The sequence below is a fragment of the Asterias rubens genome, chromosome 5 (genome assembly GCF_902459465.1).
Source record: "Asterias rubens chromosome 5, eAstRub1.3, whole genome shotgun sequence".
Lineage (NCBI taxonomy): Eukaryota > Metazoa > Echinodermata > Asteroidea > Forcipulatida > Asteriidae > Asterias > Asterias rubens.
The window spans coordinates 3228249-3297659 of record NC_047066.1 but is presented as its reverse complement, the minus strand read 5'-3'; the positions used below and the strand labels follow the sequence as shown (position 1 = coordinate 3297659).

The 69411-nt window shown below is 38.2% G+C and overlaps 3 protein-coding genes across 3 annotated transcripts in view; all 3 read left to right on the top strand.

Annotated features, from left to right (window-relative positions):
• LOC117289983 (14-3-3 protein beta/alpha-B-like) overlaps window positions 1-3795 on the top strand; it is a 13953-nt gene extending 10158 nt beyond the window's left edge. Inside the window, exons 6-7 of the mRNA XM_033771187.1 lie at window positions 43-87; window positions 1022-3795. Coding sequence (XP_033627078.1) covers window positions 43-71 — 29 coding nt within the window. The 3' untranslated portion in view covers window positions 72-87; window positions 1022-3795. The remainder of the gene's footprint in view (window positions 1-42; window positions 88-1021) is intronic.
• Window positions 3796-9313: 5518 nt separating this feature from the next.
• Window positions 9314-23344, top strand: LOC117290717 (14-3-3 protein zeta-like). The gene is made up of 7 exons (XM_033772253.1): window positions 9314-9522; window positions 13250-13443; window positions 14777-14907; window positions 16264-16453; window positions 18181-18334; window positions 19097-19174; window positions 20226-23344. Exons 1-6 carry the CDS (start codon window positions 9453-9455, stop codon window positions 19129-19131), a joined length of 774 nt encoding a protein of 257 aa, XP_033628144.1. The 5' UTR covers window positions 9314-9452; the 3' UTR covers window positions 19132-19174; window positions 20226-23344.
• A 2273-nt stretch (window positions 23345-25617) lies between these two features.
• On the top strand, window positions 25618-61362 carry LOC117289982 (14-3-3 protein epsilon-like). Its single transcript, XM_033771186.1, is given in 6 exon segments — window positions 25618-25875; window positions 54300-54361; window positions 54363-54509; window positions 56045-56151; window positions 57160-57509; window positions 59076-61362. Coding segments are annotated over 6 exon segments (807 nt in total). The 5' UTR covers window positions 25618-25802; the 3' UTR covers window positions 59144-61362.
• Window positions 61363-69411: the final 8049 nt, after the last annotated feature.

The window sequence follows — 69411 nt, the reverse complement described above, 5'->3', positions numbered from 1 at the left end:
AGAATACTCTATTATAATCATAATAATATTGTTTCTCAACAGATTGTATACAAGATCTTGAAGACCAGTAAGAAGTTGGACCCAAATGTGAGTATCTTTTATACACCTTTATCATAATGCCATAGTAATAATAACAGTCTCTTTTATTATTACCCCTGGTCACTTGTTTGCTCCTCGGACACAAACCTTCTCCGAGTACCCCTCTCTCATCACTCCTGGGGAAACCGCTCTTTCTCTCGGTCTGGTCCTTCCCTATGGAACTCACTCCCCATCAAACTCAGAAACGAAAATTCCTTCAACACTTTCAAGAACCAACTCAAAAGCCTCCTCTTCACTCAAGCTGCTTCTCCTTCTGTTTATTTTGTTTAATTAGTTCCTTCAGTTGTTAGCTTTGTTAGGGTTCCTGCGCCAGGAGTGTCACCTGTGACAGACATGGCGCATTACAAGTTTGCTTTATTACTATTATTATTATTACTTCATTCCTCAAACCATCTCAGCTCCCTGGGGAGTATACAGCCGGTGCTGCGACAAAGCTAATCATTCATATAAACCATCACTGCCCTCACGGATACCCATTTTACCCCTGGGTAGAGAGAAGCAATGGTTAAGTGTCTTGCTCAAGTGTCGGGCCCGGGATTCGAACCCACATCCCGAGCTCTTATTTGCTGGCCACGACACCCCCATCATCTTGGTAATGTCTCTGTGTACAACAACAGGAATGTTGTTGAAGTTTTTAACCTGCACGAGCCATATAAAAGACGGGTCTACTGGTGTAAATTTGGTTGTGAAACTTGTACACTCCACGCCATCATTTGATTATGCCTAAAAAGAGCCGTTGTGGTTTCGACGTTTCGAGCAGTATACTCTGCTCGAATCCTGAAGTTTACTGTTCAAAACGTCGAGACCACATGATCGGCTCTTTTCAGAGCCTAAAAGAGATTTACACATTGTTGTGCCCGCTAGTTTACTGATGAAAGTTATTTTAAAGATTAACATAGTTACGTTTTATTTTAAATATCAGGGAGCTATCTGTGACGTGTGGCTTGCTTTTTCTTCAATTGAATGATCATCTTGGAGTAAACCTAAAACACAACTGACAATCAGTTTAGCGCACCTCGTCATTCTACAGACTTGATGACAGCACCACGCTACACTACAACACAGGCAAAAATGTCCATTTCTTTGCTTACTGTATGGTCATCAGAAGACCCCGCTCAAAGCCCTCCTATTTACACTGGCACCACAGACGGCCACAAACTGACTTGCCCCACATTAAAACCACTGGCCTGGGGCATTTTTTCTAGTATAAAGTTTGAGCAGTGGTACCTTTTACTAGCCCTCAGAAATTAATGCGGACATTTAATTGCGAATGTTCTTTTCTTCTTTGAGATTGCTAAGTAGTAGTTGCCTAGAAGTGAATGGTTTTCCTTTTCCCGTCATAAAAATGTGTCACTAGCTACTGTCAAAGTCATCATTTGCTACTCATTATTTATAGCATTCACGTAGCATTTTGTATCTGTTAATATCCCAGAGAATTTTGTATGAACATTTAATTGCAAATGTTCTTTTCTTCTTTGCAGATTGCTTTGTAGTGTTTGCCTAGAGGTGAAAATTGTTTTCTTTTCCCAACACAAAAACGTGTCACTAGCTACTATCAAAATCATCGTTTGCTTCTAATTATTTATAGCATTCACCGGCCACAGGCCTGTGGTCCAGTGTAAAATTTATATCTGTTACTGTCCCAGAGAATTTTGTATGAACATTCAATTGCGACTGTTCATTTCTTCTTGGAGATTGCTAAAGAAGTGGTTACATAGTAGTAGTGAATGATTTTTCTTTTCTGGACACAAAAAAGTGTCACTAGCTACTGATAAAATCATAAAGCCTACATCCGTATGGACTGTAAAAGGGGTAACCCTGTTTCAGCCCTGGGAGTAAGTGGCAATGGCCTTCTGGAAAAAAAAATAATAATAAAAGGCATTGTGTGTCTGGTGACTTGCATACAAAATAAAAATAAAACAAATTTTATAGCATTTAGTGCGCAAAACTTGTTCGGTTTGAATATTTTGCTATGCAAAGATTCTGCACACACACAAAAAAACCTGCTTGAAGTTGCCTGTTTGTGAGACGATCCGTGGTGTCACCTTAACTTGAGTACTTGTGATTCCAATTCAATTTCACTGTTAAATTTCTGTGGGTTTACATTGGTAATAATAAAGCACTTTTTTTTAATAGTTAGTATTTTATATTGCACGTAAAAAGTTAACAACTTTGTAATTCCTTCTCTTCAAAGCTCCTTAATTATTATTGGTCTGAATCATAGCATGCTAGGTGTCAGCAGACTAATCAAGGCCTAATTTCATAAAGCTGCTTTAGCAGAATTGTTTGCCTAACCAGTTTCTGGCAAGCAAAACTGAGCAGGGAGCCAGTCAAAAGACAGTGTATGTGAAATGGTGTTTTGGCTGGTAACCCTATTCTTGAAAGCGAGACTGTTTTGTTCTTAGGTATCTTTTGGGCCTATAAGCTCTATGAAATAAACGCATCCCATGAAATTTGTAAAACGTCCGCACTCACTTCACTTCTGGATGGCAAAATGATAGAACATTGCTCCTTTTTGAATGAGACTGATTGATGGTGGTGTGACGCTTACGCGTATTCCTAGTGCACTACTCTAAAGCTTTTGCCGACCAATAGAGTCTGTACGCATGTGTAAATGTAATTTAACACAATTCTTGGGATGGACTGATTGGGCTGACATAAATTCATTGTACTTAAAAAAATGTGCGCATGCTCAGAGCTACAAATAACATGGGTATCTGCTGCCACCTGTCATCGCGAATCTCGCATTTATTCAAAACTCTGGTATGACAAGAGACAATGCTATTAAAAATGTGTAGAGAGAGATGTACACTAGTACATTTTATTTATTTAATTTTGGGGGCTTCTTGTTTTTAATTTTCTTTAGAAAAAATCACACAGAATGTTTGGTTTCTGCATAATAAGTATTGAAAAATATGAGGTTGTTGGCCAATGGTGTACTAAATTTTAGAGTAATTTTATAGAGATGCTTAGCTTAAGCAGAAAATACTGCTTGAAAATCCTTGTTTGGCAGTAGTGAGCAGGATACCAGTCACTATCTGTTCTTGTGACATGGTATATTAGCTGGTAACCCTATTCTGGTTAGCATAATTTTCTTGTTCGCTTAGCTTATGTGCTTAAGCAGCTCAATGGAATTTGGTCCTGCACTTTTAACTCAACTCCCTTTTAATAATTTATTTATGATGATCCTTCCTCCTCACTCTTATCAAAATCCAACACAAATTCATTTTACAAACAATGACCACCATTTCATGTTGGAGGTCTTAAAGTATCAACAAATGTACAAACTGCTCTAGCAAAAATTTGCTCTTGTTTAGCAAAACATGAACTGTTTTTTTTATGAAGTATACAAATGTTTACTGTAAGTTTACTTTTTCTTTTGGATAGTAAATTTTATTTATCAGTAATATTATTGTAGTATTGGTCAAATTATAAACTGTTGTATTATTTTTGCCTGTACCTTAGCAAAGCTCACGGCTTTAACGTTGCAAAAGAAAAGTCTGTATGGTAACTCAACATCCAAACTGTTGGACTTTGACCAAGGTGGTATGACTGTTCCCATGAGTGATTCACTAAGATCTAACTCTAAAGAATCCAACACCGAAAAGGAGCACAACACTCAAACTGTTGGACTCTGATTGTGGTGGTATGCCTGATCCCATGTAAAGCACGATCAGTTTACTAGTGCAGTCCTCAGTCCAACACCATTCAAGAACTCAACACCCAAACTGTTGGACTCTGATTGTGGTGGTATGCCTGATCCCATGTAAAGCATGATCAGTTTACTAGTGCAGTCCTCAGTCCAACACCATTCAGTAACTCAACAGCCAAACTGTTGGACTCTGATTATGGTGGTATGCCTGATCCCATGTAAAGCATGATCAGTTTACTAGTGCAGTCCCCAGTCCAACACCATTCAGTAACTCAACACCCAAACTGTTGGATTCTGATTATGGTGGTATGCCTGATCCCATGTAAAGCATAATCAGTTTACTAGTGCAGTCCTCAGTCCAACACCATTCAGTAACTCAACATCCAAACTGTTGGATTCTGATTGTGGTAGTATGCCTGATCCCATGTAAAGCACGATCAGTTTACTAGTGCAGTCCTCAGTCCAACACCATTCAGTAACTCAACAGCCAAACTACTGGACTCTGTATATGGTGGTATGCCTGATCCCATGTAAAGCATGATCAGTTTACTAGTGCAGTCCCCAGTCCAACACCATTCAGTAACTTAACACCCAAACTGTTGGACTCTGATTATGGTGGTATGCCTGATCCCATGTAAAGCATGATCAGTTTACTAGTGCAGTCCTCAGTCCAACACCATTCAGTAACTCAACATCCAAACTGTTGGACTCTGATTGTGGTGGTATGCCTGATCCCATGTAAAGCATGATCAGTTTACTAGTGCAGTCCTCAGTCCAACACCATTCAGTAACTCAACATCCAAGCTGTTGGATTCTGATTGTGGTGGTATGCCTGATCCCATGTAAAGCATGATCAGTTTACTAGTTCAGTCCTCAGTCCAACACCATTCAGTAACTTAACACCCAAACTGTTGGACTCTGATTATGGTGGTATGCCTGATCCCATGTAAAGCATGATCAGTTTACTAGTGCAGTCCTCAGTCCAACACCATTCAGTAACTCGACACCCAAACTGTTGGACTCTGATTGTGGTGGTATGCCTGATCCCATGTAAAGCATGATCAGTTTACTAGTGCAGTCCTCAGTCCAACACCATTCAGTAACTCAACATCCAAACTGTTGGATTCTGATTGTGGTGGTATGCCTGATCCCATGTAAAGCATGATCAGTTTACTAGTGCAGTCCTCAGTCCAACACCATTCAGTAACTCAACACCCAAACTGTTGGACTCTGATTATGGTGGTATGCCTTATCCCATGTAAAGCATGATCAGTTTACTAGTGCAGTCCTCAGTCCAACACCATTCAGTAACTCAACCGCCAAACTGTTGGACTCTGATTGTGGTGGTATGCCTGATCCCATGTAAAGCATGATCAGTTTACTAGTGCAGTCCTCAGTCCAACACCATTCAGTAACTCAACACCCAAACTGTTGGACTCTGATTATGGTGGTATGCCTTATCCCATGTAAAGCATGATCAGTTTACTAGTGCAGTCCTCAGTCCAACACCATTCAGTAACTCAACACCCAAACTGTTGGACTCTGATTATGGTGGTAGGTCTGATCCCATGTAAAGCATAATTAGTTTACTGGTAGGTAGTCTTCAGTACAACAGAACTAAACAAGATGTACAGTTGGATTTGGAAGGGATTGAGATGGTAAGGGGTAAAAGTACATTTCTTTCTGTAGGTACTTATAAGTAAATAGATCTTTGTAACATTAATAATCTTTTGCAAAGTTAAAGCCATTGGACACTTTCGGTAAACAGTATTTTCCAAAGGCCCACACTTCGTGTATCACAACTTATATATAAAATGACAAACCTGTGAAAATATAGTCTCAGTCGGGAGTCGGGAGAAAATAACGGGAAAACCCACTCTTGTTTCCGCACGTTTCGCCGTGTCATGACATGTGTTTAAAATAAATCCGTTATTCTCTATATCGAGAATTGATAATTGTTTCAATGTTTTCTCAAAAGGTAAAGCATTTCATGGAATAATATTTCAAGAGAAGTCTTTCACCATTACCTTCTGTAAACCCTGTAGGTTATTTGTAAATCTGTGAACTTTTTTTCTTTGTTCTGTTCCGAAAGTGTCCAATGGCTATAAGCAGTCAGTGAATGTTTTAAGTTGTGATGTCATTGATATAAACCAGTTTGGAAGGTAATGCAGTCTGCTCTAAACAGCACCCTAGTGGATGATACCCATCCCTTCATCTTTACGGACAGCAAAGGGGGAACCCTGTTTCAGCCCTAGAAGTAGGTGTCAACCATAGATATAGAATATATTACCTAGATCGGCCGTGCAGAACTACGTGCCATAAGCCGTCAACACAAACATTCCTGGTTCTTCATGGATGCGCTAACAAGTCACGTGCTGGTTTTAACGTGCTGGAGATGAGCATGGGAGATAGGCCTTAAACCACTATGGACGCTCTAAAAGTCACATGCCGGTTTGCATGAACGTTGGAGATAGGCTAATGGATGCCCCAAATGCCAGAACCCGCGTATGTACGCGCGGCCGATCTAGGTATTATATTCTATATGTAATTATCTATGGTGGCAACATGCCCCTGGTGGAAGTGTAGCCCTCACCTTCAAGTGGTCGTTCGTGGCCTAGTTATGCTTGGTGATTTCTCTTATAAATGTTTTTAATAAACGATAATAATGATGTCATGAAAACAATGGATTTCAAAATTGTGCATAAAATTAATACTATTATTAATATGGGAGTGTGGCACACCATGTTGGTATAAAACTACCCCCTTAGTATGTATGAGGTTCTTCTGTCTGCAAGAACCAGGTTAGCTTAGCATTATTTGTGTTTATTGTGTGTGGGTGTGTGTGTGTGTGGGGGTGTGGTTTATTTCTATATCTCAAGATTTATTCTTTAACAATGTTTTTAGTACAATGCCTACCGGGCCCTAGTTGAAAACTATGATATTAACATGAATTTTTGGCTGGTATGCTTTTTCTGCTAATATTGATGACAACATTCTTTCTGAGCTCAGTAACCTTGTGCACTACCAGCGTTTTGATATCTGTTTTGCTTTCATACAAACAGGCCTGGAATAACAAACTGTAAGCCATGACCCCTGTTGCCCTGGTCTTGTCTTTTTTTGCCCTTTTAAACGTTTCCCTTTGACTACAAGATTTGTCAATGGATGTGCCCTTAACAAGTGGACGTGGCCTTGTCCTCTCAAAGATGAAGTTTCAGGCCTGAATGGAGGCCATGGTAGACCATGGCCTCTGTTGCCCTGATCTTGTCCTTTTTGCCCCTTTTTAAAGTTTCCCATCGGTCACCAGATTCATCAATGGATGTGCGCCCCTTTAAAAGCTAAACTGAAAATGACCATGCCTTGCACAGATGAAATTCCAGGCCTGTACATGACTTCACAATGTACATGTGTATGAACGTGATATATAAATTGTTGTATTGAAAACAAGAATAAATCCATATTTTCCATATATGGATTTTTCATTATCCTCTTTTTCATAACCAGAAAGCTGAAAATGGTGAGGGGAAAATATAACTTTTCCAGATGGGCTTTTTTTTTTGGGGGGGGGGGGGAGGGGTTAATTTTTTTTTGAGTTTGTTAGTACACAAGCAGGAACAACAGTTTCTATGAAATAATTGTAGACAAATTATTTAAATTGCTTTAAAAATTGCATAATTTGCTATTATCTTCATTTGCTTGGTTTGTGTTTTTGTGGGTACAAGAATTGTATCACCCCCACCCAAAACAAATAAGGGCAAAGCTACCTTTAAGTATAACTGTTTTAATTAAAAGTCCATAGTACTTCTTTTTATATACAAAGGTATTAGGAGTTGGTTATTATTTTTGTTTAAGTGAAGTGGGTCTGTACAGACTGTATCATGCACACAAGAATTAAAATATTGTGAACACCTTGAAGCATTTTCATGTGAGAATCACCCTTCACAACTGTCGTCAGTGTTTTGTCTTCTTTTATGGGCCCAATTTCTTAAGGAGCTGCCTAAAGCCATTGGACACTATTGGTAATTGTCAATGACTTGCCTTCACAGTTGATGTATCTCAACATAATTATGCATAAAATAACCTGTGAAAATTTGAGCTCACGTGGTCGTCAGAGTTGCAAGATAACTATGAAAGAAAACCACCCTTGTCACACGAAGTTGTGTGCTTTCAGATGCTAGATTTCGAGACCTCAAATTCTAAACTTGAGGTCTCGAAATCAAATTTGTGGAAAATTACTTCTTTCTCAGAAACTACGTCACTTCAGAGAGAGCCGTTTCTCACAATGTTTTATACTATCAACAACTCCTCATTATTCGTTACCAAAATAATGAGGTTTTATGCTGATATTTTTTTTTGAGTAATTACCAATAGTGTCCACTGCCTTTAAGCAGAAAATTCTGCTTAGAAATCACTGCTTAGCACTAATGAGCTGGATACGTGCACAAATTGTACAAGTGACATGGGTTTTTTTGGCTGGTAACCATATTCTGGTTTAGCATAATTTGTTTTGCTTAGTTCTATGAAATTGAGGTCTGTTGTCTTTAATTTGACCTTGTAACCTGTGACATCATTTGTTTACAAAAAAGCAGCAGAGCCCAGATTTCCGTATTGACTTCCGTCAGGACGTACATCCTGCTATTGCAAAGTTCAATGAAAGAAAACAGTAATATTTATGGAAGGGTAAAATGGAAAACTTTTTTAACTTATTAATGTTTTGGGTTGTTTTCCTTTTTTCTTTACATTTCTTTTATTAATGTGGTATAATGATAACACATCTATTTTTCCTGTAGTACAAAATGGAGGAAAAACTAAAATGGATGTGTAAAATGGAAATTTGAAATCTTAATGTTTTGGGGTTGGTTTGTTTTGGGGGTTTTCGTTAACACTTCTTGAGTTTATGTTGAAAGATATCGCATAAATTTGTCCTGAATTTGGTGTACCATCTTGCCTGGAAAAACACCGTGTCACTCTTTGTAAACTTGAACTTGTTAAAGAGGGACTCTCAAGACACAAGTCTTTATATGGACTCATTTTCCGATTCCTAATGTTGACAATCTCAAACGCTATTTTAAAATGATGTAAAATGCAGAGGTCCGACTTGGGTGGGGTGGGGGTGGTGCTGGCTGGGTCACAATTTTTTCATTCAATCATGGAGGAAGAAATTCATGGAGGTAGGTCTAAGCCTTACTCTTCCAAGATTAAATTTTTACTTATTATTAAGATTCAATTGTTTTGGTTTGTTTATTTGTTCCAATGATTTTCTCATGCAAGTCCAACCAGGGAACTCGCCAAAGCTCCCGCCAAAGGTTCTAATTAAGACACATCTACACTAAAGTTAATTATTTTCAGAAGTTGTGAATATTAACTTCTTAAAAATCAATAAAAGGTCGATTCTCAACCGTTATCCGACCCCTGAACAAAACCACTTGACCACGGCAGTCTCATCTCAGTGCCTGACTATGGCCATTATTTTTATTCCCGCGCGCGCCCTTTGATATAGCGCCCTCTATTGATTGACCGTGGGTGGCCGATTTACACGACGTCGTCCCTTGCTTTGGTTGCACGCGCACGCACCAAGACTACAGCAAATACCCAGCAAAATTATATCCGCGTACCGCACCCACAAAACACCGACAGATTCCGAAATTTAGGGGCCCAAAAGTGGTCTTTTTCTAAGGAACGGTTTAACATCAGATACATTAAAATGGAGGCCAGATCAACTGAAGAACTCATCCGTATGGCGAAATTAGCCGAGCAAGCTGAGAGATATGATGGTAATGAATTTTTGATATTTTGTTTACCGATGTCATTTGGAAAGCACACGTTTTTATATGTATTTTTGACATTTGCGCACAGTGTAGTGTCAGTATGTATAGTGGCCATTTTGAAATTGTAATTAAGGGTATGGATGCAAATTGTATTAATCCCGTTCAAGGATAAGATTACTACGATGGTAGAGAATTGTTAACAGACAACATTTATCATTGATAACCATTGCCAAATCTTAACAAGTAAAATAGGTTTATCAATTTAAATAAATGCACCAAGAAATTTGGGAGAATGAAATGAAATTGAAATGTCATGAATCAATTGAAATGAATGTCTCTAGGTTTTTTTATTTTATAAATTTTAGCCGCCTATAATGTCATGATGCTATACACAGAAACCACACACTGTCGACACAGTGACAGTGACATTTGACATTATTTGAATGGCCTTGTGATCAAATATTGGCTAAAATCTTGTATCTGTCCAGCACTATCTCCTTGCTTAATTGATTGAATTTATTCAAAATTTGGATAAAAACATGTCAAAAATGCATAAAACATAGAAGAAAAGACAATGAAATAAGATAAACTAGAGAAGAACAAACAATCCCAAAAAACTGCACAAAATAATCCATGGATAACCCAAAATAGTCCCGATAACGTCAGGAGGAGGGTTATGTTGGCTTCGTCGTCGGGAGGAGGGTTATGTTATTGCAACTAAACCCAAAAAGGCAATAATTTAGTTTTTTTTCCAGTGGGGTCCTTACAAAAAAAGGCAAAAATATAAAAAAAGAAATGAAAGTATCAGAAGCAGACAAACCTAGGCAAGAGCAAAGGGAAGTATTATACTTTCATATGTGAAAACGCAGCGACTAGGAACCAACCCTAAGAGCTGTGCACGTGTTGAACTGTGTGTTCTGTTTAACCTTTTTAAGGAAATTTGCAAACAGGTTTCAATGATAAATTCAGGCATGATATTCTTCCTACTTTAGTCTGATTTCCAATTTTTTTGCCCTTGGGAAAAATCAGTAAAAAATGTGATTTAATAGCCTGAAAAGTCCTGAAAGTCTGTACTAGAACTATTAGGTTCGTTCAGCTATCATCTAGTTCTAGGAGTACATGTACCATGTAGGTCATCCCATTACTCAATAAAATGTTCCTACTTTTTCCAAGAACCAAATGTCATACCTGTTAATTGTTTGTTCACTGGTCAAACATCCATAAAATAATAAACAATTTGTTGCATCCAAATAATGCCCAGTTCACTTTAAAAAATGAAACTAACTAACTATGTGGAAATGGAAACAACTATTCAGACATCCTGTACATTAGGTGTTTGGATTCCTGGAAGAGTCAAGTGTATACTCCTGTACTTCCCTAACCCTTTACGCTCCTACTGTCTGACCACTCAATATTGCCCACTGTGGTTAATTAATGAACAGTACTGTGCACTGCAGTCATGGTGAACTTATGCTTACATAATACATGTACATTGTTACTTGGTCAACGCCAGCCCTCTTGCTGTCTGACCATTCACTACTGTCCACTGCGGTCATGTTAACCATCCCAGCCTACAGGCCTTTTATCCATGCACAAACTACCGATTCGCACGAATTGCATGTCGATGATGCAGGAATATGTTTCAAATCAATGTCCTTTGGCCAAACTTCCAAAACTTGGGTCTAGAATGCTCCACTGTTTTGAACAATTCTTGGTGGAACCCTGCCCCAGTAGGATAAAAATGTGGTTAGTTCAACACATGCATAGCTCTTAAGGTTGGTTCCTAGTCGCTGCATTTTCACATATGAAAGTTTGCTTGCGCTTCTGCAAAAATGAGGTCATTGGATGCATACAGTATGTAGAACTCGACAAACTGCAATGCATAGGCCTATGCAGTGTCAGTGAATTATGACAATCCTAGTTAGAGAAGATGAAAACCTTGGCCCTATTTTCCAAATATAGGCCCCTCCACCCCTAAGTTTGAAAGAATACCAAGATGTTGAAAGGGCAGTGACTTCATGGAAGGAAATTTGTAAAATCTGCAGTAAAGATTCAAAGGAATGCAAGGACATCTCAAATATAAAGGAAAGATCCTTGCAGTTGACAACAAAAGTACAAACACAAGTTAATGCATGCGTGCACTTTAAAATTGCAAACGCAAATTCAATGATTGTGTAACAATGAATGTGTTAATACGGTTAATCCGAATTTGCATTGTTGGGTGCTTGCATGAAGACGATATTATGATATTATCATTGTACACTGTTAGTTTCTGTACACATGGCTGTGCCACCATTGGGACCAAACTTCTTAGAGCCTCTTAAAGAAAGTGGACACTATTGGTAATTGTCAAAGACTAGTCTTCACAGTTGGTGTATCTCAACATATGCATAAAATAACAATCCTGTGAAAATTTGAGCTCAATCGGTCGTCGAAGTTGCGAGATAATAATGAAAGAAAAAACACCCTCGTCATACGAAGTTGTGTGCTTTCTGGTGCTTGATTTCGAAACTTGAGGTCTCGAAATCGAATTCGTGGAAAATTACTTCTTTCTCGAAAACTATGGCACTACAGAGGGAGCCGGTTCTCACAATGTTTTATGCCATCAACCTCTCCCCATTACTCGTAATCAAGAAAGATTTTATGATGATAATTATTTTGAGGAATTACCAATAGTGTCCACTGCCTTTAAGCACACAAAAATAGCTAAGCAGTATTTTTCCTGCAAGGTTTGCAGAGCCTTGTTTAGAAATATGAGACCTATTCTTTACAGCACCATGTTATGGTCTACATAGTTCTGTGGCGCAATATCCAGCCAATCAAGGGCGCAACCCCTTCTTTTTTGTGCACTACACAAAACACAGGAATACGCCTTTACTTATTAATAATCGAATAATAACAACACTCAGGCCAAGCTGAGAGGTTGCTTACAAAGCACATACCAGTTTTACTAGACAACTTACGCCAAGCTAGTGTTACACTGTACAGGGCTGGCCCTTCCTGTACAGTGTAACAAATACTAGTCGCTGTTCAAACTTTCACTTGGGTAGCCGGGTGGGCAAGTCAAATATTAGCAACCTGCATTGTACTTACATGTATGTAACACTATGTCAATTTTACATGCAAACAAAAAAACACTGCGTAGTCAAGTCAAGTGTAGGGTTGACTAGCCTTAGGGGCAAAACAACAAACAAACTCATTTGTGTCATTCTGAAAAGTGTTCTGGCAAGCAAGATACGGGGAAAATTTTTAACAAAAGAATTATCAAGCAAAATTATTTTAAAAACCTAAAATGTTTCTTTTTTTGCAAGCGCTTTAAGTACCGAGGGTCCTCCACAGAATTGTTCACAACTGTGTGGCATTCTAGACCTAAAGTTTGGCTGAAGCATGCGGAATTAAAACTAGGTCTTTGGAATGTTTTCTACCGTGTGTGTGTGTGTGTCTTGGTATTAAATGTCTCAATGTGCATTTTGGAGTGCTATAAATGGTTTTATCTTGACGATTTTTGTGTTAGTAATATCAAAAGAAAATGTTTTTTTCTTTTTTTCTTTTTTTACATTTTTTTTTTTTGTATCAGCATGCAATGGGTGCTTTTCCACCCGATATGCTACTTCATATCGAGTCGAAAAGCGCCCATTTCTGCCATTGCGTGCTGATACACAATGCTACCTTGTGCAGGGAAGAACCCTGCTTATTGGTGCACTATATAAGTCTATGTATGATTCTCCTCCAGACATGGTATCAGCGATGAAGGAGATCGTGGTCAAAGAGCCAGCTCTTTGCTCGGAGTCAAGAAACCTTCTGTCGGTCGCTTACAAGAACGTCATCGGAGCCCGGCGGGCGTCATGGCGGATCATCAAATCGATAGAATCCAACCAGGAGGATGGATCCGCTAAGCAAACCCAAGCCAAAAAATACCGTGAACAGGCGAGTACTTTGTTTGGGTTGTTTGTTTGTTTTATTGTTTGTTTGTTTGTTTGTTTGTTTTTGTTTTGGGGTGTTTGTTTGTTTGTTTGTTTTATTGTTTCCATGCATACATTCCAGCGTTCTCCCTTAACAGTGGTCCGCTGGACAAATGGTTGTTCAAACATCAGAGGACAGTCAGAATTACCTCCTAGTGGTCCTGCTGGCTAATTTGGTGTTGAAAATTAAAATTTAAAAAAATATTATTTCCAATTAAGATTTATATCATAAAAGCATGATATTCTTTGCACTTTGTAGTCTGATCTCAGATTGGTTTTTCTATTTCGGAAGAATCTGAAAAATTGTGATTAAATTGCCGGAAATGGCTTTTAGACCCTACTAGTGTTCACAATAAAAAACGTCTACTTTTTTCAAGGACCAAGTATTATGCTTGATAGAAAAGATATCGTCCTCGTTCGCCTTGTTTTCTCTCTCAAATATGCACAAGACTCGGGAAGTGTCGTGGCCAGACGGTAAAGACCACCGAATTCAAACTTTGGTGTTTCTGATTAGCAGAGTGTGGGTTCAAAACCCCAGCCGTGACACTTGTGTCCTCAAAAGCAAGACACTTTACCATTGCTTCGCCCTTCGAATGGGACGTAAAGCCGTTGGTCCCATGTGTTGTGTAAACCCATGTAAAAGAACCCAGTGCACTTATCAAAAAAAAGTAGGGGTTCGCCCCGGTGTTCCTGGCTAGACTAGCAGCATATTGCGCCACATCACCTTGTGAAGCATTGCAAGGATTAGGTCTCATAATTCAAAACTTCGTCCCACTCACCTTGCACTAAAAAATACCTTGCGCTTTGTATCCTTTGGCAAAAGGCGCGTTATAAATACGATTATTAAACGATTTGTGTACTTTTTGTGACACAAAACACAATGTCAACAGATTTACATTAAACTTACACCGTTTGAAGATAATGATAGTAGAAAGCTTATCTTCAAATATTAGATGCTGAGGTGCTGTAGTTTTTGAGAAATGAGTAAAACAATGTCATGAAAATACGCTTTTACATGCTAAAATAGTTTTCGTCTCGTGATCACTGAGACAAATATTATTTTCATGACATTGTTTTACTCATTTCTCAAAAACTACAGCACCTCAGCAAGTAATATTTTCAGGGAAGCTTTCTACTATTATTATCTTCAAACTGTGTAAGTTTAGTGTAAATCTGTAGACATTGTGTTTTTTTTCCCTACAAAAAGTACATAGACCCTTTAAGATTTGAACAGTCTAAATTCCAAAACAATGTCTGTCATTGTAACCAGTTATTTTGTTGGCAATTGTTCTTGACAGATTGAAAAGGAGTTGCTAGCTCAGTGCGAGGAGGTCTTGAAGCTACTGGATAAATTCCTTCTTCCTCAGACGGAACAAGCAGGAGATGATGCCACGGAAAATTTAGAGTCAAGAGTCTTCTATTACAAAATGTACGAGAACACAACCGGTGACTGGGTTTAGTTAAATTGTGTTTATTAAATTTGTTGCAAAACATCACAATACTAATATTTTTTATTTCCTTTAAAAAATTGTTTTTTGTTTATTGCAAAAACATCACAATACAATATTTTTTATTTCCTGTTTTAAATGTTTTTGGTTTATATTTTGTATTCCCTTATTATAAACTTGGCATGCTTCTTGTGTACAACTACAATAAAGTGAGATAAGCCTAGTTACTTGATGATTGGGGTGCCCCAATTTGACCAGCGTAAATGCGTGACGCCCACTCACTTGACGTTACAGCTCTTTCAGCTCGGGTCCACTCACAGGCCAGATTATGGTGGTTTGCCTGTTCCCATGTCAGGCATAATCAGTTTACTCATGCAGTCCTCAGTCTACCGGAGTAACACAAACCAAACATTTTCAGGCCTTGAATTACACAGAGATCATGGCTCCTGTTGCCCCTGGTCTTTGCATCATTGCCCCATCAAAAGTTTCCCACACGCTTTAAAGATTTTCCTATGGATGTGCCCTTTGCAAAATGAAGATGGCCTTGCCCTCTCAAAGATGAAATTCCAGGCCCGTATTAGGATTTTGGTAAGTTGGGTAAAGTCTGGGTTAAAACGAAGACAGCATCATTGGCAAAAAGTATTTCTTCAACTGTTGGTCATGACTGTAAACCCTTTAAAACCAAACATGAGATGAGAGAAAAATCAAACCAAATGTGTTTGTTTCTTTATCCAGTTGCGCATCCATGCAACACCGAGAGAAACATGTGGTTCTTAGGGGAAAACCTGATGGAGTATATAGACGAAGTGACCTGTGACATTACATGTTTACAAAAGAGCCACAGAGCATGGACTTCTTGCAGGCACGATTTGTAGACAGCCTAATGAAAGAAAACATAAAATCTTATTTTTTTATGGAGATTGCACTGTCTAATCCTTATCAACTTTTCATATGAAGAAAGGGGGCACATCTCAAAACTTGTCCAGCTTTACTTTCATAATTATTGGATTTATGTGGAAATTATGACACAAAATGTCAACTTTCCCATATGATCTGCTCAGTATTGTGCCTGCCAGAATACTCAAAGAATGTACAAGGTCACACTTATTCTAAACAAAGTTCACATGGTCTGTACCGCTGTGCCTCATAGCTCAGTTGGTAGAGCATCTGCGCGGAGTATCGGGGGGTCTTGGGTTCAAATCCCAATGATGACCATTTGACTTTTCTCTCATCCCATGTTTGGTTATTTCACTTCTATAGTGATTAGGCATGTACCAAATATTGTGCTTGTAAACCCTTTTTAGTCATGACTGTAACTTTGAACCTTTAACCTTCAGGAAGGGAGACTATTGGCGCTACCTGGCCGAGGTCAGCGAAGACGATCGCAGAAAGAATTCAAGAGAGGAAGCTTTGGCTGCCTACAAGGAAGCCGTGGAGTCTGCAAAGAAGCTCCAATCGACGCACCCGATTCGTCTCGGTTTGGCTCTTAACTTCTCAGTATTCTACTATGAGATCATGGGAGATCCGGTAAGGAACAGTGATGGGAAAATCCATGCGGAAAGCTAAATGCCTTCCCAAAGGGCCTTTCTTTCTCCCTGTTTGCAAGATGCAAATAATAGCAGCTCTGCCAGGGTTCTCAACTTTTGTCCGGGCACTAAACCAATCCTGCACTGTTTTCAAATTGCGCAAATAATTTATGCACGATCGGCATATTGCGCACACTATATGCTACTCTCACACTAGGGAGAATATGCTAGCGAATGTGCTTACGAACGGAAATATTTAACAATCGCTCAAAGTTCGCAATATTTGCCGTGTCCTCGTAAGCATTGGTAACAAATTCGGTATGCTCACAAGTCATTCTCCACCTCCTTAGGAAGATCGGTCACTTTATGCTGCTCTCACAAGGCGAATATGCTTGCAAATATGCTAACGGAAGGACATATTTGACATTCACTTAAACATCGCATCAATCGCCATGTCTTCGTAAGCGTTGGTAACAAATTTGGAACTTATTATTCCCCACCTCCTTACAAAGATTGGTCAATTTAGAAACCGGTGTCTAAATTTCACCGAATGTTGTGAAGAGGGTTATTCGCTGTCGATTTTTGTAAGCATCGGTAACATGGTAAAACATGCGAAAGCGTTGGGAATGTTCGTAAAGGCATTGGCAAGCGTTGGTAAGCATTCGTAATATATTCGTAAGATATGAGGAGAGGGCCGACCGAGGACAATGGAGGGGTGAGACCGAGATGAAAATGTTCCCTATCCCACCGCCATTTTGGACGTATTCAACGCAAAATTCAAATATTCATGTTCGCAAGAACATTCGCCACTCTGTGAGAGCAGCATTACAAAGTGCTTCCTAAATTTCAGCGAATGTTGTGAAGACGGTAATTCGCCATCAATTTTCGTAAGCATTGGTAAGCCATTGGTACTGTTGGTAAAGCGTGCGTATAATGTGTAAGATATTGGTAAGGAGAGGTTTAAGGACGACCGAGAACATATTCACAAATTTCAAATATTCATATTCACAAGAATATTCGCCCAAGTGTGAGAGTAGCAATAGTATTCCTGCACTATCGGCAAACTTGGCAAACTATTCCTGCGCGACAAGACGGTTGCACAAACCATTCCTGCAAGCACGATCGGCAATTGCACAAACTATTCCTGCAAGATCAACTGATTGTGCAAACATTTTTGTGCAAATCATTACAGCATGATCAAAACCACTGATCCACTTTGTGCATGATTTGCATCTTGGTATTTTTCGATCACTGATCGGTCTCCAAATACCACGCTGTTTGTTTCAACATCCAAAGAATTGGATCTCGGGGCCCGTCATGGACAATGTCAAACAATAATATCTCTCATGGTAGCTTGGGGTCGACTCAATTATTGAGTCTTGGATACAAGGTTCCGTTCATCGACTAAAAATGTAACCAGTGCAATAAATTCTAGTTACATGTAGATGAAAAAGACAAATTCATAGAATAGATAGTTCCTAGTAGACGCCATGTTTACAGGCAAATCGCATTTTGTCTTGCAGGTGCGTCAACCTCTCAAATTACTAATGAAGCCGCATAATGCATGATTGTGTTCTCCAAATTGCTTGTTAAGATGGCCGATTTATGTCATATTGCAACCTATGTATACCGTAATCTCACTTTTGTCAATTTTGTCATAGTTTACAGTTTTGTTAATCTCAGGAATGTTAATGACAATTGGAATGTGCTGTGTGATTTTGTTTTTAGACTAAAGCGTGTAACGTAGCCAAAGAGGCATTCGACAACGCACTATCGGAGTTGGATAATTTGAAAGACGAAAGCTACAAGGATTCCACGCTCATCCTTCAGTTAATCAGAGACAACCTCACTCTCTGGACATCAGACAGCGAGGCAGAAGGAGGTACATCAATTTTTTACAAATTTTTTCTTCCACCTTGATCTACCCTTGATTTATTTCTAACTTGATTTTTGTGTTCCTATTCACAAGATGCATACTAGGCCTGGGCGAATAGTCAAATTTACTATTGACTAGCAATTATTAAACCTTTTTCTATGAAGGTCTAAAAGTACGCTTTGCAGTACGTATTGTCGTATGCGTTGCCTTACGTGTTGCCATTTAAGATGCTATACAAGTTACTGTGCACAGTGTTGTTCACAATAATAAGATAGCATTAACCTCTCGGTTATGCCGTCATTTGGAGGCAAATTTCTATTAGCTTGTGAAAAAACCTACTGAATCATAGAATCCTTTTGCAAACAAAAAACAGGAGCCTCAATGCCATGAAGCAAAGCTACCTGACATTTCTTGCCAAATATGGAATCTCACTGAGCGACACACCAATCGCATCAGCTCAGCGTCAAGCTGCGGAAGATGGTAAAAGGCGGCTATTGACAGCAGAAAGATACCAAATTCCACTTTGTCTTGAATCAATTGTCGAACAGAGGACAACAAGCGCCAGAGTTTACTAAACGACAACAACGGCAAACCTTGCTCACATATCTCGTCAACCAAATACATTTTAGCCAAACAGCTCCTGTATAACTATAGAAAAGCAACAAAACCCAGATTGAAGTCAGCATTGGAAAGCACGGTACTGAATAAAGATTCCTTTCATTTATAATTGGAGGTGGATCTAAGATGTTGATTAATTTACTTTAACAGAGAAAGTGGAGGATCTTGAGGAGCCACAGGAATAATAGTAGCACTTTCTCATCAGAAAAAACAAAAAGTAAGATTAAGGTAAGTGTGCCATGTGAATATTTTGATACTTTATATATCCGCCGATGTGTGGGTCGATGACTGGCCATTACGCTTTTGGATGGTCCGATTGTTCTTCAGAAGAGCGACCGGAAAAATAACCGGTTAGAATCTGTAAATGCCTTTAGAAAATGTCAAATTGAGTTTCAATGACGAAACAAATTATAAATGTATGCAAAAACAAGTTTGATTGGAATTAAATAATCCCGCATGGGTAACGTGAAAGGTTTCGGCGTGACGTGGCCGAGCGGATAAGAGCACTCAACTCAAGCTCTTGTGTTTCTGATCAGCAGAGTGTGTGTTCAAGTCGTTCCTGTCATCACACTTGTGTCCTTAAGTAAGACACAAACCATTTTTGCTGCGTCCTTCTGATGGGACGTATAGTTGTAGGTCTCCTGTGGTGTATAAAATACACATAGAAGAACCCAGTGCACTTGTCGAAAAGAGAAGGGGTTTACATGGTGCTATAAAGAAATTGGTCTCATACTTAAAACCGTTGCTCTGCATACCTTGTGGGGATAAAATACTGAGGCGTTTGATATGCCAAGTATTATTATTAAAAAGTTTTAAGAGATGTTAAATTTGCATCGGGGATAAAGAATATTAATTTTGGTTTTTACCCATACACCGATGTGTGTTAGCACTGTATACTCAGTACTTTCCCGAGTCCTGTGAAAAAAATATCACAGCATGTTACTCGGGTGGGATTCGAACCCACGACCCTTGCGATTCTAGAGCAGTGTCTTACCAACTAGACTACCGAGGTTGCCTGGTAGCTAGAGGCAGTTAAAAAGTTGGGAAGGCAGTGAAATCTGCTCTACTGTGAAGGAGGTAAGGCCCAGTTTCGGCCCCAGGAGTAGGTGGCAGTGTGCCCCTGCTGACAGTCGACTTGGGTCGACAGCTCCAATCAGTAAAGGGTAGCCTGTTCTTTCAAGTGGCCGTCCGGCTTTGTGATGCTAGGGGATCTTTCGTAAATGTTTGTGTATATAAATAGTGATTAAAAATAAAAATTGCTTATCTTTTCTATTTTCAGGGCTGAGATAACCGGGCTGTACATGGGATTTACCCAACTTGGAGTGACAAAACTTGACATCTTCTCAACTTGCAAGAGATTCGACTTGGAAAGGGGAAGAAAAAAAAAACCCAAAATACAATGACACAGGCAAGAATGTCCATTCTCCTTTACTGTAGCAGACTGTGTACAGACCTAAGTAAAGTCACCACCAGTGTTCCTCTTTATTACTATGTTGTGGCGTTTGTTTTGATATCAACATTTAGAGAATGGCATGGTACAGTTTTGGTAAAATACATAGCGGAGAATCACACGAGGACATCCAAACTCGCTAAATAAATTGGTGAAATCTTTCAATTAACTAAAACACCTTTTGTGACCTTTTTTTTAACAAACCAAAGTTTCTGAAACACCTTCCCACTGAAATGTTGTACTTGGTAATTTCTCTGAGTTTCAGCGGCAGAAATTGGAAATAAAAAAACAACTAAATGAATAATTGTTAAAGTTATACTTCCACCTTCAACCAAAAACATTTTTCAAGGAGTGACATTGCTGCAATTCGAACCAAAAGTGTATCATGCATTTTTACAGTATCCGCCATTAAAACCATTTTTTTAGCAAAATTGTTTTTGATTGAAAAAATAATAAAATAACACAGTTTGTTTTTAAACGGAGTTGGTAGCATAAACCAGAACAGTTCTCAGTTTTATTATTAGATCTTAACAGATAAAAAATCGTGTTTCAAGCCAGTACTTCGGAAGGGTTATTCTCTGACAGCAGGGGATGATCGTTAAAAGAAAAGATGGAGACAAAATATTTAAAAACTGGTGGTGGTCGTAGGGGTTGTAAGGGATTGGGTTTGATTTTATCAATACTTGGTTCTGGAGTAAGAGTTAATAATGGTAGATAAGTAAATGTATAACCCTCCAAAATAATACAAACCATAGTTAATCTGTAATTTGGACTATACATTGGTGTTAGATTGTGGGGTGTCCTTTTTTCTGGGTGTGTGGGGGGGGGGGATGAATCTTTCCAGGGGAGGAGGAGAAGAGCGTGGATTTCAGATGCCCAGACCAAGTTTGGATCCAAAAGTTGGACAGTGAAAACTCAAGCAGTCGTTGGACTCATTCCACGTCAGGTGTGTGTTTGCCGATTCAAATGGCCTCCTTCTTGATCGTGATTTTGTTGTTTTAAAAAGGACACTCCATATGCACAATTATTACGTGTTTAACAACTTGCTGCTTCTAGTAGTATAAAGTCAGTATGTTACAATGTATGGCTAGGATACTACAGTATATTACCCAGGGGTGTTAATTTTTTGGTCATTTTAGAGGGTGTTAGAAACCGTATTCTATTTTTTTTTTCTTTCCAAGATCACTTTTTCCCAACCCTCCCCCTACTATGCCTGAAAGTTTTTAAACCCCCAAAAAATAATGATAATAATGTTAAGGTACCGTACTAAATTATTTTTTGAACAATTCCAAAACCTCCTTTTCCTGAAAACCCTGATACCAGCATTTTGTTTTGTACATCTTTGAAAATGATGAAAAAATGTACAACCCCAAAGCCTGTACTTTAGTTGTAGACTTTTCTGTGCTTGTCTTATTGTGTGTGTGTGTGTGTATTTGTATGACAGTTATGATAAAGCGTGCAAGTTCAATAGCCTAAAAAACCTCCTGTGAAATTCAGAAATAGAAACCTACTTGAGTTTCGTCAGACTTGAATGTACATATATGAGCCAATTGGGGGCGCTATACCATAGACAGGGCATTTTGATGTGGATTTGTGCAGCTGTCTATTTGCGTGAACATCTGAAGTGAACATTTGTTGAAGAAATATCTACAAAATCGTGGCTAATTGAGGATATTTCATAATAAGGTGGTAACAGACAGATAGAAAAATTTGATGAAGAAATTATTATAACATTTTTGTTTACTCTTACACTGATGTCTCGAGTTCTGTAAAACAACTCCACAAAGAAATTATTTACTTTGGTTTGGTAGGGATAGAACTAGGAAAACAACAGTATGAAGGAATGGCACTTATCTCACACGCTGCTTCCAAATCAACCGAAAGATGTTTCAATCAGCAGAAAATATTTGATCAATCTATAAAAGAATCTGAATTTCAATAACAAGCAATATCCATCATGAAAAAAAAAAAAGGGAACTGACTTGCATTCTGTATAATTACTGCCCAGTTGTAGAATAGGTGTATTAAGGTTAAATTAATTATTTTGAAGAAAAAAAAGAGTTGGCAAATATGCTATGTTTTTTTTTTTTGAGTGAACATTAGCGTAGTTTATGTTTATTTGTTTGTTTGTTTGTTTGTTTTCTCCATTACGGGGCTGCTCATGTATCATTTGAATTCTTAAAGTAAGATTAAGGTTATTATTTTTTATATTGAGAGTGCTGTGAACACAATTAGCAGGTTTTGAATTTCAACTCGATTATGGCCAAGCATTGCTTCTTCTTTGAAAAACAACTTTGTTTATTAAATGTTTCTGAAATTTTGATGCCAAGATATAAAGAGAGTTTCAGTTAAGAACTAATAGGCATATGAAACCATGCGACACGGCGTGCCACAAAGCATTTTTGCCCACTGAGAAAATGGTGGTCACTCTTCAGTTTACACAGCAGACATTTTCAAAGTGGACATTCAAATTTGTACCAATGGCAGGTCAACTGAATTCCATACATAACATAGCGAGTGCCCCCTCTATTTCTTGGAAGTCTGTGGGCCAAGATCAGTGTTAACTTTCATTGCACTGTTTAGCTTACATATTTATAAAGTTAGATTAAGCAGAAAGAGGTCACCAGTGAAAGTACCATCTGAGGTGTGTTACCTGTACCTGGTTCCCTGCAATAGTTGATTGGTGTATTAACTCGCTGAGCAATGTTCTGATTTAGAAGCCTCTACGAAATGTACCCATTGGTACTAGTGGAGTTGGCTGGTCAAGTGTGATGGCCCCCCCTGCTGAAATACAAGACCTGCTTTAACACAATTAAGTCTTTGCCGTGAGATTGAATAATTGATAAGTGGATCCATTGAAAACAAGACACCTTGATCAAGCTGCCGCCATTTTTTAAAATCAGATTCCCTGACTGTTGTACATACATAACAGTAGTGGTTTGTAACTACATGATGATTACCAGACTATTATTTGACAATACCATTGGCAACAGCTACAGCTGTAGGTCGCGAATGTAAATTTTGATACATTCTTAGTCTGGTTCAGGCCTGGTCTGGTTGCTGACCGCAATGAAAGATGGCACCAGCTTGATATATTACCTGAAAGGCCAACCCAAAATGAAATTGTGGTTTCTGGTCTCAACCTTTTGAGCCAATGCTTCTTTCAGGTAACCATTGTAAGCAAAATTATCACCACGCAAAGTAAAAAAATTCTACCGTTGAATTTTTGTCGGTCTCATCGTCTTCTTGCCATTGTTTTATAAAACGGATTTCAATCAGTTTTGCTTTTCCATCCATTTATCGATCAGAAAATTCAAGTTAACTTTGGCTAGAACCCTGAGTAGGCTGTACATTTTGTTGTTTCAATTGAGACTAAGAGATAGAGAGTAAGTTAGTTTACCGTATTTCTAAGACCCACTTTTATAGAGCTTCTTAAGCAGATATTAGCAGGATACCAGTCACACATGGTACATGTGAAATGGCATATTGTGCTGGTAACCTTATTCTGCTAACCATTATGTTGTTGTGCTTGGTTACAGCTTAAGCAGTTCTATGAAATTTGGCTCTGCACGTTGCATTTTTTTTACTCAAACTCTTGTTCTGTTTTGTTTTAATGTGCTTAAAATAGTTTTATCTGCACCTTAATAATTGCATTAATTTAAATATCTTTGATTATATCTGTCATTGTTAATTAACAAAAAAGTAGGTTGCCGCAGTCTACGGGTATATGTGTCTTTATAAAAAGGTAGCTTGTACATGTATGACATTTTAAGAAAAATGCTTTGCTCTTTCTTGGTAAATATATGCATGACTGAACCAGCAACAACAACAAAACGGCTGTAAAGGAGACTAGTAAAACGGATGTATTGTTTGGAGTAAATGGCTTCATACCAAAATGAGCGGCTGTGGCTGTACGTGACTTTGTGATAATTTAGTTTAGCAGCAATGTTGAAGCCATTCCTAGAATGAGTCAGCCATAGCCGTAGCCACTTAAGAAGCCTTTTGGATATTGTCACGTCTGTGTGAGGCAAATAATGGGGTTGCATTCATGTAGCGAGTTTAAAAAGAAGGGCTTCAAATTGGATTCGATTTAATTCCTGCTCACTTGTAGACTGTGTACAGTGTTTGTGCACTACATGTGTTTGTTCATGTACGATGTGATAACAACAGAAATTACATTTGTGTGGTAATTTTACTGAATAAAAGAATAACTTCAAGCACTCTAGACAACGACTGTAGTTTGCGACTTTTCATTTTTAGAAACAGTGTTGGATAGATCTAATTTCACCTTTACCTCTATCTCTCTGATGACGTCACAACTTGGTCTGCCATTTTGGGAGTCAAATGAGGTAAAGACGTTGTGCATGTGAAGATGTTGTGCATGTGAAGCAAATACTTCAGTGGACTCGGCTAGACGTCAAAATGTTTCTCATTGGCCCATCCTGTGCTATGCATACACTTTGGTGTGCATTTTTATTGTTTCATTATCGGTAAACCTCTACAATGGCAGTGAGATTACATTAATGCGTATATAGTTTGCCCACTTTTCAGAACCGTTTGAGAAACCTGACATTTACGAAAGCAGGGACACTGCCAACATAGGGCTAGATAGCTCAGTTGGTAGAGCGTCGGCACGTTAATCTGGAGGTCGTTGGTTCGAATCCCACTCTAGTGAATTCTTTGTTCAACCCCAAAAATCATTTCAAAATTTACCCAGTTTCTCTTGTGGTTTATATTGATATTTACGAAAACAATGCAACAACAATTTGGTTTGTCTCTTTTAGTTTCCCAAAGGAAAAGCAAATGCTCTTGTCTTTTGTTCCTATATTAAGGAAGAAAAGTGTTAAAAGTTGTGATTTGCCCCTGTTACTAACCATGTTGATATCATAAGAAATGTTTGACAATTTACTTTGGCATCTTCTGTTTTATCTGCATAATGAATTTTTAGCATTCTCGATTTGCAAGTAGGCGGTAACCAGTGATCCCTTGGTCATATTTAACTTGTCTCTGCACACTTTGGTGGAGCAAACTATGTTTTTGCCGAACAGGTGGCGTACCAGTTTTGACACAAAGCCAATTGAGAGACCTTGTGTTTCACATTAATATGCATGCGTCATTCATACTAGGTGTCTACCGTTCGGTTCGAACGGCTGGAATCAAGTCTATGTTATTGCGCCATACCACCATGTACGTATCAACACGACGTCTACACACACCCGCGTGCACACCCATCAACGGCCGGTCGTACAGGTACACGTACAAACATACGCACACGCAAGCCGTATTTTGTATGGGAAACCCATCGGTGATTTGATTCTCAACCCAGACTGCAGGTGGATAATCTTTCTGGAGATATTTAAGACTTTTCCCCCCCGCAAAGATCGCCGATAGTTGTTGTCACTTATCATGGGAGACAACGGGAACCGTGAGGACCTTGTCTACATAGCCAAGTTGGCTGAGCAAGCTGAAAGATACGATGGTAAACATTAATTTTAGTGTTCCAATTTTTTTCTTTAAATTTTTGGTGAAGATTTCGTTACACTATTTGTACACTGCACCTATTTCATGAGAATTTTTTATAATTTTTTTAAATGTCTGCATTGACGTCGAGTGAGGAATACGGTCGAAGGATACCTGCAAGTTTGTTTGTTTGTCTTCTTACAGTCGTGATTCTGTTGTCATAATATTTTTCCTATTTCCTTCCCTGTTTATTTAATTTCATTTATTTTGTCTGACCATGGACTCGGAGGAAGAAAATTATCTTCCTCCATGATGCTCTGACCATGGTCTGACAGTTTAATTTTTTCATTTAATATTTCAACTTATAAATCATCAAGCTTTAGAAAAATTGTTTTTTATTTTATTAAAAAAAGTTTCCATATGGCGCCACCACTTTTTCATTCGATATGAAATAATACAGTACAGTAATTCTAATTTACATCAATGAGATATCCCTTTTTGTAAAATTAAAAATGAGTGAAAAAGTGGTGGCGCCAAGAAAATCCTTGTTTTACTCTAAATTCATAAATACTCGGGACAATTTACTCATTCTGATTGGTCGAGAGGGCATCAGGTGGGGGTGTTTAAACGGATGATGATATAACAACAGTAAAAAGTGTTTAAACATAGGCGTGATGCGGTAGCTTATCGCGTGGTGTTATTTTACGCGTAACGCATTCATGATTCAATACGCCAGGATGGCCAGCACTCGATGTAAAATAACAAACTATTACCATGCGCTACGCACAACTGTTTCGCGTCAACGCCATTTTGACACTTGCCGAAAGGGAGCCAAGACAGAAATTGAAAATTTAGTTGACTTGTTTTATAGATTTTCCAATTTTATTACCCTTTTTTATGCAGAGTCATGCCGTTTGATAAAGGCCCTCGCCTTCAGCTAGGGCCTTTATCGCCTGACCGCGACCATGCCGGTTTTAAATGGACGCTTAAGACCGAGTCACTAGCTCTTTTATTCCCAGTCATAAATGCCCTTTTTCAATGAAATGTGAAGTAACGAAAGTTTAAGTCCAGAAATATTATCGGGGCCTAACATTAGTTTTAGTTTAGTACTGCCAATACACAGACCACAGACACATTCATATTTATCAACAATAGTTTGATTAAAATGAAATTATACAGGAGTTAGTGTTGGGTTACTCCAACAAGTATGACTATGAGGTTTTCGGACCATTCAGGACAACAATAACTAACTTACAAAACACAGTTAGACATCATTGACACAATCCTTTTAACATTGCCATAATGCATCTTGAGAACTAAAAACTAGTCAGGACTAGTGACGTAGTCGCGACTAATTGAGTAGTTTGAACCGTGAACAGCAACTACAAAACTTCCTTTCTTTTCCAGATTTCTGTTCTTATTTCACATTTAAGACCGAACTGTGTTATAAAACACATATTGACTGGCATAATTCGGTAACTAGTGTACGTCTATTTCCCCTCGGGCCTGTGAGTGACCAGAAGAGGTGCCTATTTCCCTCTGGACACTCAAAGTCCCTCGGGGGAATAGACGTACACTAGTTACCTCATTGCCAGTCAATATGTGTAGTTAGTTGCCCAGGCCTATACAGTGGATCCCAAAATAAAAAAGCACCCAAGCTTTGTATAGTAATTTTACCCCTACGTGTACATGTACATCCACTCCACAGTGTGTATATTACAGTTTGTGTACACTGCACCTTATCATTATATTCATCAAGTGAACAATTTATAACCAAAGTTCAATTCTAAACATTTGTGCCTTTTCTTCAAAGTTATTATCAGTTTGATTTGGTTAAAGGTCAGATGAATTTATGTTTACAGTAGTAAATTCATCTGATGAGCTCTTCTTGCCAACTGTACAATCTGTACTACTGTACCCTCCTTTTTGGAGCATCAAATCACACACACGGTTTCAGGGCTCGAAATTTACATTGGACCGCAGAGTCCGTGACTTCAACAAATTGCCTCAATGCATCTTGAGAGTTAAAAATTAGTCGCGGCTAGTGTCGTAGTGGGGACTATTAATTGAGGTGTGACTAGTCGAGTGATAATCTGATGCCAGGATCTTGTGTGTTTTTGTTGAAATGTTGACTTTCAATCTGATAAAAATCTTTCAATTCTGTTGAGTATTGAAGAATACAACTGTACATGAATTACTTGCCCAATTAAACAGTTTCAAATCTTTGCTAAATGACTGGTGGTATTTTAAAAAAACAAATTTGTGGAAACTTACTTCTTTCTCGAAAACTACATCACTTCAGAGGGAGCCGTTTCTCACAATGTTTTATACTATCAACCTCTCCCTATTACTAGTCACCAAGTAAGGCTTTATGCTAACAATTATTTTGAGTAATTACCAATAGTGTCCACTGCTTTTAAGTGGAATGACCTTCCCCTTTGCTGCCTCAACCAAAATCAACCAACAAATGTGTATAGGATCTCAATTTTCCAACATTATCAAATCACCCGTAAATCCGTACTGCATCAATCCTCAAAATTCTTTCCAAATCCGTCTGTTGATTTTGGAGGACTTGGCAGTCCAGTGAGTGTTTTGATTCCCGCTCTTGAAAATACTAACCAATCAAGAAACAGTCGCGATGCACAAAGTACCTCCTGAATTATGTAACGTCTTCTAAAGAGTTTCTGGGTCTAGAATTAAAGATGAACCCGGACCAGCAAGCCATTTTCATGAATTTTCACATAAAAATTGGCAAAAGTCATCCCTGATTTTAAATATTTATGATTGACTCAAATCCTGCCCAGTACATGTGAATTGAACAAAGACAAATTGACTAGAGTGGGACTTGAACCAATTGACATCCGGGATTTACTTGCAGGCACTCAACCAACTGAGCTATCTAGCCCTATGTTGGCGGTCTCCCTATTTTGTCAATAAATCTAGTAGGCTTGGTACATGCTAAGAGAAAAATAGTAGGGCTACAACCCCATGTTGTTTGTTTGTTACTGGCTCATTGTTTAAATTAATGGACTATGTAGGCATGGCAGTCCAGTTAGTGTTATGAGTCCTGTTCGTGAAAATATTTACCAGTCAGGAAGAAGGAATGAGATAAGCAGAATTAGTAATCTTTCAACACTCCTCAAAAAAACAACTTTCCGTTTTGGGGTTTGTTCTTTTACTGAATCAGTGTAAGCATTTAGAAAGAAGTGATCACATGCTGATATTTAGGCAAACTCTGTGTGAGGGCACGGTCTTCACTGCATTGTAATGACTGGAGGCTGCTCGCTGTTGTAATGGACCAAGCCAAAGTTGAGGTCCATTCACAGCGGACAGCCACCAATTTATTTGCTAGCTCACCGAGCTGGCCTTTATACTATATGTTAAGCCACCCCCATGTCACAAGTCTTCGTATACTAAGTCACCCCATGTCACAAGTATTCGACCAGTAAGAGTGTGTTTTAAAACTCTGTGCTTTTGTTGTGGTGCCCTTTGGAAAGTTCCAATACAAATTGTCATTTTCCTCACAGTAGTGCCCCTTACATGTAAAGGCATGCAACTTTTCAGCTGATCAGCTGATTTCCTCTCTTTTTTCTTTTCAAAACAGTGCCATAGAAAACTGAAAAAACACTGTAGAAAAGTTAAGTGCGATGGGCTATTTCCTCTTTTTTCTCAATTAGAAAGTTGCATGTCTGCATTACAATACATGTACCGGTTGCCGGTTGGTTCTGACAGGCTCCTCTAAATCTCCTAGTCAAGCTTTTTAACCTCCACCCAAGTTTTTGTTGGATTTTGTCAACTTCTTGTGCTTTTGTCTGCACTTTGTCTATTTTATTTCTTCACTTGCACTGCACCTTACGGCTGTGACGCCACACTGTACCCATCCCAGTTTAGCAAAATTTTTGCTGCAAAGGGATCACACTACTCAAGACTCAAGACCAGAGGGAAATTGTTATGCCCCTGTACAGCTGTAAGAACGACATTCAAGGCCTGATTAATCAGGATGCAAAAGCTTAACCTCATTTACGCTCTAATTTTTTTTTGATTAAACCTTATTATACGATACTGGAAACACCCAATATTTATGTAACATGCAAAACTTACAATGATGCATTGTACTCTGCTACAAGTACAATACAACTGTGCACAATGAGCTACCTTCACATTAAAAACAAAACCACTGCATTGCATCATCAGACACAAAAAACTAGCTGGCAAGCGAGTAGTGATGCATAATGATCCATCATTCTGATTAAATCAATACAAGCTCATAAAATTTCAGCGTGGCGTTACATTCCGTACAAATCGTCCTCGGAAACAAACATGTGTGTCATGCATAACGCTACATAATTTATTCTCCCCACTTGTGGTGGCAGCTGTTTATTTGTGAAATAAATTTGTTTTGTCGGCAGACATAATGTTCATTTATAAATGTACCTTGCCAGGTGATTTTCGTAAACTTTTACTATTTCCTTTCCTGCGGGGCAAAAATTTTATGAATTTTGTTGATAGGAATAATCCTATTGCTTGATGGAATTATTTGCTGAGCATAGATTAGCAGGGAACCAGTTGTAAACAATAAACCTTACGTGGCGCTTTGGCTGGTTACCCATTATTGCAGAAAATTGCTGTACTTAGCACAGAATTATTTGCTTAGCTAGATTGCAGGAAACCGGATGTAAACAACATACATTGCAAGAATTGTCTTGATGTATTTTTGTGTTCAACAGCTGTATAAAAAACTGGGCCCTAAAACTGTAGGTAGGTCTAATGTGAACTACATTCATGAATTCTGTTCTGAGGAAATATTGCTGAACAGAATTGTTTACAGAGCATACATTTTAGATTAGCAGGGAACCGGTTTCAAACAATGCTCATTGCATAATACGTTTTGGCTGGTAAGTAACCCATAGCAAGAATTTTCTTTACTTTTAACATAGTTATTTGCTTAGCATGCATTGCAGGGTACCAGTTACAAACCATGCACATTGCATTGTGTTTTGGCTGGTAACTCCTAGCAAGCTGTACTAAGCACATTTGTGTGTTCAACAGCTGTACTGTATGATATATTGGGCCAATAAACTGTAGTGTATTATCACGTAGGGGTAGTATTTTGTACTACATGCACGTACAAAAATCACAGGTGAACATGGTGATTCACACAAACTCATTGATCAGTCCAACAAACAGGTGAGTTGACCTAGTCCTCCCTCCGCTACGTCACATGACACGATTTATAATAATGCACTGGATGACTCACCCCACCCCTCCCCCCCCCCCCCCCAATAGACAAACACTCACAAACATCTATTCATGTGGCTGTGACAGTTACCTATCAGTTTCACTGTACATAAAATGCCTTGCGTGGTCAGCGTTGTGCATATAATTTACTCTTGGATAAAGAGCCAGCGCCACGTTGATGGGGGTTGGGGAATATTATAACGACGCAGGGAGCCTGGTGATTTCTTTTTCTGAATTTTTTTTCTGTGATGTGTAGACTGCTGATTACGCAGTGTGGATGTAGTAGACATTATTTAACGAGTGCTGCGTTATGAAATCTTACTAAACGGTTTCTTATCATGGAAAAATGTAACCCTAAATTGTTCCAGCGCTTCCTCCGATAAATTTCAAGTCCGTCTTATCATAAAGGAATTGTTGAGGGATTAAAAAGTCATTTTGTTTTAATTTTTTTCATTTTCACTTGGATCAAACGTCAGTTGGGGAAATTTAAAAGATTTGTAATATCATAATTTAAAAAAACAAATTCTTACTACCATGCATTATTATTGCCACTTTAGTCCTTTTTTTTTTGCCATTCTTTTTGCACTTTGAAAAATCAGGTAAATTGTTTAAAAAGGCCTGAAAAGTCTACTAAAGCCAACACCATTTGAACATGGAGGTCAGCCCTTAAGGACCAAATTGCATGCTTGTTTTACCTGCAGTCTTTTCAGTACTAAAGTGCTATTTGCACGATAGCAATTTAACTGGGGTCCCTTCCTCAATTTTAGCATGGTTGTAAAATGTAACAATGTTTGACAAGATCTTGCAAGAGAACTTGAACAGTAGAACAAGTTGTTCTCCTTTCACACAAGATGCATTTTAGCAGGAGACCCTTGCTAAATTGCTCTCGTGTGAAAGGGGCTAGGTGAAATGGTTGTGTGCACACCTTAAGACCTGCTTGAACGAAAATGTCAAGTCCTGAACTTTACTGAATTTCATTTAAAATGTTTTCAATGAATAAGGAAATCGAGTCATATGATTATAAATAGATTTTAAGTGTGTAAAAAACAATCATTTCGACTACCATTATCCAGCGCTTTTCTGAGAGATTTGCGAAAAGCCCTGTTACGTAATCACTCTTAAAACGTCATAGTTGGGAGCTCCAATTTGTAAAGCTGCTTTGTTGCAGAAGTGTACACATATCAAAATTACATTTAAATGGTGAACAATTGCATTATAAACAAGTTAAAATACCATTTCTGTTCCGCTCAGGTAGCTGTTTAACCTGTGACTCTTGTGAAAAGATTTATATGGGGAATAGAAAGGCTTGACATTGTAACATCAAAGCATTAACAGGGCTCAAGCTTCACCCAGCCATTCAGCCACACCATGTATTGCAGCGTAACTAATGACAACAGCAGATGTGAAGAATAAACACAAAAGAGAATAACTTTGGTCAATAAAGTTCTTTTGTATGTACAATCAATATGTAGGTGTAATGACGGGGGAAACCCTCGACTACTGGGCTTGTTCGGTTTCGAGTCTACTGACAAAATCAGAGGTGCCAAATCTCCCTGAGTGTGCAGAAAATTCTCTGAAAATAAACCAATCTTTCCATATTCTGATGAACATTAAAAAAATTACCTACATGGAAAGCTTTCCCTTCCACAGCCTGTTATTTTAAAAGAAGTTCAAATAGCTCCCTTGTGGCGGTTTCAGTCTTCCGCCGTGTTCAGTTTTCCGGGACTCAGTACAGTACTAAAGAATTGACTACTTTCGCTTGCTGTGCGCAGGCGTCGCATGACGTAATGTTACTGTATTTGGTCATTCGGAAAACTGAAACCGCCACACCCTGATTGCTGTACAATTTCTCCCTGGTTGCAAGATGCAAAGGTTGGCAGTGCTGCCAAATGCTTAAGTTACTGGCCTCTGTCCTGTGGTCTAGTGGCCATTTTGAGCCCTGTGTCCATACCATTCAAAAAACAAGCAAACTCGGTTTAAGAATCAGGTCGCTGCCAATTTTTGCAATCGATCAAAAATGAGCTTGCAGCCACATTCTGACTCTCGATGAATTGAATCGTAAGGTCAAAGAGAAACACGAATGATTCAGACTTTACTGGACGGGATCCCATATGATCAATCATCTTGTTCAATCTCATGTTCAGCTCGTCTCGGACTAGCAATCCACAAGCATTCTGACATGTACAATAATCGCAATGATGAACCTGGGCGCTGGCAAAAAAAAAAATGACTCATAGTCAAGATGGCAACCTTAGACAGTCCTATGCAGGACGTACGTGCAGTGAACAATTCCTCCGTATAATTCCCCCCCAGTGTCGGAGCATTTGTCATTCACCTGGAATATCCAACATGACCGCAGGAATTACAACATTGTCGTTAGTAGCGACCGCTTATTAAATCTACCTTGGAACGTAAAGTGCATAGCATTAGCGGAATCGGAAATCCTAGCATTACTTAAAATGCCGTCAATACGATCAGTGGGCAGTAAGGTAATTGGAATGCAGGTGTGCATGTACAGTGAATGATTGTTACAAACACGTACACATACCTTATCCAATGTCTCATGCCCTGTTGCCCCGATGCCCTAAAATTAAACCTCAGGCCATGAACTATTTTTTCCATTTATACCATCGATCCATTTTGGTTGGTAAGTTGTTTGCAACAGCTAATTTTATTTTCTGACCTAAAATTAACTGAAAAATTAAGCAACCTGTACTTATTACAGATGATGTAACATTTGACGACGGATGTTTACTGAAGCGCCACAGAGCCTAGACTTCATGCTGGCATGATTTGTACACAGCTCAAGTATGTCAATGGAAGACAAAATCAACTCTTACATTGAATTGAGATTGCACTTTCTGATTTTTGTCAAGGAGGCAGGACTCTGTACTTTTGTGCTGCTTTGTTTAATTTACCTTTAACTTACAGTACCTACTGCTTCGGCGATTAAATTGCTTTTAAACATTTTCTGTTTTTTTCTCTTCGAGTGGGTAATAAAATGAAATGGAAATAAAATACCTGTTCATACTGGTGTACGTAAACATTGTAAATTATATAAAGTACATTGTAATGTTAGGTTGTACATGTAGCATACATACATTTGGGTGATCCCTGGTTATATAAATTATATGGCAGTTACAGGTTGAATGGCTTATGATTGGCATCCTGGAACAACCACCCTTCTTGTGGTTTTTAAACTGCCTATTCTATATTTAGTGTTGTTTTTAAAATATTGTATTTAAGTGGAAAGCGCCTTGAGGCCTGGCATAAGGCACTATATAAATACTGTTTTATTATTAATATTAATTAACAGAACTGACCCAATTCACCTGATGTCATCATCAGAGTAATCTTGGATGTGCCATACTGGTGGGCAAAGTCACTGTGTATTATTCATGAGTGCGCATTTTAGGCGAAGCAGCGTTTACACGTAAACCTATTACCCACCAAAATGGTGAGCGTGGACAGTTGCGCATGTGGCGTGCGTGCAAGGGGTCGAAAGGAAGACCGCTAACAATAGGGCTAGATAGCACAGTTGTTCGAATGCCGGCACGTTAATGGGGAGGTTGCGTGTTCAAATCCCTCTCTAGTCTGTGTTTCTTTGTTCAACCCCAAATTAATTCGATTTTACCCAGTCAGTTTCCTTCGTGGCTTAGTACTTGATAATAAGTTAGCAATAACAGTTTACTTCATATTTCGTTGGTGTGCATACCTATTAAAGGCAGTGGACAATATTGGTAATTACTCAAAATAATTATAAGCCTTACTTGGTAACGAGTAATGGGGAGAGGTTGATAGTATAAAACATTGTGAGAAACGGCTTCCTCTGAAGTGACATAGTTTTCGAGAAGGAAGTAATTTTCCACGAATCTGATTTCGAGACCTCAAATTTAGAATTTGAGGTTTCGAAATCAAGCATCTGAAAGCACACAACTTTGTGTGACAAGGGTGTTTTTTCTTTCTTAGTTATCTCGCAACTCCGACGACCAATTGAGCTCAAATTCTCACGGGTTTATTATTTTATGCATACATGTTTGTTGAGATCCACCAAGTGAGAAGACTGGTCTTTGACAATTACCAATAGTGTCCAGTGTCTTTAAGTATCATGTATGTATACACCAGTACATATTACATGTACTGGTGTGTAAATTAAGAGTGCCTCAGGTGCAATGCAATGTGATTTACTTATTAAGGACGTTTGCTCTCGGGAATTAGAAAAATGGAAAGCTCAAGGTGCTTAAGTTTCATTTGGAACTCATAAAAGGTTGTAGTCAGGAAAAACATCAAAGAAAGCTTCCAAATATTATGATGAGTAAGGTTTGCGGTAACCATGGATACACTGTGTAATAGACATACTGGATGAGCATACCGGGGGTTGCAACCATGGGTTCGAGTCCCTTAAGAGTAGACTGTGAAAAGCACCAAGTAATCAGTGCTCATTGCTCATAGGTGAAACCAAACTCATATTCTTGAATCTTGATCCAAAGTGCAATTATTACACATAGTTTTAAAGTTGCATTTATATAAGATAATTGGAAGGATAAAAAACATTGTTAAATTTCAGTCGGAACAATTTTGTTTCCGTGAAATATTTCCCTCTGAAATGAAGTCCTCGAAAAAGCTGTCTCTTAAAACTTTTTTCTTTTCAAAACAACAGCTGATTTGGGTTTATTCAACCAAAGTTCATGTGTTTACATGCTGAAAAAGGTGCATGGTTTTCGATATTATCTCCTGGCTCACACAACGGATTAAACAAAACCACAAATTTTCACAGGTTTCTGTACACAGTGTATGCGGCTGATCACACAAACATGAACACTGCGACTATTAATTCATCAGCTCTACCAATCCTGTGTAACACCTTTATTTTATCAACGCAGAATGTGTTGTGACTTTACAAAAAAGCAGGTGTAGTAGAACTTTGTCAGCAACAAACTGGAATATTCATTGCCCCCCCCCCCCCACCCCCAGTGTTGGTTATTGATGATGCATTGCAGGTAACTTACTTGGTAAGTTTAGGTCATTATGTTTTAAGAGCACTTAACACACTTTACATGAAGTGGAAATGTCTGGGGTGGGGTGGGGGTCGAGGGAAGGGGTGGGTATGGATAGTATGAGATACACGTACATTGTGCGTACTTACTGGCGTCACATTGAACTTTGAAGTAGGAATCCAAAAACAAGTTTGATCATTTCAGAGCAAGCTTTAACGAATAGTGTATGTATGTAGGTTGATGATGCACTGGCCATTCCTTGTAAGCTTTTTTTCAGCACTTTCCTTAATATGAAGCTGTATGCATTGTACAATTGTATTGACATGTGTATACATACCCAATTACTTTGGGACGCCATTTTAGTTTTGAGCAACCCTTTGAGTGCAACATTAGTTTAGTGCAGACAATGAGAGTTGCAGTCTCAATGCGATAACCAAAAATTTGCTTACTGAAATGGCGCATGCCATACTTCCATGTTCTAACAACATCATACAGAGCTCCGATATCCATCTTGCGTCTTCCAGCATCATTCTCCCTTAACCATCCGCTGGCCACATGCCTGTTGAAACACCTGAGGATCAGTCAAAATTCACTGCAAGTGGTCCGGCTGGCTAGTTCAGTTTAAAAAGCTTGCCTTCATGTATATTATTATCATAAATTATGAAATATGGACCAGTGAGAAGATGATGGAACTAGTGAAATGACAAGCTAACTGGTCCTGTTGGCCAGTCACTAAAAAGTTAAGGGCAACTCTGTTAAACGCTTAATTTGGTAAAACGACCCAACCCTAATACATAATGTACAAGTGCGCAACAAATCATTTTTTTTGAGAAACTAGTATTACCTGTTGCAAACTGTTAACCAACTAATGGGACATATGGTATAAATGCACAAAAATAATAGTTTCGATCCTAGCAGAGATTTTCTCGAGGGCTAAATATTATTATAGTACTACTTGTAGTTTTTAGATAAGTCCCTCTGCTGCACTGCACAGTTGACATGTAGGGGTACTTTGTACGCGTGGCTCTTCACACATGCTGTGATTTGACTTGAAGTCAGCCAGGTACACCTTATACTTCACTGACCGATGCTTTAGGCTAAACTGGGCCTGTTCATTAGGATTAACAGCATTTAGAGGCAGGGACCTACATTTGCCTTACGGCCCCAAATCAATTAGAGGCCAAGCTAGCGCAAGATTGGATGACAAAAGAAATGAGTGGATTTCTCTGGATGGGTTGTAGAACAGAAACACGTACACCATCTGTAAAAAATATGTCAGGCTCTATGACTTGTGACACGAACTTGAGTTCGATTCAAGTCAAATTTTTCGGTGACTTACATTATAGTCGGACTGCAAACTAAGGCCGTATCCATATTGACGGCTACGGCCATTGCTAAGTTTGTTTCTAAGGACGTCCTATACCTCAATGCATGATGATGTGGAAATCTAGCCGTAGCTGACGTAGCAGCTTATTCGAACACGTTCTTGATATTGAGAAGAAGTTGTGAACAAATTTCACATGGGGAGAGTCTGTTATAATGTCTTGTATTTTTTTACAAATGGATTTATTAAATATTTTTTGTCTGCTGGTGTTCTATGGCATGATTTTATGTGCCCTTTTTTTTTTTTTTTTTTTAACACATGTTTAGTATAGAGCATCAATGTGGGCTTTCCCCAGGTGCTGTCTGTGATCACTTTTCTTTAATCTTTCCCGTTACAAACATTGAGGTGTGCATCCCACAATGTCATAACACCACACAAGTACAGTTCCATTGGCGGACGTGATAGGAGTGTACAGTTTGGTTTGGGTGTTTTACACACAAATTTACCCCAAACTTATAGTGTTGTAGCATTGTGTCCGCCATATCTCAAAAAGGCTATTACATTGTACATGTAAAAATCTATTGTCTATCCTGTAAGAACATGTTTGTCTGTCGTTTGTCAGTCCGACTATTGGCTGGGGAACAAGAGCTGCACTGCTTCACCCCAGACCTACATGTAGATGTTGCCATTTACATATAGGGCATTTATATAGCGCCACTACGTCAAGAACGCAGCGCATTAGATCGGATACAGAGAATGTTTGATACACTTCTTAAATAAATGTTTGAAGAGAGTCGGATTTCCTGATTGAGGTGGAGAGTGCATTCCAGGTGTGTGGAGCAAAATGTGAGAATGTGCGACTTGAAGCCGACTTAAGAAGCTTGATTGAGTTAGGTTCCATTTGTGTTCATTATTATTATTTCAATTTGTCAAATGTTAGGGGAGATGGCCTTAGCTTTTGATCCAGACCTGACCGTCGTCAGAGGCATAAACAAGCACAAAGTAAAAACATCTATCCATTTGTAACAAGAGGAGCAAAGAATTATGGGAAGGCATCCAGGCAATTTGTGTCTAAACATTTTGTGTTATTCTTGTGATTTATGCCAGCATTGAAACAAATATGTACGGAATAATGAAATAGGAAATTACAGGTACAAGGCAAGTGTATCAAACTCACTGTTTAAACCTTTACTATTGGAATAAATTTAGCAATAATAGCAGATTCAAAGTAAACTTACAACCTTGGCATACAGCCATGGCATCGATTTTTTCCTTTATAACTTGAACGACTCAAAACCTTGGACTCTACTTGACCTTTGTAACTTGGACTAAACCCAAATGACTTTGGGCATGAACTCGGTCTAGGACTCGGACTCGTTGTATTAGGACTCCAGTACAAAATGCATGGTTTAGAAGAGTTTGGATGTCAAGGCAACAATCTCACCATGTTTTTGCATATTTTGTTAACTTTTGTATCTCCAGTTTAACCCCTGGTCCTTTAAAGGCAGTGGACACTCTTGGTGATTGTCAAAGACTAGCCTTCACAGTTGGTGTATCTCAACAATATGCATAAAATAACTAACCTGTGAAAATTTGAGCTCAATCGGTCATCAAAGTTGCGAGATAATAATGGAAGAAGAAAACACCCTTGTCACAAAAGTTGTGTGCGTTTAGATGGTTGATTTCGAGACCTCAAGTTCTTAATCTGAGGTCTCAAAATCAAATTCGTGGAAAATTACTTCTTTCTCGAAAACTATGGCACTTCAGAGGGAGCCGTTTCTCACAATGTTTAATACCATCAACCTCTCCCCATTACTCGTTACCAAGAAAGATTTTGTGCTAATAATTATTTTGAGTAATTACCAATTAGTGTCCACTGTCTTTAATGCACATTCCATCCCCTCACTCTCACTCTGTCTTTTCATGAACTGTAGCCATTTTATTTTTAAACTTAAAATTTTGGGGGGAAAATATTAGCTGTTGCTTACCAACCAAAAAGCCCATGATATAAATGCAACAAAATAGCTACATGTAGTAACCTGACATTTTTACCCTTTCAAAGGCACTTGTTTTAAATAATATAATTTTAATAATCTTTTATTTTTGATAATTTTGTATTTTTTCAAAAAGTTTTTGTATAGAAATGACAATTTTATTTTTAAAATTCTGTGACAGAAAAAAAGTCTTAAGTTTTGTAAAACAAATTCTTGAATATGGAATCGAAATTTGTACACTTGATAAATGATTATGTTGAAAGAAATCTGTCTGAAGAATAACGTTAATCTAGCCCCCTTATATCCCCCTGAGGACAAAGACGATATAGGTAGTACGTAGGCAGACCTTTCCCAACCCCTGGCATCTTCTCCCAGTTCCTAACGTTCAAACGACTCTTTGAACTCGGGAGCTCGGTCGAAGGTAGGCGGCGTAATGCACACGTAGATAGTTCTTAAATACATCAGTGTGTACAAATTGACATTGCATTCCGTCAAAATACAGGCAAGTGCACGCGCACACATCGTGCTTTCTGTACAAGTAGTACGCTAGAACAAAACAGATTTTCTGGCTATATCATAGAGGTCTTATTATATAGCTTTATGGGCTATGTATGGTACCTTTGATATATTTGCTCCAAAAATGAATGACTATCAAGACTTACTTTGTAAAGATCACTAGAGAGCTGTTGATATTATAAAACATTGTAAGAAAAGATGCCCTTTTAGGTTATGTAGTATTAATAAAGAAAAAAGGTAATTTTTCACCCACAAATTTGAATCTAGGCTTCAGCATCGGGCGGGTTGGGTTTTTTCTTTAATTTTTTCTTGCAACTTGGATGACCATTTAACCCCAATTTTCCCAGGTTTGTTATTTGATGCAAACATTTTTTGGGATTTAAAATACCAAGTGAGGATACTGATTGATGACAATTACCAAAAATATACCCTGCCTCAGGGAAGTTACATCATTAGTCATTGCTGTATTTTCGAGAACATTTGGATTTGTGGTGTGATTTAATACGAAATACTTTTCCACCATCCTGTTTACCAATATCAAGTCCATGACTGCCTAGAAAAAACAAGAGCAAATGGTGACAATGCTACACATGTAAACTGTCAGACAGATCTTGTTGTATAAAAACACAAATGTGAAAATAATGTTCTCCCAACCATCGTTTCAAAATGATACAAAAGTGCATTTTTTGTTCTTCAAGTGAAACAATACCTGGCGCAATTATTTCACTGGATCCTTTTCAATAATGTGTATTTTCAGTCAATTTACTTGGAGCTACATACATTTTTTTCCACTTCTGCAAATGTTGTAATCTACCTTTGACAATACAGCATCAAAATATCCTTGTTTTGATTGGGAGAGTTCCTGCGAGTGCTACACTGTTATTTCCCCTGCTGGAAAAAAATTACAATTCCTTGAAAATGAAATGGTTTACTGTTGATGTATAAACAGTAACACTCAGCCTCAAAACTTAACACGTTTTCAGTTTGTTTGTTCAACCTGCATGTGTTCCATAGTAATTTGTGTTACTGTTATTTGAAGCCCAGGTCTAAACTGACTTTACATATTTCCAGGGGTCAAAATTGCCACTAGCCTGCTAACGCGGGACTACCAGATTTACAGCCGGGCTACTCATTTTATCCAGTTTGATAGCCTGGCGAACCTGTAGAAAAAAAAATGCAAAAATTAACATCACAAACAATAATGAAATGTGCTGATGGTATTGTAAAATAAAACACTTTTGTTGACCAATTTAAAACACAGGGTTCTCCTCATTCACAAGCTAGCGCAGCGGGCCAATACCTGCGATTTGCATGCCGTTACTCGCGTATTTCGGCGATACGCCATAAAAAGGAGACATTAAAAGCAAAAACGTGGGAGAAAAAACCTGGGGGATCCCTGAGACAATCAAGCACCAAATGTCATCTCTGACTATTTGTAAGAAGCATCTTAAACACTTCTTATTCAGAACACCTCATAGTAAAATTCCCTTACTTTTACAGCGCTTTTGATCTCTCTTGTAAAAGCACTTTACATTTATTAGATTATTCATTATTGTTAAAGAAGAATTACATGTAAATTGACCTTCACCTGTGTGAACGTGTAACTAAAAACTACATGTATAATTATTCAGAATTGCTAAGAATAGATAATATCATTGTTTAAGTTTAGTCTGAAAGCTTGACGATGATGAAGTTCATTCTTGGACATATTTTTTTCTGTGAAATATTTCTCTCTGAAATGAAGTCATATTGTTTGAGAAAACTCTATCTGAAATCTTCAAAATGTTACAGCTGATTTTGGTTGTTACAACCAAAGTTAGGACATGTGTTTGCATGCTGAAAATTGTGGGGTTTTCTCAACTTACACCACAGACTAAGCCCAAATTTTCGGGTTTGTTATTTCATTTTATGGGTTGATCACACAAATTGTCAGCTCTGCTACTCCTTTATAGTGCCTTTAACTAAGGGTCTACATGTATGTGAAAGCATCTGTTTACATATGTACATGTACTCGAGCCGTCCTCAGTCAAACAGAATCAATCAAAACTTGATTTCGGTGATTTGGAAATGGTTAGGCAGGTAGGGGTAATTTTTATATCGTACATGTAGGCGCACACTACAGGCCTCAACAGTGGGTTCTACGTGTACAAACAATTACAAAGTAGTTCCTACATCTGTACGTATACATTTGCATTGAGGTCCTCTTTTCTATGGAGAAATTGGCCTTGTCTTCACAAGACAATTCAATAGACTATAATGCACAACCAATTCTGTTGATACTATGGATACATCGTACAATCCTGTTGATAATAATAATAATAATAATAATAATAGTGGCTTCATAGCACGCATATTCGTCACTCTGTGACGCTCTTGGCGCTGTAACAAAACTGCTAGATGCGGGACTTATGAAGACCTACTCCTTTTACATAGCACCATGTAATTGTTTACAAGGAGCTGTGGCGCAATTATCTGCCAATCAAACCAGGAACACCGGGGCGAACTCCTTCTCTTTACGTTAAGTGCACTGGGCTCTTTTATGTGCACTAAAGGGTCTATGTGAAAGACACAATGTCTACAGATTTACACTAAACTTACACAGTTTTAAGATAATGATAGTATAAAGCTTCCCTGAAAATATTACTTGCTGAGGAGCTGTAGTTTTTGAGAAATGAGTAAAACAATGTCATGAAAATAATTTTCGTCTCACTGATCATGAATGGGACAAAAATTATTTTAGCTTTTACATACAAACGAATTTTCATGACATTGTTTTACTTATTTCTCAAAAACTACAACACCTCAGCAACTAACATTTTAAGGGAAGCTTTGTATTATCATTATCTTCAAACTGTGTAAGTTTAATGGTAATCTGTGGACATTGTGTTTTGTGTTTAAAAAAGTACCCAATTCCTTTAAACACGACACGTTTATACAATATCAAACAATTCTGGATTGTACAACTTTGTTGATTTTTCTGGATACATCATCAGACAACTCTGTTGATTTTTCTGGATACATCAGACAACTCTGTTGATTTTTCTGGATACATCGTACATTTCTAATGATACTTGTGAAGATCTTCTTGAAGTCTCTCTGATCATTATAATTATTGATGTCAGAACAAGGTGTTAGAATGATGGGCTGGTGTTTCCCGTGTCTAAGTGCCGAGGTTTGGTCCTCTAGTTCCAGTTAAGTTAGCCTCTCGAGCTGACAATCTGAGACTTGCCACGAACCACTCAGCAGAGTTCAGGACAGAAAACACCCTGCAGGCTGCAGCCGTCCGATAGTGCAAGACATCCAATGTGCTGGGGCTGATTTCTTAGAGTTGCTTACATGAATGTAGTGGAAAATTTTGCTTGGGTGCAAGCGGGTTTAGCAAGATTCTTGGCTCTGGCAATTGAGCTTGGGCTATCTTAAAGGACTTGGGTACTTTTTGTAACTAACACAAAACACAATGTCCACAGATTTACATTAAACTTACACCGTTTGAAGATAGTGATAGTAGACAGCTTACCTTAAAATATTACTTGCTGGGGTGCTGTAGTTTTTGAGAAATGAGTAAAACAAGTCACGAAAATAGGATTTACATGCTAAACTTATTTTTGTGACTTGTTTTGTTCATTGCTCAAAAACTACAGCACCTCAGCAAGTAATATTTTAAGGGAAACTTTCTTCCATCATTATCTTAAACCGTGTTAGTTTATAATGTAAATCTGTGGACATTGTGTTTTATATCCTACAAAAAGGACCATGACCCTTTAACTAAAATATTGTGGGCTTTTCTTATGGGGCTTTTAATCAACAGTTTTTAACCTGTATGGGAGATGCACGCCCGGGGACAAAATCTTCTATGACACCGGCAGTCTTGTGTTTTTTTATATTTTTTATTTAAACAGTAATACCTCAGTGAATTATATCTTTAATAAAACAATTTTAAGAAGATGTTAAGGTGTGGACCTTGGTTGAATATTCAATTCAAGTCACTACATTTCCACATGGAAGCACATTATCATTTATCAGCATAATTTCATGTAAGGGAGTACAAATCAAATTATTAGGCGTATGAAAACAAAGTGGGTGTTTGATAAAGGAAGACGTGTCGAGTAGAATCCCCCTTACATGTATGACAGTAATTCTTGCTCAGGGGTTGTTCAACCGACAGTCTGAAAGTGAAAGGTAGGGTATACTTCTCAGACCTGTGTGCTTCATTTTTGAAAGGGCAAACCTTGCCACGGGCACCAAGGCATTTTCTCCTTGGGAAAGGACACCCTATGAGGAAATTGTACAATTCTACTGGAGCATTTCAAGGGCACCAAGGCAATGACCAGGGGGCACGGAGGCAATCGCATCCAATCAGACCTGATTTTGGGTTATGTCAAAGACCAGGGCCTAGTTTCACAGAGCTGCTTTTAAAAGCACAGAAAGTAGCTGGGAGCAACGTAATGCTGACCAGAATAAGATGACTAGCCAAAGTACCGTGTCACATAATGTATAAAACTATTCCTCGAAACAGCTGAGCTCCTCTTTTTCATATGATCTCATGTGCGCCATTAAATTTTTAAAACACAATGTACAAATCCATTGGATCTTTGTAATTTTCTCTTTTTTGGTGAAATTTCAGTTGCATGCCTGTCACATAATTTGGTCCAGTGAAACTTTTTAATTCAAGCCCTGTGGTCTTGTCAATTTACCCATGAGTTGATCCTTGCATGTACCTCGAGTGTATTATAATACTTGTGCAATGTATATTTTGTATAGACGATGTGACGTGTGACATCACATATTTACAAAACAGCCTGGACTTCCTTCAGGCACAATTTGTACACAGCCTAATGAAAGAAAACATAAAATCTTTTATTTTATGGAGGATTGCACTGTCTAATTCTCATCAACTTTTGATATGATGAAACATCTCAATAATTGCCAGCTTTAACTTTCCATAATTCTTGGATTTATGTGAAAATTATGACACAAAATGTCAACTTTCCCATATGACCTGTGCAGTATTGTGCCTGCCAGAATACTCAAAGAAAGGTTACACCTATTGTAAACAAAGTTCACATGGTCTATATTTTTGCCAATAATTGAGGGCAGAAGAGGAAAACTCGCTGTAATTAATTCATTCTTTCAGCCAAATTCATTCTTTCAGCCAAATTCCCAGATCTTCTTGCTCTCAGGAATTTAGCCTTAGACAACAGTATAAGTATCATGTCCACTTCATCAACAGTGCCTAACTAATTGACAGCTATACACACAGACTAGATGCTTAAACCTCGTCATGGCCTCTGTGTTTTTGCAAAGGCGGTTCCAAACCCTTGGGCAGAGAGATCTTGCTTGAGGTCGAGGATGTGACGCATGAATACATGCGTTCACTGAGGAATATCTTCCACAGTGTTCAATGTGTCTTTATATCAGGCATGCAACTTTTCAGCTGATCAGCTGATTGCCTCTTTTTCTTTTCAAAACAGAGCCGTAATGTAACAAACTGAGAAACACTGTACAAAAGTTTGATTGGCCATTTCCTCTTTTTTGCAATTAGAAAGTTGCATAATTCTTAGTGTTAGGGGCCTATTTATTGCTTTGCGGAACCTCTAATTGCTTTCAGATTGATTTGAGCTTTGCGGCCTTAATAGATCTTCACTTTCCCCTACCTGAGGGCCCAATTTCCCAGAGCAGCGTATGCACATAAAGTAGCTAAGCAAAACAAAATTATGCTTACCAGAACAAGGACACCAGCCACAAAATACATTGTACCTATCAACATGTACCATCCGTGACTGGGTACCCTTGCTCATTTTTCGCTTAGCAGAATTCTTTTTATTGCTGTTTCTTTATATTTGGTTGTGTGTTTTTAATGGATGTGTATTTTTCCCCCTTTAATTTTCTTTGTCCTATTGTCCTAAAAACTTTTTTTGTAGTTTTCAAAATGTATACGTGTGCTTGGATCTAGTGCTTTTTTAAACGAATGTGCAATGTTTTTCGGTGTAAATTTTTAATATTTTATCTTAAGTTCACTTCTGTAGATTGTTATTAGCTGGGATCCATGGGAGATCAGTGAGTTTTTCTTACTGAATGGATTTCCCAGGATAAACAATAAATAAATAAATAAATAAATAAATAAATAAATAAGCAAAGGCCTTGAATTTTATTCTTGAAAGGGCACAGCAATTTTACTCTTGTCAGGGGCACTTCTTCAGGAAAAATAAAACTTGTATTGGAGGTTTTCACAGGGCACCACAGAAAAAGCACAGGGCACTACGACAATTGCTGTGGGTGCCGTGGGCTATTTCGAGAGCCCTATGAAATGTGGCTCTGTACACCTTTAGTGTATTGCTGATCAAACCTTGTTCCCGCCTCGTTAAGCTAACACATTGGGGGCTAACAAGTCATCTTCAGTTTACCCTCTACAAGTCCAAAGTTCCCTCATGGTCAAATCCTGTCAGAGTTTAGTCTTTTTATCCAGTTACCCTTATCTCCTCCATGGTGACCTTTTTCAGCGTGTGTGTGTGTGTCCATAGTAGATAAGTTTTCTCTGTATTGTAAAGAGACTAGCTAATTGATGCTTGTCAAACATCTCACTCCAGTGTGGAGTGTTGTACTTTGATTTCAAAGCTCAAGTTTAAGACTGGCAGATTTTCTATTGCCATGTGTTTGTTTGTTGATGATTTTGAGGGGACATAATTGATCAGCCATTACTTGGAGTACTGGTTTATTTGTTTATTGGGGGCTTTTGTGTGTGTGTGTACATGAATTTGCTTGAATGTGCAGGAGACTGTTGAGTGTTGCAACACCCCTATGTCGTATGTTTCTAGAACCCCTTGTAATCTACACACGCTAGGGTAAGGGTTAGGGTTAGGGTAAGGATTGCTGTTTGAGTGTTCCAACACCCATACATGTTCCTAGAACCCCTTTTTATCTACACGTCACGCTTGGATTAGGGTTAGCGTAAGGGTTAGGTTTAGGATGAGGATTAGGAAAATATATTTGAACAAAGTTAGGGCCGTCGGAACATACAGCTTTCAAAACATGTGGAACCACATGGAACCACATTCACATGGTCACAGGTGTCGATAGACTGTGCCTTGTCCATGTAACATACTTTATAATTTTTACGGATACATGTACACAAGTATGTAGATATGGACAAAAATTTATTTGAGTACAGTTATTTTTCATGGTATTACAATGTACATGTTATGTACTACACAGTTTGGGGAGTAGATACTAAAATATGTAATATTTAATGACAGTATTTGTTTATTTATTTATTTGTTTTTGTCATCACAGTAAGTGACACTTTCCTGTGTAAATGTCCAAGTGTAAAATGAAATTCCCAAATGTTAACATTTGCAGGCCTGGAATTACACAGGGGCCATAGACATACATAGAAGTACAAATCTAGAGAGATAAATAATAGGTGGACATACATGTACAAAGCTATAAACAAAAGTACATTAATTAATTATTAAAAAAATTAATGTACAAAGCTTTTAAACTAATCTGCCTTATATAGACTTGGCTTTTGTAGTAAGATGGCATTGGACTATTTTGTTTTAAATTGATGCAGGCTAGTTGAACTGTTGAATTGTATATTCAGAATAGTTAATGTTAAAAAAATGCAAAATTCATTGTTTTATTTTTAACAAACAAAAAACAGTTGGAGCGACAGGGTGTTTTCTCATGCTGGTCCGCTACTTGGAACAATCTGCCCCTTAATATCCGTTACATGTCATCTGTTAACTAGATTTGTCATCTATTAACTATCGACAAAATAGCTCTGTCGATTGAACTGGATGAGATTGGAACTATAAAATTCAAATCACTGTTCCTCGTGTTGTGTTGGAGTAACAGAGAAACTTTGATAAAATTGTCACAAAGATAGTCAGAAGTTGTTTTGTATTCATTTGAACAGAAGTAAAAACAAATTCCCTCCCCGTCAAATGTTCAATAAACTGACACCGTGTTTAAAACTGGCCCTTGAACCATTTGGTAATTACTCAAAATGTAGCATAAAAACTTGTAACGAGCAATGTAGAGCTGTTGATTGCATAAAATAATTTAAGAAATTAATCTCTCTGAAGTATTAACGTACTTTTTGAGAAATAGGTTATTTCTCACAGAAGTATTTGAATCTGAAAAAGACAATATGCCTAAAAGACTTTCTCAGGCATCTGAAACCACACACATTTGTGCAACAAGTGTGTTTTTTCTTTCATTATTTTCTTGACCTAATGTACAATGTATTGTCACTTTTAGCACATGTGGGAAACACCAAGTAAGAATACTGCTGTCAATTTCACCAAACTCTTCCTAACTTAGGATTAATCTTAAGACTTAGGATGAGTCCCAGCCTTGCACTGTAACATGTAAACCTTAAGATTAGTCCTATCTTAGACGAGTTACTCGTCCTAACTCAAGATAGGATTAATCCAAGCGTTTCGTGAAATCAGCTGCTGGTCTTTGACAATTTCCAAGCGTGTCCAGTGACTTTAATGTGGATTGCTCTACATGTTCACTCTACTGGATGGTCTGTTGGTCCAGCGCCGCGTTGCGCCTGACGAACCATCGGAAATGAAAGGGTTCATCCGTTCTCATTATTCGCATGATGACTGTCTCCAGCCTAGACACGCAGGGAATTACATTTCATATGCATTGAAAATTACATTAAATATGTATGGTAAATAAATATACCTACTGTATTATGCATTGTATTCTATTTATCATGTTGACACTTCTTATTTCCAGGGGTGGATTTTACAGAGAGTTAAGACTAGTCTTCTCTAGAGTTAGAACAAGTTACCCGCCATTACTTAGGAATAGCTATAGGCCTAACTCTTTGTGAGATCGACCCCAGTTACCTATTAACCATTTTTAATTTCACGGTGATATCAATATGGGGAAATTAATGTTGTTAGCAGCGTGATCTATCTACATAGGTCCAATTTGTTAAAGCAAATAATTCTGCTGAGCAAATTTCTTGGCCAGGAATGACAGGGTTACCAATCACGTAATGTTAACTGAATGGCATTCTGGCTAGTAAACTGTTTTCGCTAAGCAAAAGTGTTTGTGCTAAGCACGTTTTTGTGCTTACATGCTTTGCAAAATTACACCTGTGTAGGGGTGTTTTTATTCGGAGGGAGAATAACTCAGTGGGCTCTGGAACTCCCTATATCATTTTGAGCAGAGGATAAAAGTTCAAGAGTAAATGAATAATTTCCTCTTTACTGGTACTGTAAAAAGCTGTGAGACTTCTTAGTATTTGCTGTGTATTTTTTAATATTCAACATTTTGCTCTGTATGCTGTGGGAGTTTATTAAGTGAGGCTGCACCCCTCTGTCCCCTGTGCAATCAGTGAATCGTGATTAGTGTGAGCTTCAAGTCTTGACTAATTAGGATCTGTGAATATATATGTCGCTTGCTTAGTGTACCTGTGTGCATTATGTACACGTCCTGATTCCCAAGTGTCATCCACGCTGTAATTAAATGTAGTGTACTTGTACTGTACAAATGTACATTGCAGGCCCCTGTGCTTTAAAGGCAGTGGACACTATTGTTAATTTCTCAAAATAATTATTAGCATAAAACCTTACTTGGTAAGGAGTAATGGGGAGAGGTTGATAGTATAAAACATTGTGAGAAACGGCTCCCTCTGAAGTAACATAGTTTTCAAGAAAGAAGTAATTATCCACGAATTTGATTTTGAGACCTCAGAATTAGATTTTCAGGTCTCAAAATCAAGCATCTGAAAGCACACAACTTTGTGTGACAAGGGTGTTTTTTTCTTTCATTATTAACTCGCAACTTCGACCAATTAAGTACAAATTTTCACAGGTTTGTTATTTTGTGCATATGTTAAGATACACCAAGCGAGAACACTGGTCTTTGACAATTACCAATAGTGTCCAGTGTCTTAAAAGAGAGGGTAGTTTTTTGGTAATTGTCAGAGACCTGTATTCTCACTTGGTGTACCCTCAACATGCTTTAAATAACGGACATGCGGACATTTTGACTCAATTGGTCATCGAACTTGCCAGAAAATAATTTAATTGAAAGAAAATACCATTGTGCCTAGAATTGTGTGCTTTTAGATGCCAGAGAAAGGCTTCATATCTCAGATTCAAATTTTGGGGTGAAAAAATTACCCCTCTTGGGGGGCTATTTAAGGTATCAGACCATTCATTTGTGTGTTAAAAACAAAGTTGAGGGCAAGGGTTTTACCCCCCCCCCCCAACACCATTAAGTGTAATTCTCCCAAAGTGCACCAGAGACAATAGTAATATTGATAAGAATGAATAAAACAGAACATTTAGTATACAATGTCCGATGGAATTAAAGGAACACGTTGCCTTGGATCGGTCGAACTGGTCCTTGAAAAGCGTTCTGTAACCGTTTGTTATAAAATCGAGATGGTTAGAAAGACGTTGTAAAAGTAGAATACAATGATCTACTTAATATGCCTCGAAATTGCGTATTTGAGTTTTACCTCGTCGATTAACACGGTCGGCCATTTATGGGAGTCAAGTCGCCCATTTATGGGAGTCAAACATTTGACTCCCATAAATGGCTAACCGTGTTAGTTCGCGACGTAAAATGAAAACCGTGTAATTTTGAGTGATACTTGTGTGGATCATTATATTCTACTTTTAAAACATCTTTCTAACCATATGCATTTCATAACAAACGGTTTCAAATGCTTTTTATAGACCAACTCGTCCGATCCAAGGCAACGTGTTCCTTTAAGCCATTTTTTAATCAGCTTTTTGGTCCATCCTTGGCTTTGAATCAGTGTCAATGTCATGTACATGTATTTCCTCTATATAATTATTTTAATGTCGACAACATTGTAAATTCTCATATTCGGTCATAATGACCTTTTACAGTGACCTTTTTACAGTTACAGTGACCTTTTTACACTGTACGTGAATGGAAGTAGGTCAAACCTTGCGGCCATTTGCAGCCGCTATGGGCATTTGGTAAAAGCCCCTGTGGTCTCTAAAGGGTTTAAGCAGCTCTATGAAATTGGACTCTCTGTTTTATGCAAAGTGGGTACATTGTTGGCTACAAGGCTTCACATTTTAAGGCAGTAAAGCATATGAACCATTCTCTGTAAGAAGCCAGACAGCGAGACATCTCCATAATTTCCCCTCAAGTTCCCAGACACACAGACAGAGCAAGCTCCTTATTTCTCACCCAAGCAAAATTCAACATTGTGAGTCCCAGCCAGGAGGAGATGCCCGCATCCCTCAGACAGAGACATCTTCTGTAATTTTTTCCTCCCTGGAGGAGCCTGGAGGAGCCCAGGGGAGCCCGGTGGGGGAATGAGACACTTTACATTACTCTGTTGAACATTGGTGATTAATACATACAGTAGGGTTAATCAAGTGTAATCCTACACCACTGGATCTGCCATACCTACGTGTACTGTGTACAACCATTGATGAACATGTGTACACATGTTACCTGAACATGGGTGTGTTCATGTGTATGTAGGTCTCTTGCATGATACGAAATGGGCGTTGAGGTCACGCAAGCGCGTTGTTTTTACGCACAAAGAACGGCTATCATCCAATGATTTGCCTCCTTTTGACTCGGTGAGGCCATGTACCTGAACATGGGTGTGTTCATGTGTATGTAGGTCTCTTGCATGATACAAAATTGGTGCTGAGGTCACGCAAGCATGTTGTTTTTACGCACAAAGAACGGCTATCATCCAATGATTTGCCTCCTTCAGACTCAGTGAGGCAATTTTTTTGCCTCAGTGAGGGTCTTTTTTTCATAGCCTGTGGCGTCATATGCAGGGGTCTATTGCAGGGTTCTCCCAAGGATTTTTCATAACTTAAACCAAATTTGTGGATGTTTGGCTGAAGCACGCTGAATTGAAACTAGGTCTTGGAATGTTTTCTTCTTGGTGTAGATTTTCTTGGTTTGAAAAGTCCTCAGCCTGTAATCTGGATTATTCTGTATGGTTTTCTCTTGACTATTTTTTATTTGCGTATCGGCCGAAATGTTGGCTTTTTTGCCTGCAGTTCTCGCGTATCGGCCCAATACGCTAGCTTGTGCATGTAGAGAACCCTGTAGTGGGCATGTGATATGTTGGGCATGTGATTTCTGCATGTATACGTGTTGTATTCAACACAGTAACAATTTTCCTCCTTGCTCCTTTAACCTTTAAATAGCCAGGATCTGAGGTTATCACTTGACCATCGGAACATACAAGATTTCCCGATAACACTCACTTTTTTGTCCAAAGGAGTCTTGATTCAACTACTCAAGGGCATGTTCTTATAGTATCCTCCCTTTAGATGTCAAACGTTACAATCTTACGAAAGGTGGCTCTGAGAACAAAAAGAGGTCCACATAATTTAGGGACTTAAAACACTATGTGGACTTACCTACACATGTCCACGTTTTTAGTGTGTAGAATAGGATTTTCCTTTAAGAGTACAGAACTAATGAATCTCCACAGAGTGACTGCAGCACTGAGCTGGGTGTTGAACTAAGCACACAAAATTATGCTTACCAGATTGTTACCAGCCATAAAATACATAGAAATGTACAATCTGTTAATGGTAGTCTGCTTACAATTGCTTAGCAGGGCCTCATTTCATAGAGTTGCTAGGGCAGAAAATAGCGCTTAGACAAACCCATAAGATTGTACGTACAAGATTTCATACTTGGGTTATTTTTAACAGACATCTTGGCTTGCTTAAATCTACATGTCGTAAAAACTGTCCAACCTACTTAACTATAATGCTTAGAACTATTTCTTCCTTTCAGTGTAGAAACAATTATTGTATGGTTTTCATATATACGTGTATTGTTCAGTGTGTGAATGTGCATTTTACCAATTAAATGGTTCAGAGAGATCAAGTTTTTTACAATAAATGTCTGAAGTTTGGGCGAATAAACCTTCTTGGTGCAAGTAAAATGCACAGTTTACTAGCCCGGGAGGATACTTTTAAAAAGGCTTTTAAGCAATGTCTGGTCACACTTGCATGTTGAGTTCAAAACGAAAGTGAAATTCACACAGAGATTTCTACATACATGTATTGTATGTAAACTTGATCAAGTTGTTATAAATATTGATTGCACAGCTTAAAGGAGCACTGACATCATTGTCATACATGTAGCAAACCTGTGGCTATTAATCTATTTTTTTTTTTTTTTTTCACCCATACCGATGTATGCGAACACATATAAGTGTACGGGTAAAATTTATATTCTTTATCCCCAATGCAAATTTAACATTTATTGAACCTGTGGCTATACCGGTACATGGAGTTATGAACTCTAACCAAGTTACTATGCGCACATGTTGGCTGTCACATCACAGTTAACGACCACACCCCTTTATGATGTGATGGCAGTGCGCTTATGTGGTTTATAATTCCACGTTTACAGCCACAGGCCACACCCCTTTATGATGTGATGGCAGTGCGCTTATGTGGTTTATAATTCCACGTTTACAGCCACAGGCCACACCCCTTTATGATGTGATGGCAGTGCGCTTAAATGTGGTTTATAATTCCACGTTTACAGCCACAGGCCTACTATGATTATGATGACAGTCCCCCTTTAAAGTAATTCTTTCTGCACCAAAACAAATCAATTTTCTCCAGTCTAAACATAATCATTGATTTTCTGTAATCGTTTATATTCTAGGGACATAACACTAGTAAAATCACACCGTATAAGAAACACAAAGTCTTGCACGTTGTTGTATTCAAGACACTGAAAATGAAATAAAATTGATTAGATGCCTACCTACTGTATTTTTGCTAAACACTTTAAAACTATTTTCTGTTTCAATCACAAGAGATGGAAGAGGATGAATTTTTAACACACTTTGTATTTTAACTGATATACATGTACTTGTGCTTTACAAGTACATTGTATAGAAAGGTTTGCGGTAATACTATGTAAAGATAATCTCTAAATGAGTTGGGGTGGTTCGGAAAACAATCGTTGGTTTACAGTGTACTCAAACATGTCAGCAGAAGAACGTTGGTTCAATTCCTGATGGAATCTTTTTTAATTTAACAGATGTTTCATGATAACCATGTTATGTTTAATCTATGGACTACATGTGTACAATTCATCACTGTATCTACGACGTGAGCTTGTGACCAGAAAGTGTGATTGACCGCTCGGCCACGACGTGAGAGAGAACTTGTAACTGAACGAAAGGGTTAAGAACACAAGTCTCAAGACTGCTTTGGACATACCTCTGCTGGTCATGAACACCAGAGCTTGTGTCCAGTGCGCTTGATCGCTCAATCAGGACGTGCGAGAGCAGGAAGTGCGAGAGCACCAGTGTTGAAGCTGAGTGAAAAAAGAAACTAAAAAAACCTTTGATTTTATATCTAAACAGAAATGGTGGACTACATGAAGAAGGTGGCTGAGATGAGTGTAGAGCTCACCATCGAGGAGAGGAAACCTGTTATCCGTGGCATATAAAAACAAGATTGGCGCCAGGAGGGCATCATGGAGGATGGCCAGCGGTGTGGAGCTCAAAGAGGAGAAGAAGAACCCGACTCACGACCCATTAAAACTAAAGCTCATGAAGGAGTACAGAGAACAGGTACCACACTAATGAGTCATAAACCCCTGTCTCATCATCAATTGCCCTTTTTGAAAACCACGGCTTCGGCTCCAGATCTTGGCCCCGTGGTTGTTTTGACAATTGCACAGTCTTTGCCTACACGAGCTCAGGGCTTCAGACGAGAGGAAAATATCAGATCATATTTGTCCAAAGCCAACAGGATGACTTTTACGGATACTAGGTGGCAGCATACTTACTAGGTAAATCCACTGAGCAAGTCAGATTTCTGAAACAATGGACCTTGTAAATCTTCTGCCACCACGCATTCCAAAGTCTCCCAATGCCAAAGTCACTCCTAGAATCACTTGGAGGCCATGGCCTCTGTTGCCTCTGGTGTGCCACTTCAAAGGTTACTTTTACACGGCGCTGTACATTAAAGGCAGTGGACACTATTGGTAATTACTCAAAATAATTATTTGCAGAAAACCTTACTTGGTAACGAGTAGTAAGGAGAGGTTGATTGTATAAAACATTGTGAGAAACAGCTCCCTCTGAAGTGATGTAGTTTTCGAGAAAAAAAAGTAACTTTCCATGAATTTGATTTTCGAAATCAAGCATCTGAAAGCACACATCTTCATGTGACAAGGGTGTTTTTTCTTTCACTATTATCTTGCAACTTCGATGACCGATTGAGCTCAAAATTTCACAAGTTTGTTATTTCATGCATACGATGAAGTACACAAAGTGAGAAGACTGGTCTTGTACAATTACCAATAGTGTGTTCACTGATAACGATCACGATAACGATCACAACGCAAAGAGAATGCATTCTATTGGTTGAATTGCTCCACACAGAATACACCCACGCTCATTCAACCAATGGAGGGCGTGCATTTTTAACATTCTCGTTTTCGTTCTCGTTATTGAGGCCTGTGTGACGGGGCCTTTACACAGCACGACTTTACGTCCCATCCGAAGGACGAAGCAATAATGGTTAAGTGCCTTGCTTAAGGACACAGGAGTCAGACTGGGATTCGAACCCACACTCTGCTGATCAGAAGCACCAGAGCTTGAGTCTGGTACATCTGACCACTTGGTCACGACACGCCATATTTAAAGAGAAGGTACACGTTTGGTAATTACTCAAAACAAATATTAACTTAAAAACTGACTTGGTAACGAGCACTGAAGAGCTGTTGATAATATAAAACATCATGGGAAACGACTCCCTCTGAAGTAACATAGTTTTTGAGAAAGAGGTTATTTCTCACTAAAATAATAAAAGTCTTCTAGCTAGAAGTCTTTTATTCTTATCTGAAAGCACACAAATTCATCCAACAAGGGTGTTGTTTCTTTCATCATTTTCTCGCAACTTTGATGACTAACTGAGCCCAAATTTTCACAGGCTTGTTATTTTATGGTTATGATGGGATATACCAAGTGAGAAGACTGGTCTTTGACAATTACCAAACATGTACCCTCCTTTTAAGGCCTACGATATGAAAATTTTTCTTTTTACTGTCAATACTTTGTAGTAATAATTTAGATTTTTGTTTTTTCTTCTTTTGGTTTAGATTGAAAAGGAGCTTTCAGATGTATGTTCGGACGTCCTTAATGTCATTGATAAATATCTCATTCCAAACGCAAGCCCTGGTGAATCACAGGTCTTCTACTACAAAATGTAAGTCACTAGAATTCATTGTACGTAGTCAGATTATTTTTCCTAACCTTGGCAGTGGCTTAGGGCTCCCGGCTCTGGGCTCCAGACTCTGGGCTTCGGGCTTTGGGAGGCAGGCCCCGGGCTCCATATAATTTGATGCTATACCACTGTAATAGATGGTGAATTCTATTGGTCGGGTTCCAATCACATGATGTGCTAATTAGAGGAACATGAGTGATGTAACTCCGACCATGGGGAACATTACCTTGGCCGTGCCCATCGTTTGTCGCTTCCAGTGGTCTTGTACAATATTAAAAATGGCCCCAGCTGAAGTTTTTAAGCTGGTGGTAGGCTTGCTCATATTCATAAACCCTGGAATTGGTTAATTAAAATGTGCCAGAATGTGGCACATTTTAATAAGGTCTGTGACAGATCCACTCGTCTCTACTCCATTTGTTTTGTACGAATAATAAAAAATGATTATAAAGCGCCTTTTACAAAAGTTACAAATGGCACCCATGGGTGAAGCTCTGGCAAAGCTCATGTGTATAAAACTACATTAGCCTTTTTGAGGTATGGCGGACACTATAGGAGTGCACTGTTTGGTTTAGGTGTACACTGGAAAATTTACCCAAACCATAGTGTTGTAGCAATGTGTCCGCCATATCTCAAAAAGGCATATTGACTCCATCACAGCGTGTAACAATTGTAAACCCTGTGCAAAATGTACACTGCTCCAAATTGATAACAGAGCCCAAGTCGGAGCATAAGCCTGGTTGCATATGACATCGCAGGCCCAAAACCATCCTGTCACTGAGGTCAATGAAGAGCTACCATTGGCTGAGAGTTGTGCGCAGAGCGTATACGCATGTATGTTTCCATTGTTTGACATCAAAGATGGCAGTCAATGCAAGGGGTCTGTTGCAGTCTGGCAGAGTGTTTCTACGTGTGTCCTTTAAACCATGTGGACAACATTAAATGGTTACACAGTAGGAGGGTTATACCTTTCAACTTCTTTTTGACTTTCAGGAAAGGCGATTACCACAGATACCTAGCCGAGTTTGCAATAGGTAATGCAAGGAAGGAGGCAGCAGAAAACAGCCTCGTGGCTTACCGGGCCGCCAGCGAGATCGCCTGCGAGCAACTGGAGACGACGAACCCAATCAGACTCGGGCTGGCGCTAAACTTCTCCGTCTTTTACTACGAGATCCTAAACTCACCGGAGAGGGCCTGTCGACTGGCCAAGCAAGCTTTTGACGAAGCTATCGCGGAGCTGGACACACTGAATGAGGATAGCTATAAGGATTCCACGTTGATTATGCAGTTGTTACGAGACAACCTGACGCTTTGGACGAATGATGTCGCCGCCGAGGAGGCAGGTCAGTAGATTGGAAAACGTGATTCTTGTTATTTTGGATAATTCTGCAAAAAATAGAAATTTCATAAGGCCTGTGAACACCAAAACTTGCTAAGCACAGAAAAATATTGCTTAACAGAAACAGGTTGCCAACCAAAATTACATTATGTTTACATTGTGACACTGGTGTACTACTCAATTACTGCTTAGCAAAGACATTTGTCAAGCAGTATTTTCTGCTATACAGCTTTATGAATTTGGGCCCTGATGTACGACTCGAGGGCTCGAAGAATGCTAAATGACACCACAACAATTAACAGGGAAACTGGCTACTCAGAAGCAGTCAAGTGGACACAAATGAAAAGCGAGAGAGGCGGGAAGCGCACTGACAAAGTAAGGGATGAACAGTTTAGAAGGAAACAAGGAGGGAAGGTTTTGGTTTCGCCACAAGAGGTTGGAAACACACATAAGACAAAATCTGAGGGTTCTGACACTATAACACATTGATTGACAATACAACATATTGATATAACACATTGATTGACATAACAACACATTGATATAACACATTGATTGACAATACAAAACATTGAGACAACACATTGATTGACAATACAAAACATTGAGACAACACATTGATTGACAATACAAAACATTGAGACAACACATTGATTGACAATACAACACATTGATATAACACATTGATTGACAATACAAAACATTGAGACAACACATTGATTGACAATACAACACATTGATATAACACATTGATTGACAATACAAAACATTGAGACAACACATTGATTGACAATACAACACATTGATATAACACATTGATTGACAATACAAAACATTGAGACAACACATTGATTGACAATACAAAACATTGAGACAACACATTGATTGACAAAACAACACATTGATATAACACATTGATTGACAATACAAAACATTGAGACAACACATTGATTGACAATACAACACATTTATACAACACATTGATTGCCCAGCCGTGACACTTGTATCCTTAAGCAAGACACTTGACCATTGCTTCGTCCTTCAGATGGGACGTAAAGCCGTTGGTCCCATGTGTTGTGTAACGCATGTAAAAGAACCCAGTGCACTTATCGAAAAGAGAAGGGGTTCGCCCCGGTGTTCCTGGCTGTGGCTGCTTAATGTGCTGTAGCACTTTGGAAAACCCTTATAAGGTGCTAACTAATTGGGTCTCAAAATTCATCACTGCAATAACCGTTCTTTCTGAAAGTTTGTATATACTCAGCGCCTTGTTTATAAAACTTCAATATTATTATTATTATATTATTATTATTATTGCAAACATCATGATATACTTTAACATCCGAGAATGTTTCTGAAATGCTTACATGGTGCTGCGAAAGTGCTGACACACTGTAGGCTTGGAATGACACAAAGGCAACTGGCCCAAGTTCCTCAATTTCATAAAGCTTGTTCTTAACTGCTCGGCCTCGACACGTCTTTGCAAAAATACATTTGTTTGTTTGAAATGTATTATACAATATTTAGTTGTTTATTATTTTTTGTGTATAAATTTTGGAATGTGTACAAACAGAGAGGAAGAATGAGAGCAATCTTCAGGACATCTCAAATCAATGTGAACCAGAAGAGGCTGCCTCCTAGAATCCATAGAGTACAATCAGCCTGCATCCTTTCCCCATCCCTTCTAGCCTCTCTCAAAATGCACTCATCCTCACAACGCATGGAGTCCACTCATCATCAACCTCTTGCCCAGAGGGACTCTCCAAAGCAGCAGACCTTTCAAGAGGAATTGTGGGAGATGGTCGAAAGGTTTGGGTCATCGAGATTTATTATCAGCTTCTATATCAGCAGAAAATATTGTCTGACTTTGGGAACAAATTCCCAACTCAGTAGATTTGTTGAAAACTTGATAAACTTAAATATTTATGAATAGTTTGCCGATTGTATATTTCATATTACTCATACCCCAACATAGAAAACAGTTTTCAAAATTCTCAAATAAGAAACGCTGCGTACCAGGGGTTATTTTACACAACTGCGGCTCCAAACAAATGTATGATAAACAAAAGTACATTGTATATATGCTGTAATCTCTATCTATTGGTTACCAGTCATGTATTGTAAACAAACTGCATTAGGACTTTGGTTGGTACTGTGCTTCATAATACACTAAAGGGAAGGTACAACATTGGGGTTTACGATTGAGGCATCTTTGATCTTCAAGTTTCTTGAAATGTTCACTAAGAATAAGAATTGAACAGACAAGTTATTTCTTAGCGGATGCTCTGCTCACTGTCGAATTCTGCGTTTATGATCGCCAGAAAAAAAACCTCTGCCAACCTGTGAAATTATGTTTGGCGTACCTCAAGTGCCGATTTCCTTTTTCGTCTTTGGTTTTTGTTCCACAGAAAAACCCCAAAAACCTCTACAATATTTGTGTAAAACAGTGTCTATTACATGTAACTACTCTTCTTCATACCTTAAAGTAAATAAGTTAAAACAAAAATATCAACTTTTGTGATATAAATAACGTGCTTGGTATTCCCAACTTTTGTCGTAGTCCCCCCGAAATATTTGTGAATTTTAACCTCATCCATGGTTGTCATGTCAAGTCCTGAAAATAATTCATATTTAGTACCGGAAAAACCAAATCCTTGTACGTGGATGCTGATGAAAATTGCGTGCGGAAGCAATATTAATATTTTTGCTTCTGTCGGTTTTTGAGCTACTTAGTTGGAATTTCATTTTCTCACTTAATAATCTTGTATTATTTGTCCTTTTCCATTTGTGTTGTGCAGTTTTTTTGTTTTTGTTTTTGTGCAGTGGCATGCATGCCAAAAAGTCATCCTCACAACTCAATCCATTTTGTTTCAGCTTGTACATTTCCAAAGTCAATAACTCTCTGAAAGATTTTTTTAGTGTAATATGTTGGTTTTCTTGTGTGGTTTATTTTGTACACAATGCTAAAAGACCGTGTTCGAATTGGCGGCTGCGGCTAACAGCTCTGGCTGAGGATTTTTCTAATGGCTTGTTCAAGCCACAGCCGCTAATTCAGACTCAGCTAAGAGAACCAAAGAGAGGCTCAATTCTGAAATAGGCTGGTGCTTTCCCCCAATTGTGACTGTACCACTGGTGATTAGTTATTGGTTTTCTGGGACCCAGGCAAAACATAATCGTAGATTTAAAGAAGTATTTAATAATGCACAGCTTGCGCCATTCTTGTATTAAAAGTAAAGTATAGCACTGGTTACTCTGAAGGGTGCGTCAATATTTTCTCCTAATATCTATTCCACTTTTTTCTTTTGAAGGAAATAAATACCATTATGATAGTTTCAAGGGGATCGTATTATCCTGTGCTAAAACATTGTATCACGATTTTGCAAAAACAGTGATCTTGATTTTTCAAAAATGGCAGACCTCGTTTTGTAAAAAGTTGTGCCCCGATTTTGCTAAACCAACATATCTCGCACAAAAATGCTCTGGGCAAGAAATGCTATATCTAGGCACATACTTGTTTTTGGTGTACGTCTGAGCTATTTGAAGTAAAATGCAGCATTTTGACAATGACAAATGATGAACTCGTACGTAACGTAAGTGCTATTGTTGGAAATTTTGTGCACTGACACAGCTATATGAAATACATTTTTGCTTAACTTTACCGTTGAAATACGTTGTCTTTAAAGCGGACAAATACCAAAGAAATAAAATACATGGTAACCCAATCAGCTTGAGCTCTGACTGTAATATGGTAAATAAGTATGCAATTAAGAATTTATTACCTCAGTTGTTGTCAACTGTTTAATTTATTTGTAATTTTTCTTGAAAGCCTGCAAAAAGAAAAGGTAAAACAAAAACGCCATCCAACTTTTTCCTGGCATTCGGCTTTACCTGCTCAACATTTTTTTTTCTATGTGAAAACAACTTAAGCTTTACTTCTTTTATTCCATTTCCTTGTTGTCAACATGATAAAACAAATTCCGTAAAGTAAGAATAAAGAAATTGACTGTCTGACAGTCTTTAAAAAAAAAATATTAGATATATTTAGTTGAGCGATTCTTATTATTGATATAATGTGATTCGTGGATCTCTCTATTTAAAGTATGTTTTTAAAAACAGTTTGCTCACAAATTAAAATAAAACGAAACCTGGAACTTCTACATTGAATGGTCCATGGGGCGCACAACTTGCTGCACTCAAATGAAATAAGGACGACCAAATTAGTCCGAGATTAATTGCCCATCTCAATATCTCTATGGATTGATTCATTTTAAGCAGGTACGCAATGCAAATGTCAGGCAATGTTGTAGGCAATACAGGCACGATGCATTTTGCTTGACTCTTTAAAGACAGTGGACACTTTTGGTAATCGTCAAAGACCAGTCTTCTCACTTGGTGTATCTCAACATATGCATAAAATATCAAACCTGTGAAAACTCGAAGTTGCGAGATAATAATGAAAGTAAAAACACCGTGGTCACACGATGTTGTGTGCTTTCAGATGCAAACTCTAAATCTGACATCTCGAAATCAAACTTTCGGAAAATTACTTCTTTCTCGAAAACTACTTGACTTCAGAGGGAGCCGTTTCTCACAATGTTTTGTTCTATCAACCTCTCCCCATTACTTGTTACCAAGTGAGGTTTTATGCTAATAATTATTTTGAGTAGTTACCAATAGTGTCCACTGTCTTTAAGTTCCTGCTATTTTGTGTGTGTTTTGAATGCACAGCTTTCTTTGAAATTTCGTATAAGAAAAGTCTTTCTCACTAAACAAAATGTATCTTGCTGTTAACACCCTCTTGTGCGTGTATATTCTGGGTCGTACAATGTATGAATTGTTTTAGTACGTACAACATATCGTACATGTTCGATAATGGGCGTCTCGGAAAACATAAAAAAGATCAAACATTTACGATTTTGTCACTGAAAGGCAGACCCTGCTGAAAGGGTTAATAACACATACACATTGTACAAGACGTTTGGATGTTATCACACGTGTAGTATTTTTAACTAGTGAGCACCACTCATGATATTGCTCTTAAAATGAATACAAAGAATACAAAAATGAATACAAATTCATGTTGACGCATTTTAAAATAAAAAAACATGTAATCATTTTTACATCCTAGATATGTTTGAGTTATGTGTACCAATTAGCTTGTATAATATGTTTAACTGTAAGATGATGTAAAGTATTGTTTACAACTCTCACATTGTGAAAAAAAAATAATAAGATTTAAAACATATTGATATTCAAGTGTCTCTCCATTGGCTATTTTCCTGCCCAATGGAAACACTGTGTAAGATTGTTAATTTGAATAAATTTGCATATTGTGTCTGTCTTTTGAAATCTTAACAGGGAGTAGTTTACATGAAGCTAGTAGTTTAATTGATTGGAAAGGATTTTGCACGGTTCTTTAAATCTAACAGTTTTCAAGAGTGAGTCAGGCCTCTTTTAAAAGTCAACTCTTCATCAGTTTTAAAATAATTTGAGTAGATGGGATACTGTTTTATTTAGGATGCACAGGGAGTTGCTTAATCAGACTATGTCTCAGACAATATTAAAGTTACGCGTTGCCTTGGATCGGTCGAGTTGGTCTTTGAAAAGCGTTTGTAACCGTTTGTTTTAAAATGCATATGGTTAGATAGATGATTTAAAAGTAGAATACAATGATCCACACACATTTGCCTCGAAATTGCATGGTTTTCCTTTTACTTTGAGAACTCCTGTTACGTGGTAATAAGAAAACCACCCAATTTCGAGTGATACTTGTGTGGATCATTATATTCTACTCTTAAAATATCTTTCTAATCATATGCATTTTATAACAAACGGTTACACACGCTTTTCAAACACTAATTCGACCGATCCAAGGCAACGCATTACTTTACATGTGTTTCACAGGATTGGTAGAGCTGACAAAATAGTCGGAGTGTTCATGTTTTGTGTCATCAACCAAACACATGAAATAACTAAACTGTCAACATGTTGGCTTAATCCTTGGTCGGGAGATAGTGTGAAAAACCATGCACAATGGGTTGCAAGGGTTTCGAGAGATATGACAGGATCAAGCCTTCTGAATGGTACCTTTTTTAGCTATCTTCCATATCAAAGTTGTTGTCTTGGCTTCCCCCCCCCCCCCCTCCTTCAACAACAATATTTGACATTTGGGTTAGTTTCTCGATCATGAATGAAAACCAGTTGGTTCATAACTAAGCAGTGTTGGATCGGAAAGGTCGTCATGACCTGCCCTAGAGCTAGGTAGAGACGCATAAATAACGTTTTTCTCAAAGCGTATTCTTCACCCCACTAGGGTATAGTTTGCTCGGGCATTTCTCATATAGACCAGGTTTCTAAAGGAATTTTTGTTTAATTTCTTTATTTATAATGGCGACAATCCATCAAAACTAGGTTGGTTCAAGCAGTCAATGTTTGCTGGCGTTTTTAATCTGCGCCGTGTAATACCCCAGCAGTACGTCGGAATTGGTTTCACAATCGGATTTTAAATGACCAGGAACCAACCTTGTTTTTGTTTTTTAATCGGGTCTTTTGTGGGATGTTCATGTCTGAATAAGATCAACCAAAGAGCAATTCCAGATACGGTGACCTACTTTGTGTGTGTGGGGGGGTCTTAAATGTTGATTAGGAAAATATGCTAAATTTAAGGAGGAATTCCTGGAGTGATCGAATGGTTTATGCTCAGGTGCTCTGCGCACCTACTACTAAAACACTTTGCCAAGTTGACCTTCTGTTACAGGGCGGGGAACAATGACCTTTTTCAGTATTTCAACATTTGAATCTGAATACGTGAATCGTTTCTTAGATTTCTAGGGGGTTTGTGTCCGTGATGTGAGGAAGCAATTGCATGTTTTGATCAAGTGGGGTGAGGGGACACTAATTTTGTAATTATTCGCATGTTACTTGTGTGTGTTTATTGTTTATTTGTTGCCAAACAATGTGGACTGGAAAAGTATTCTGAAATCTTATATTTGATCTATACCCAAGTATGCTTTGGTTGTTGTGGGTTGGTTTTTTTCATTTTCACTTTTGACCAAAGTAATTATTCATGTAATAAATTATTTGTTTTGATTTACACGTAACTTACAGTTTTGCATGCATACTGATAATGTTGCAGCTTCGTAGGAGTGTAGCATAAGAAATAAAAGTTAAAATAAAACCTTAAAAGTATATCAATTAGCCTCAAATTTGCCAAGTGATTCAAGACTTTGTCTGTTGTTGATGATTGTATACTGAACATTTACGTCAAAAACTATCCAACTTGATTCACAAGAATTTGTTAACAATAATAATAATAATAATAATAATAAGACTTATAATGCGCACATATCCACCCTGCTGGATGTTCAAGGCGTATACATACATATTATGTATACAAATAAATTGTAGCTGTGGACATTAGAAGTAAAATATAAAACAAGTAATAATATTATGCCAGCGTCCTTTTAACAGTCCGCATTTTTTCACCAGCCTTTTATTTTGTTTCTGAATATTCTATCGTGGGTGTCGACAAAAGATAACCTTAAAGGCCCGGTCCCACTTCAGCGATAACGAGACCGATAACGATAACGACGCAAAGAGATTGCATTCCATTGGTTGAATGAGCTTGTGCGTATTCTGCATGGAGCAATTCGACCAATAGAATGCGTTCTCGTTGCGTCGTTCTCGTTGACGCTGCAGTGGGACTGGGCGTTAATGTGGTGTTGCATCATCGGATTCATAGACCCCCTGCATATGACCTTACAAGCCCAAACTGCCCCTTACGAGGTCAACAGAAGACCTCATCATCCTTCGTCCTAAGACGGAATAGTAGAAGCAGCATTGATGAAGTGGTGCCAGGTTGCTTTGTCCCTCATGAGTTGTTGAGTCTCCTTGGATTGAGATTTGTGTCTCTGGTGATGGTGTCTTGGTGGCTCATTTTCCTCCTGCCGCGGTTTGGATGTCCGCCAGGAGGATTCCAGAAGATCAGGTGCGATATGGGTTGATCAGCTGTACGCAAACAGTGGCCAGCAAACTGAAGACGTCTCTGCATTAGGGTCTCGGATAGTGGTGGTAGATTGCCATATACCTCCCTGTTTCTAATATGGTCCTGCCAGAAGACCTACCATTGGCTGAGACGTTTGCGTTGCGCGTACATGCATGCGCATTTCCATTGTTTAATCTCAGCAATCAACTTGTTGTCTAATGAGCTCTCAGATGTTGATTTGATAATATGCAATTGGCTCGTGTCCAGTGAAGTCAGCCTTTCATTGGTCCGCTTTCCAATTGTCAGTTCAAAACACCGAGTCAGAATTCTCTCCAAAAGGCAGACTGGCTAGTTCATTGTACTTTTTCAAAATATCCACAGATTTACATTAAACTTACAGGGTTTGAAGATAATGATAGTGGAAAGCTTCCCTTCAAATAATTACTTACTAAGGTTTTGTAGTTTTTGAGAAATGAGTAAAACAAGTCACAAAATAATTTTGGTCTCATGAGAGCAAAATTATTTTAGCATGTAAAATCCCCTTAACCAATTATGATATTATACCAAAACCATAGCATAACTGGTTAATACGTTTTTACATGCTAAAACTGAGACGGAAATGATTACTTTGACTAATTTCTCAAAAACTACAGCACCCCAGTAAGTACAATTTTAAGGGAAGCTTTCTACTATCATAATCTTCAAACTGTAAGTTTAATTGGGATGGTTTAATTACTACTTAACAGTAATGTATATTCTCATTTGGTAAAGAACTTCTAATCGGGTAGAGGTACACCCACTTGGGACAGTTTGGGATGGTTTGGGTAACAATGACCCTGTAAGCTATTTTTATGGGTTAGTTTAAACTAAAATTGCAGATGACATTAGGGAGTAGACTCAGGCTAGAATGCTAGCAGCTTGAAGGTAGATTTTAAGAGTGTATAAATGCAACTCGGATGTTAAATATTCACTAAAATCATTAATAATTTCGTTGTCGATAGTGGGAAGCTAAGCTAGTGATTTGTGCACTTCTCATTGTTGCTCACTTTGCAGTGGTTGGTAATTGGCATGTGAGCCCATCATAAATTCCCATAATCATCAATAAGGAGTATGCGCACAACTTTTTGTACAAGAACGCACTGAAAATGCCATGCACCATTGCAGCAAACAGCCAAAATAAATCATGTACAGAGAGGGCGCAACCTGGCATTTTTGTGGGGAAATGTGATGGGTTAGATAAACATGTATACAATTTGCATGGTTTTCATAAACACTATTAGAGTTTTAGTGTAATATAAATGAAAAGTCACCACATGGTGGCGCTATACTCTTGGTCAAATAAATTGTGAACCATACAAACCTCTTGCATATGATTTGCTTGTTCACAAGGCCATGTTTACAGATAACTCTGGGCCCAATGTCATAAAGCCTTTCAGCAGAAAGTACTACTCGGCTAATTGTTTGCTAAGCAAAACAATGAGTGGGGCACCAGTCACATCAACCATGTAACCTTTATGGCATTTTGGCTGGTGACTCGTTGCTGCTGAGCAAGATGTTTCTGTGCTTAGTAAGTTTGTGTGCCTAAAGGCTTTATGAAATCGGGTTGTGGGCATTTGAGTAAGATTTATTTGATCTGAGTGTGAAAGTTTTCTTGGGGATGGAGGAAGGGGGAACAAGATCAGAAAGAGTACAGAGGTTGAGATGTAGTAAATGGTGCAAAACAGGAAATAATATTTAAAGCACTTTTTCTTTTATTTGCTGTTGGTTAACCTATAGGTTTTGAGGCATTGCATGGGGAGGTAGTGGTACAACATCAATTTATTTGGTTCGTGGTAACACCATGTGATTATATTGTGGATACCATATCTTCAAACACACATCCTTTTTTCTCTTTGATTTGACATGAAATTCGTCATCCCAAAGAAACAAATGAAGAGGTCTGTGTGTTAGAAAGTTCATCACCTCTAACTTTTGAGTTATCTGTTGGTTTACCATCTTTGGAAGTTCGTAGTGGGTCTTTGAACCAGGGTTTAGAGTTTAGAGTTTTATTCAAATGTGCAACTTGTAAATTGAGGAAAATAATTATTGTGAAAGGACCATTGTTTTGTGTTTTTTTCTTTATCACAAACAAGTTAATATAGGTTTTCTCGGTCAATTTCGGAAAAAGAGCAGCCAATTTAACCACCAAGCTATTCTATTTCGCGCAAAATCGAATGCTGCTCAAAAGGGTCATTCGTTTTCGTTTTGGGATTAGTCAAATGTAATGTTGCGTCATTCGAATTAACAAAATAATCATTCAATTTAACAATTCATCAAATCAGCATTCAAATTCGCAGACGCTTCTTGAGGCGTGTGTGTCACGAAAAAGAATGACGATACGCTAAACTGAACAGAGTGCTAAAGGAATTTGACTCAACTCAAAACGAAATTGAATGGCCGAATTCTGAATTTGAAACGCAGGAACAACTGGAAAAGCAAAACAGCTTTAATTCGAACGCATGAAAATTAAATTGACTGCTCATTTGCCGAATTTGACCGAGAAAACCTATAGTAAGGATTTTAGCTCAGTTTAAATCCAACCCTATATCTCTTATATTTTTGTCAACCACACCCACTCTCGCAGTATCAACATTAACAGTCTTAATAAAGAGAGCGTATTTGGCAAAACCTATTTTGCTGTTGTTTTCGCTCGGTTGTTGAGCTGTTACTTTGTGGTTCTAGTCGACAGTTAATGCGAATTGTGATAAAGAAACACATTGTATTTGTTAGTCGGTTTGTTTAGAAATCATTTCTGTTTTGAAAATAAAAAATATATATAACCACCCCATGAAACAATACTTGTGTATCGTGCTTATTGTCAAATAAACTTGACTCGGCTGTATTTTCACCTTCCCCTTCAAACTGATTTGTCTCCTATATGTCTTTTCAACGAATACTAAGAAATAATCATCTTAGCAGTATTGAGGGCCTAATTTCATAGAGCTGCTTAGCGGCAGATTCTGTGCTTACTGTACGATTTCAATTTCATAGCACTGATTAATGTAACAAAAAAGGCATGCTAACCTTCCAGCATGCTTACTGCACAAAAAGTAATGACATAACAAATTAAATGTGAACATGCAAAATGGCCGTGGCCGCCTATTTTTCTTGCTAATCTGTGAAATACATTTAAATTTAGCAATGTTTTTTTCTGCTACAGTAAGCACGAAAATTTGCTTACCGCTAAGCAGCTCTGTGAAATTGGGCCCTAGTCAAGTGTCTTGCTAAAGTACACAAGTGTCACGAAAATTTGCTTCGCATTAAATTTCTTCCTTGATAAAAACAGGATTACCAACAAAATTTCCATTTGATGCATATTGCCTGTTACTGGTATTCAGCTGTCGTTTGCTTATCCTGAAAACCACATGGAAATTTAGTTGGAAATCCTGTTTTTATGAAGGCAAACATTTTATGCTAAGCAAATTTTTGTGCTAAGCAGCTTTATGAAATTGGGCTCAGGACTTGAACCTACACTCTGCTGATCAGATACAGCAAAGCTTGAGTTTTGTGGTCTTAAGCGCTAAGCCAACATTTTCAATCTAGCAGAGTCTTTCTCAACTATTAAAAGAGGAAAACATTAGCATTAGTGAAATAATAATTTGATTTCTTCTTTTCCCCTTCTTTTTTTCGTTGTTTGCTATATATATAACTGTACGGGATGAACAAATACTTATGATCATTGGACTGTCTATACAATATTGATTGGCTATATTATTGGACCTTTATTACTGAGGTTGGAGAAAATAGTCTGACATTTGGATTTGAAAACAAAGAATGGCTATTGATGTGAAAGATCTTTATTTTGCTGAAATGTCAATCTTTTGATAGTCTCCTTACCAACTCCCCAGATAGTATTGATTAATCGTTAAGTTGATGCTGTTATGAA

Bases quoted from the DNA above. Each gene is read 5' to 3' on its own strand.
- LOC117290717 (XM_033772253.1), top strand. From the start codon at position 9,453: ATGGAGGCCAGATCAACTGAAGAACTCATCCGTATGGCGAAATTAGCC. The intron at 9,523-13,249 runs GTAATGAATTTT...ATTCTCCTCCAG, and splicing joins GCAAGCTGAGAGATATGATG to ACATGGTATCAGCGATGAAG. The intron at 13,444-14,776 runs GCGAGTACTTTG...TGTTCTTGACAG, and splicing joins CCAAAAAATACCGTGAACAG to ATTGAAAAGGAGTTGCTAGC.